This window comes from Blastomyces dermatitidis (genome assembly GCF_000003525.1).
Source record: "Blastomyces dermatitidis ER-3 genomic scaffold supercont1.4, whole genome shotgun sequence".
NCBI lineage: Eukaryota > Fungi > Ascomycota > Eurotiomycetes > Onygenales > Ajellomycetaceae > Blastomyces > Blastomyces dermatitidis.
Window position 1 is genome coordinate 6,187,282 of NW_025544777.1, and position 72,089 is coordinate 6,259,370.

Genomic DNA, 72,089 nt, shown 5'->3' on the forward strand with positions numbered 1-72,089 from the left:
TATTTTTTCAGTTACTATTAAAACTTAATAACTTCAGCAGATCTCTTAGCTTAATATATCTCATACTCAGATTCTCATTCTGTGCAGTAGTCTCTGATAATATATACACTTCTGAAGAGATTATAAATGATTATGATAAAATCTTTAAATTCAGTATAGTTATCTATCTGTATAAATATTTGATTTTTTACTACAGATCTAGAATCTGATTTTCTCTATTCTTATTAATGATGATAATTGTGTTGATAAAGCTCTTCATAGTGAATGCTTAATCTGCAGTAAATGTCAATTATTGTTTAACTTCTGTCTCAGTCTGTCACTGTGTACACAAGGCCTCAATCTTGTTTAGAATTCTTATATATGTGTGATTCAAAGGTTGCTTAAGCCAGCGTACGATTACAGGTGTACACCGGCTTCTTATATATTGTAATATTATATGCTAAATTAATTAGTGGCTGCTATGGCCCCTCTTTACACTCATATACTAGTAGTTCAGAAGCGGCCGTGTTATTATCTGACAGTTGTACATTCTTTCAAACTACATTCTTTCTCATCAGATTCAGTCACGCTCACATGATCATGTTGTACACTCTAGCTTCATGCAGATTAGCTTGTCACTAGTGTTTCACAATTATTGTAATCTATTCCTGATTTAGCTAGTATTCTGCATACACTCTTACAAAGAAGCTTTCACTATATTATATTACTCATTCACTAACTTTTCTCATTCTTCAATTATCTTCTTCATCATCATTGAATGTCATCATTATTCAAGATTTCTACTTCTCATTCTATTCAACTCTTTCTATCTATTTATCTATCATATTGTACATGTTTCTGACAATAACTCTCTGTTCTTATAACAAGTGTCATTGTAGTGCTCATACTGAGCAGTTTGTTAGTAGTAAGTATAATATATTATGAAATGTGATCAGAACTTGTTGATCTTCTAATAATTATCAGAATATATTATCATGAATGATACATCTTCTTCATCTTCTTATATATCTCTGACTGTTTTCTTCTCAGCAGGTTTCTGATTGTGTTTTCTGACATGATTTTATGTGAATGCAGATGCTGATATGTTTGTTTTTATTCATATAGAATCTTCATACATTGACAGATTTATATCTGCTGATGATAGTGAACTCAATATTGAATCATTGATTGAGAACTTGAAGAATGTGATAATGAAGTAATTATCTGTGTTATGTGTGACTGAGTCTTCTGTGTCTCTCTCTATTCTCTCTGTTTCTTTCTCTGCTACTTCTTCTCAATCTTCTACTTCTGCCTCTGTGTCTGGTTCTCCCGCTTCTGCTACTCCTGTTCTCATGATTCTCACTTCTGCTACTCCTGCTCCCACCGCTGTCTTCATTACTAGCTCTCCCTGTTTCAAGAAGATGTTGCATAGGCTCAGTGAATCACATTTCTCAGTGCATACACTCTCACCTTTCTTGTCAATCTCTAGAACAATTTATTGTATAAAGATGATATATAACATAACTATCTGAAGCTCAGTTATGAATGCTGATTATTACATTTATTTTAAATATTTATGATAAGACAATTATTTATTCATTTCAGAGAATCACTCTCTCTCTCAACAGTATTAAGATTGTAAGTCTTTTTCTTTTCTTTCTGATACTGATTTTTCTATTCTTAGAAGAAATTGTTATGAGTTTTGCTGTGTATAAAGTTATAATGTTCACAGATATCAAGAAGCTTTTTACAACTGTAAAGTTTAACATTGCAGAGACATCTGCTCTGATGAATTTCTTCAGAATAATAGATCTGTATTGATCTATTCTCTAGCATCTGTCATCTGACTTTGTGATACAGGTAAAAGATATCTGTGTTTTCAGAAATAGAAATGTGAATATTGTACTCTTTTACATCTGCAGGCATGAGACTTATACATCTTGTCTGAGATGTCATTATAAGAATAAGCTGTTCACATACTGTGTTCTGCTTTCTGTATTTCTTCATATCTCTCTCTCTCTTTCTGAGAAGCCTCATGTATGTTGTAATTGCATATACAATTCTAAGATCAGTGAGTGTTCATTCAGTAATTATTACTCCTGCTTTTACAGTTTTGTATGCTAATAATAGTTCTTAGTTACTTCAGTGTCAGAGATCATTTTAATTGAAGATGATAATATTACTGAGACTACTCTCTTTCATTCTCAAGCTTCTTCTGTTACTTTCTCTTTCTTCTCTGCAGAGAAGATTGTATGCATACTGAGTTATAAGTGTTCAGCTCTGAGTAACTCTCACTGTTATTTGTTCAGTTCTGTATCTTCTTCTTCTTCTGTTTCTTCTGTCTCTGTCTTATCTGTCCTGGCTTCTGATTCTGCAGATTTCATACTCTTCTTCAATTTCTCTATGTATATGTATGCACATTTCTATATTAGCATTTCGGTCAATATTGTGATAAATGACATTAATGTTGTACACAGAGTGATAGAGGAATCAGAGATATGTATAATATTATTATAAGAGTGACTTGCAGCTCTTGAATCTCTTACAGATCTCAAGTTTTGAGATTTTCTTTATTTTTAATGTTTTTCAGATGATGTGGCATTGGAAATAGATTAAATATGTGATGTATAAAAATGAATGAGATGTGTATGATAACATTTATCTTTTGTGACTGACTCTTACAGTTGATAATTAATTCATTATCTCTTTTCTTTTCTTACACTTTTTCTTTATCTGCTAGTCACTACTCTTATATAATCTCTATATAATACAGTGTGTGGCGGGCTGCGCCCGATCAATCATATAGACTATTCCGTTACACTCCACAGATTCCACGTACGCTCCGATCCTCGGCCATTCTCGATTGCCGATCCTCGGCCGCCACCCCGATCAATCATATAGACTATTCCGTTACACTCCACAGATTCCACGTACGCTCCGATCCTCGGCCATTCTCGATTGCCGACCCTCGGCCATTCTCGATCGCCACTACGATTCTCGGCCATTCTCGATCACCGATCCTCGGCTGCTACGAACGCGCATATATTCTTCCGCCCCGAAGCTCCACCGCGTACGCCACCACATACACATATAAATATCCACCTCGATCGCCGATTCTTACACTTTCTCTTTCTTTCCTTCTCTAGCGTTTTTATCTTTGTTATATAAGACCTATCAATATTATACCGATCTATTCGGCGTAGGCTTCTTACACAGTGTTCAGTGACTAGATTCAGCAGCTTTCATCTTTTATAATGCTATCTTACACATTATACTGTCTCTCTTCACTCACTCAGATCACTACAGTGAACAGCTCATCAAAACTAATCTCATTCAATCTCTGAGTGTTCTCAGAAGTTGAGATGACTTAGTCTCATGTGTTTATGAATATTTCAGATAGTTTATCCTCTGTGATCTTCACAATTGAACTAGTGTAAACAGTTAAATTCAACTCTGAATTTCTTTTTCTTCTGTGATCTGACTCATGTGTAAGTCTGCTGCTCTGAGACTGCTCTTTGTGGTTCGGAAGAACGTACGACCGTCGGATAATAACGCGCCCGCTTTCGAACTACTAGCGTACGAATGTAAAGGGGGCCCTAGCAGCCACTAATTAATTTAGTGTATGAGATTCAATATATAAGAAGCCGGTGTACACCTGTAATTGTACACTGGCTTAAGCAACCTTTGAATCACATCTGATAGCATGTCTAAAAACTGGTGAGAAGTGCAGGCTTCTCCAGAGCATGATAATTTCATCTACAAAGTGATTTGTAGTTATCATGTCAGTGTGATTCTAGAACACCTCAAAAAGATAGTGTATGAAGAGTAGTGAGTGAAAGAGTATCTGATTGATGCTGCTTTGCTTGTTGAGGGAAAACTCCATACCCAGGTGAATGCCATGTATGTGAATGAATGAGGTGTGAGAAAGGAAATGAAAGTGATGAATCAGATTCAAAGAAGTTCACTCCCTACTTAAAAGAAGAATAAAAAGAGAGGGTGATCATCATCAGAGTTATATGATGATAATAAAAATCATATAATAATATAGTGATACAGCAATATAGTGATATAATAATACAGTGATATAATGATAGACATTGTACAATTAACAAGAAAATCACTGAAATGAATATCTTCTCTAGTTAATATGAATAACACTCTTCTCTGCTACCTGAATCAGAAGATATGCAGAATCTCTCAGAGAGATTACTTAAAGTAGTAAGAAAAGCAGCTGAGACAGCTGAACTGAAATTGAAGCTCTGTACACATACAAGAATTCTAAATGAAATTGAGGCCTTGCATATGCAGTGGCAGGCTGAGGTGAAAGTCAAACAACAATTGACATTCACTGCAGATCAAGCATTCACTATAAAGAGCTTCACTGACACAATCATCTTCACTGACACAATCATCATCATCAATAAGAATAGAGAAAACCAGATCTTAGATCTGCAGCAGAAGATTGAATGTTTACACAGATAGATGACTATACTGAACCTGAAGATCTCACTATAATTGTTCATGATCTCTTCAGAAGTGTATACATTATTGAAGACTGCTGTGCAGAATGAGAATTTGAGCATGAAATACATCAAGCTAGAAGATCTGCTGAAGTCACTAAGCTTCAATAATGACTGAAAAAATGATGCTGTAATCAGCTGGCTAAGTCAGATGTGATCATATTATTGAATTGAATGTGAACTCACAGACAGACAGTCAACAGAATTTCAACAAGTTTTAAGATCTGTTATATTTCTACATGAAAAAGTGAAGTCATTATAAATGACTGATGAAAAGATAAATCTTGCAGATCTGAAGTGATATTTATTCTTATGAATATGAAATGAGTTTTTCAAATGAATCTTGTATAACTTTGAGAAAGTGAATATATGAGATAAGTGTTATAAATACTTCACTGAGTGTAGATAAGTAAGTGATCTTACATCATACTTCACACACTTCAGCTTATACTATCTTGTATTGAATGAAGAGCTTTCAACATCTTTCTATTTATAGATCTTTATTCATGATCTTACATCTGAGTTGAGAGTGAAATGAAAATGCTTAATCTCACAGTTAGACACAGTAAAGAAAGCATACAACATTCTCATTGTACAGAAATAAGTAAGTTAATTATGATAGAAAATACTGCAATTGAGTATATCTCAGTGAAGAATAAGTAATCAGACTTCTATAACACAAGTTATACACTCAGACATGATAAATCTAGATCTGAATGCTATTACTAAAGCACTGAATTCTCTGAAAAAGAGATTCTCTGAGTGAAAATCTTGATATTGTGAATATTGAGCTTGCTTTAACTGCAGATATTAAAATTATGATGTAAAAGATTACACTCAGTGTGCACAGTTAAGAGAAGCAAGAGAGTTAAAAAACTAACAGAATCAGTGAGCTCAGAGGCACTCACTGATATTCTATGAAAAGTCTTCAAAGTGAAAGAGATGCCTGTGTTAGATGACTCTCTGAATTCTGTGAATGCAAAGAGAAAGCAGGCTTCTGACTGAGATATGAGTGAGAAAGTGAATACTCATCTCAATGCCTTGAGACCTGAAATGTTAATGTATAAGAGACACTTGAGTAAGAATCAAGAGATGGCTGCAAAAGTGTTAGCAGATACAGAAGCTTCTATATAATATATTGATGATTATATGATCTGAAGATTGAAAGGAGTCTGCTGAGTGAAGAATTCCTGATATATAAGATTATCTGATAATTAATATTTGATATCATCTGCAAAAGTAAGAGTTCTCTTGCACTTTGAAGAATGATCTTGCTATATTTGAGTGTAAGAGCTGCAGAATGTGAAATATAATCTTATTCTCAGACTCAATTGATTTCAAAGATTCAATCTGCAGATTCAATGATGTACATGTCATATACAGTTGACTGATAGAAAGAAAACAGTTCATACAATTCTATCAACTGATATGAGAAGGACATTTCATGTCTCTGATATAGAAGAGTTAAATCTGCTTATATAGTAATAAGCAAAGAGAACAATTTGCAAGACCTCATCTGAAAGCATTCTGTATGTCATACAGAACCTGGAAGTGGAGAGAACTAAGATAAAGAATATGCAGAAGGATAAGCATATGAAGAAGCTTCTGAAGAAGTATAGAAAGATCTTCTGAACAGATCTTTCATCAGAATTGCTTCTGGAACAAGGATTTATACATGAGATTGACACAGAGAATGCAAAACCAGTCAACCAGAATGTGTACTCTCTGTCACAAATGCATCTTAAAGAACAGAAGTGTCAGATCACAGACCTTCTAGAATGTAATCTCATATAATTCTCATCAAGTGCATGAGGCTTTCCAGTCCTATTTGTGAAAAAGACAGATGAAGAGTGACAGATATGTATTGATTATCAAGCACTTAACAAGCTTATGATCAAGAATGAATATTCACTGCTATGAATTCAACAACAGTTGAATACAGTTAAAAATACCTAATATCTATTGAAGATTGATCTTCTCTCAGAATACTGACAGATCTGTGTAGATGAACTGTCAGTTCTGTGAACTGCATTTAATATATAATGAAGAAAGTTTGAATTTCTAGCAATGCTATTCAGTCTGATAAATGCATCTGTCATCTTTCAAATAATGATGAATACAATTCTTTATAAACAGAATGAAACCTCATATCTCATATATCTTGATAATATTCTAGTCTTTTCAAACTCATATAATGAACATCTGAAGCATCTTGATAAAGTGCTTATAACTCTGACAGAGTATAAGCTCTATATTAAATCAATTAAGTGTGTGTTTGAAACAGAAGAGTTGAAGTTCATGAGATATATAGTGAGTGATAACTGTATACATCTCATCTCAGAGAAATTGAATGTCATAGTGAATTGACTGTGGCTGAGAAATGTACACTATGTATGACAGTTTCTTGAGTTAGTCTCATATTACTGCAGATTTATCAAGGATTTCACATGAATATCTACATCACTCTCAGATCTCTTAAGAGAAATAAATGCAAATCTGTGAAAGAAGAAGTTTTGTTCAATTATCTGAAATACTGTATGTGAAGAGACTTTTCTCAGACTGAGAAAATGTGTAATAACATTCTTAGTACTTATTCAACCAGATCATGATAAACCTTTCTACATTGAGACAGATGCATCTGAATGAGCTATCAGAGATGTCCTTCTACAGATGAGTAAGAATGACAAGCTGCATCTGATAATATATAATGATAGAAAACTATCAGACGCTGAGCTCAATTATTCAGTGTATGAAAAGAAATTGCTAGTGATCAAGCATGTGCTGATATTATGAGATAGATATATTAACAACAGATATATAACAATGATGATCACAGATTATGAAAGTCTTATCTATCTACAATTGATAATAAAACCTTTCAAATGCTTAGCATGTTGAATCTCAGAGTTTCAAGTGTACAATCTTCATATTAAATACTGAAAGAGATCAGACACTGTGATATCTGATACAATCAGTTACAGACCTGATTTCATGAGTGAGGATTCTGCAAATCAGGTACAAGAGATGTTCACATTAAACACACTGAGAGAATGCAAGGAATCAGAATAAGTGGACATCATGATCTCTCACTTGAAGAATGACAAAGTGTTAGATAATAAGTGCCTTATGAAAGTAGTAGAAGAGATGCATTCAAACTTCAAGCTAGAGAAATTGAAAAATGACATTGTGCTTTACTGTGATCTAGAATACACAGAAGCTTTCTATCTAAAATCTTCATTTCAACATGACTTAGTGACTCACATACACAAGGAATTCAGTCACTTAGAAAGCTCTGAACTCATGAGTGTACTCAAATCAAGAGTATACTGGCCAAGCATGACTGAGAACATTCAGATGTATGCTCACAAGTGCCTGAATTGTCAGGTCATGAAAGAATCTAAGAAAGGATTAGAATGTGAGGAAGTGCAACATCAGATGAAGTATATGATAAAACTGTTTAAATAATGAGAGATGAATCTCATAGACATATTACTATAAATGCTAAATGAAAATTGATGAATAATCACTGCTATTGATTACACTACTGACTGGTCAGTCATGAAAGCAGTTTCAGAGATGACAGAGAAGATGATGATGAAGTTTCTACATGATGAGATCTATGTTAACTATGAAATACTGTGCGAGATTCTAACTGATAACAGTGTGAATCTCATAGAAGAAGTAGTGAGGCATTTTATGAGCCAGTTACAGACAAGACATTGTAGAACAATGTTATATCATCTGTGAATGCATGAGAAGATGAAACACTTGAATGAAATCTTAGATAACATGTTGATGAAATATCTAGTGAACAAGTCTATGAGACTATGAGATGAATATCTCAGGCAGGTGCTATTGATCACATGAATTTGACAGCATGCAGTCTCTAAGCATTCATCATTCTATCTGTTGTATGAATTGCATCCGCGCATTTCAGAGAATGCTTCAGAAAAGATGAGAGAGGAAACAACAGTTGCAGACATGGAATCAAGATTGAAAGAGATCAGCCATACATGTGTAAAAGCTAATGAGTTACTCCTGAACTGAGCAATTCAATTGAAAAGAATATAAGACTCACTTGTTAAGAAATTGAGTCTCAAGATAAGAATTTGAGTTCTCATATGTAATGAGAGTTCTGAGAAGTTTCAATCTAGATAGTTTGAGCTATATAAACTACTCAAATCACATTCTCTGAGAATGTATGCATTGAAAGAATCAGAGAGATGAATCTTATACAACTTAATCAATGATTCATGACTTATAAAAGCAAAGATGCAAGACCTGAGTGAATTATAATTATTCACAGCACTATCATCAGTATTGAAAAAGAAGAAACTTACAATTGAAAAGCCTCATGAAGTAAGAGAAATCATAGATACTTACAAATCAGATAATCTTACTTATTTCAATCTTTTCACAATTATAAGAAAAGAATGAAAAGTAATGAAGAAATCAGGTGAACATCACACTTTAATAAGTGATGAGACTGTAGTCAGTCATATAATAATGTGCTGCAGATAGCAGGTGCAATGTGATAAAGAGCAGTCTTAGAGTGACAGACTTACATGTGAGTCAGATTGCAGAAGAAAAAGAAATTCAGAGTTAAATTCAACTGTTTATATCAGTTCAATTGTGAAGATCACAGAGAACAAACTATCTGAAATATTCACAGACATATGAGATTAAGTCATCTCAATCTCTGAGAATACTCAGAGATTGAGTGAGATTAGTTTTAATAAGCTGTTCACTGTAGTGATCTGAGTGAGTGAAGAGAGACAGTATAATATGTGAGATAGAATCACAAAAGATGAAAGCTGCTGAATCTAGTCACTGAACACTGTACTATATAGAGGTTGTATAAGAGTTGTGACTAGTAGATAAAGAAAAAGTGTAAGAAAAGAGATAATGAATTGATCATTAACTGTAAGAGTTAACTGTAAAAGACAAATATTATCATACATATCTCATTCATTTTCATATGTCATATATTTAATCTATTTTCAATGTCACACCATCTGAAAAACATCAAAAATAAAGGAAATCTCAAAACTCAAGATCTGTAAGAGATTCAAGAGCTGTAAGCTGCTCTTGTAATAACACTGCACATATCTCTGATTTCTCTATCACTCTGTGTATGATATTAATGTCATTTATTGCAAGATTGACTGAAATGCCAATATAGAAATGTGTACATGTACATGTAGAGAAATTGAAGAAGAGTGCAAAACCTGCAGAATCAGAAGTCAGAGCAGAGAGAATAGAGCTGAAAAAAACAGAAGAAGAAGAAGATACAGAACTGAATGAATAATAATGAAAGTCACTCAGAGTTAAATACTTATAATCTGATATATGCACAACCTTCTCTGCAGAAGAGAAAGAGAAAGTGACAGAAGAAGCTTTAGAGTGAAAGAGAGTAGTCTCAGTGATGTTATTATCTTTGATTAAAATGATCTCTGACACTGAAGCAACTAAGAACTATTGTTAGTGTATAAAACTGTAAAAGCAGAGATAACAATTACTGAATGAATATCTGCTGATCTTAGAATTATACATACAATTACAACACACACAAGACTTCTCAGAAAGAGAGAGAGAGATATGAGAGAATACAGAAAGCAGAATACAGTGTGTGAATGACTTATTCTCATGACAATATCTCAGATAAGGTGTATGAGCCTCACACTTATAAGTATAAAAGAGTATGATATCTGTATTTCTGTTTCTGAAAACATGAATATCTTTTGTCTGCATCATGAAGTTAAATGATAGATATCAGAGAATAGACTGATATAAATCTATCATTCTGAAGAAATTCATCAGAGTGAATATCTCTGTAATATTGAACTTTACAGTTATGAAAAGCTTCTTAATATCTGTGAATATCATGACTTCATACACAGTAAAACTGATAATGATTTTCTCTAAGAACAGAAAAATCAGTATTAGAAAGAGAAGATGAAAAAGAAAAAGACTTACAATCTTAATACTGTTAAAAGAGAGAGTGATTCTCTGATATGAATAAATAATTATCTTATTATGAATATTTAAAATGAATATAATAATCAGTGTCTGCAACTGAGCTTCAGATAGTCATGTTATATACAGTCTTTGTATAATAAATTATTCTGAGAGTTGATAAGAAGGGTGAAAGTGTATATACTGAGAAATGTGATTCACTGAGCCTACACAACATCTCCTTGAAACAGAGAGAGCTAGTAATGAAGGCAGAGACAGTAAAACCAGGAGTAGCAGGAGTAGGAGTCACGGGAACAGAGGTAGTGAGAGCGGGAGAATCAGACACAGGGGTAAGAGTAGAAGATTGAGAGGGAGCAGCAGAGAAAGAAGTGACAGAAGAGGCAGAGAGAGACACAGTAGACTCAGTCACACATGACACAGACAATTTCTTCATTATCACATTCTTTAAGTTCTCAATCAATGATTCAACACTGAGTTCACTATTATCAGTGAATGTGAATCTGTCAATGTATGATAATTCTATATGAATAACAAACAACATATCAGCATCTGTGTTCATGCAAAATCATGCCAGAAAACATGATCAGAAACCCGCTGAGAAGGAAATGATTGAGAGTGTATAAGAAGGTGAAGAAGATATATCATTCATGATAGTATGTTCTGATGATTGTTAGAAGATAAACAAGTCCTAGCCATGTTTCACAATGTGTTACACTTACTGCTAACAAACTGCCCAGTATAGACACTATGAGAACACTTGTTATGAGAATGAAGAGCCATCACCAGAAACATGTACAATGTGATAGATAAACAGATGGAAAGAGTTGAACAGAAGAAGAGATAGAAATCTTGAATGAGATGATAATGTTCAATGATGATGATAATGAAGATGATGATTGAAGAATGAGAAAAGTTAGTGAATAAGTAGTGTAATATAGTGAAAGTTTCTTTGTAAGAGTGTACACAGAATGCTAGCTGAATTAGAGATAGGTCATATAATTATGAGATGCTAGTAATGAGCTAATCTGCATGAAGCTAGGGTGTACAACATGATCATGTGAGTGTGACTGAATCTGATGAGAGAGGATGTGGTTTGGAAGAATGTATGACTGTCAGATAATAATGCGGCCGCTTTCAAACTACTAGTGTATGAATGTAAAGGGGGCCCTAGCGGCCACTAATTAATTTAGCGTATGAGATTCAATATATAAGAAGCCGGTGTACGCCTGTAATTATACGCTGACTTAAGCAACCTTTGAATCACATCTTTACTGCATTATGCTCACTGTCTGTGATATGTTATTGTACAACTAGCTACAGTCTCATCACTTATTAAAGTGTGATATTTATCTGATTTCTTCATTTCTTCTCATTCTTTTCTTGTAATTGTGAAAAGATTGAAATAAGTGTGATCATCTAATTTGTAAATATCTATGATTTGTCTTACATCATAAGACTTTTCAATTGTAAGCTTCTTCTTTTTTAATACTGATAATAGTGCTGCAGATAATTATAATCTGCTTAAGTCTTGCATCTTTACTTTCATAAGTTGTGAATCATTTATTAAGTTATATAAGGTCTATCTCTCTGATTCTTTCAATGCATATGTTCTCAGAGAATGTGATTTAAGTATTTTATATGACTCAAATCATCTAGATTGAAACTTCTCAGAACTTTGATTATGTATGAGAACTTATATTCTTATCTTGAGACTTAATTTCTTAACTAGTGAGTCTTATATTCTTTTTGATTGAATTGCTCAGTTCAGGAGTAACTTGTTAGCTTTTACACATGTGTGACTGATCTCTTTCAATCTTGATTTTATATCTGTAACTGTTGTTTCCTCTCTCATCTTTTCTGAAGCATTCTCTGGGATGCGCAGATGCAATTCATACAACAGGTAGAATGATGAATGCTTGAAGACTGCATGCTGCTGAATTTGTGTAGCTAATAGTGCCTGACTGAGATATTCATCTCATAATCTTGTAGGCTTGCTCACTAGATATTTCATCAGCATGTTACTCAAGATTTCATTCAAGTGTTTCATCTTTCTGTTCATCTGCAGATGATATAATATTGTTCTACAATATCTTGTCTATAACTGGCTTATGAAATGCCTCATTACTTCTTCTATGATATTTGTATTATTATCAGTTAGAATCTCACACAGCATACTATAGTTAACATAGATCTTATCATGTAGAAACTTCATCATCATCTTCTCTATCATCTCTGAAACTGCTTTTATGACTGACTAGTCAGTAGTGTAATCAATAGCAGTGATTATTCATCAGTTTTCATTTGACATTCACAGTAATATGTCTATGAGGTTCATTCTTCATTGTTTGAATAATTGTATTGTATACTTCATCTGATGTTATACTTTCTTATGTTCTAACTCTTTCTTAGATTCTGTTATAACCTGGCAATTCAGGCACTTGTGAGTGTATATCTGAATGTTCTCAGTCATGCTTGGCCAGTATACTCTTGATTTGAGTATATTTATGAGTTCAGAGCTTTCTAAGTGATTGAATTTCTTGTACATATGAGTCATCAAGTTGTGTCTAAATAAAGATTCTAGATAGAGAGCTTCTGTGTATTCTAGATTGTGATAAAGCATAACATCATTTTTCAATTTTCTCAGCTTGAAGTTCAGAAGTATCTCTTCTACTACTCTTATAAGATGCTTGTTATTCAACATCTTGTCATTCTTCAAGTGAGAGATTATGATATTCACTCATTCTGATTCCTTGCATCTTCTTAGCATGTTTAACATGAATATCTCTTATACCTGATTCACAGAATTCTCACTCATGAAATCAGGTCTGCAACTGATTATATCAGACATCACAGTGTTCAATCTCTTTTAATATTTAATATAAAGATTGTATGCTTGAAACTCTGAGATTCAATATACTAAGTGTTTGAAAGGTTTTATTATTGATTGTAGATAGATAAGGCTTTTATAATCTGTGATCACTGTTATTGTATATCTGTTATTGATATATCTATTTCACAATGCCAGTGTGTGTTTAATCACTAGCAATTTCTTTTCATGCACTGAATAATTGAGCTTAACATCTGATAGTTTTCTACTATTATATGCCACTGAGTGCAGCTTGCTGTTCTTACTCATCTGTAGAAGAGTGTCTCTAATAGCTCATTCAGATATATGTGTCTTGATATAGAAAGGTTTATCATAATCTGATTGAATAAGCACTGAGAATGTTATTATATATTTTCTCAGTGTGAGAAAAGCCTCTTTGCACACAGCATTTCAGATAATTGAATGAAACTTCTTCTTTTACAGATTTGTGTCTGTTTCTCTTAAGAGATCTGAGAGTGATACAGATATTTGTATGAAATCCTTGATAAATCTGCAGTAATATGAGATTAACTCAAGAAACTGTTATACATGATGTATATTTCTCAGCCATAGTCAATTTGCTATGATATTCAATTTCTTTAGAATGAAATGTATACAGTCATCACTCACTACATGTTCTATGAACTTCAACTCTTTCACTTCAAATACACACTTGATTGATTTGATGTAGAGCTTATACTCTGTCAGAGTTATAAGCACTTTATTGAGATGCTTCAGATATTCATTATATGAGTTTGAAAAGACTAGAATGTCATTGAGATATATGAGATATAAGGTTTCATTCTGTTTATAAAGAATTGTATTCATCATTATTTGAAAGATGATGAATGCATTTATCAGACTAAATAATATTATCAGGAATTCAAACTTTTCTCATTATATATTAAATATGATTTGTGAAACTGACAGTTCATTTACACAGATCTGTCAGTATTCTGAGAGAAGATCAATCTTCAATAGATATCAGATGTTTTCAACTGTATTCAACTGTTATTGAATCTGTGACAGTGAATATTCATTCTTGATTATAAGCTTATTAAGTGCTTGATAATTGATACACATCTGTCACTCTTCATCTGTCTTTTTCATGAATAGAACTGAAAAGTCTCACATGCTTGATAAGAGTTGTATAAGATCATGTTCTAGAAGGTCTGTGATCTGATACTTCTGTTATTCAAGATATGTTTGTGACAGAGAGTATGCATTCTGATTGACTGAGATTGTGTTCTCTGTGTCAATCTCATGTATGAATTCTTGTTTCAGTGACAATTCTGATGAAAGATCTGTTTGAAAGATCTTCTCATACTTCTTCAGAAGCTTCTTCATACACTTGTTCTTCTGTATATCTTTTATCTTGATTTTCTCTGCTTTCAGATTCTGTATAACATACAAAATGCTTTCAGATAAGGTCTTGTGAAATGTTCTCTTTACTTGTTAATGTATAAGCAGATTTAATCCTTCTATATCAGAGATGTGAAATGTCCTTCTCATATCAGTTGATAGAATTGTATGAACTGTTTTCTTTCTATTGATCAACTGTATATAACATGTATATCATTGAATCTGTGAATTGAACCTTTGAAATCAATTGAGTTTAAGAATAAGATTGTATTCCACATTCTGCAGCTCTTGCACTCAAATATAGCAAGATTATTCTCTGAAGTACAAGAGAACTCTTACTCTTGCAGGTGATATCAAATATTAATTATTAGATAATCTTATGCATCAGAGATTCTTCACTCAGTAAATCTCTTTCAATCTTCAGATTATATGATTATTAATATATTATATAGAAGCTTCTATGTCTGCTAACACTTTTGCAGTCATCTCTCAATTCTTACTCAAGTGCTTCTTATACATTAATATTTCAGGTCTCAAGACATTGAGATGAGTGTTCACTTTCTCACTCATATCTCAGTCAGAAGCCTACTTTCTCTTTGTGTTTACAGAATTCAGAGAGTCATCTAACACAGACATCTCTTTCACTTTGAAGGCTTTTCATAGAATATCAGCAAGTGTCTCTGAGCTCACTGATTCTGCTAGTTTTTTAACTTTCTTACTTCTCTTGACTGTGCATACTGAGTGCAATCTTTTGCATCATGATTTTGATGTCTGCAGTTAAAGCAAGCTCAATACTCATAATATCAAGATTTTCACTTAGAGAATCTCTTTTTTAAGAAATTCAGTGCTTTAGTAATAGCATTCAGATCTAGATTCATTGTATCTGAGTATATGACTTATATTGTAAGAGTCTGATTATCTGTTCTCTGCTGAGATATACTTGATTGCAGTATTTTCTGTTATAATTAACTCACCTGTTTCTGTGCAATGAGAATATTATATGCTTTCTTCACTTTGTCTGACTATGAGATTAAGCATTTTCATTTCACTCTTAACTCAGATGTAAGATTATGAATGAAGATCTGTAAACAGAAAGATGTTAAAAGCTTTTCATTTAATGTAAGATAGTGTAAGCTGAAGTGTGTGAAGTATAATGTAAGATTACTCACTTATCTATACTCAGTGAAGTGTTTGTAATACTTGTCTTATATATTCACTTTCTCAAAGTTGTGTAAGATTCATTTGAAAAACTCATTTCATATTCATAAGAATGAATATTGCTCTGAGTCTGTGAGATTTATCTTTTTATCAGTTATTTATAATGACTTTGCTTTTCTATGTAGAAACATGACAGATCTTAAGACTTGTTGAAATTCTGTTAGTTATCTGTCTGTAAGTTCATATTCAATTTAATAATATAATTGCATCTGACTTAGTCAGCTGATTACAGTATCATTTTTTCAGTTACTATTAAAGCTTAATAACTCTGACAGATCTTCTGACTTGATATATTTCATACTCAGATTCTCATTCTGTGCAGTAATCTCTGATGATGTATACACTTCTGAAGAGATTGTGAATAATTATGATAGAATCTTCAGATTCAGTATAGTTATCTGTCTGTGTAAATATTCAATCTTCTACTACAGGCTTAAGATCTGATTTTCTCTATTCTTATTAATAATAGTGATTGTGTCAATGAAGCTCTTCATAGTGAATGCTTAATTCACAGTGAATGTCAATTGTTATTTAACTTCTGTCTTGACCTGTCACTATGTATGCAAGGCCTTGATCTTGTTTAGAATTCTTGTATACATACAGAGCTTCAATTCTGATTCAGTGATTTCAGCTGCTTTTCTTACTGCTTTGAGTAAATTCTCTGAGAGGTTCTGTATATCTTTCAGTTCAGATAGCAGAGAAGAATGTTGTTTATATTAGCTAGAAAAGATATTTATTTCAGTGATTTTTTATTAATTGTATAATATCTATTGTTATATCACTGTATTGTTATATAATTTCTGTTATCATTGTATGACTTCAGTGATAGCCACTCTCTCTTTTATCTCTTTAAGTGAAGAGCAGTCTTCTTTGAATCTAGTTCACTGCTTTTATCTCTTTTCTCACATCTCATCTATTCATATATGTGATATTTATCTGAATGTGAAGTTTTTTCTCAACAAGTGAAGCAGTATCAATCAGATGCTCTTCTACTCACTGCTCTTTATATACTATCTTTTAAGATGTTCTAGAACCTCACTGGTATGATAACTATGAATTGTCTTATAGACAGAATTATCACATTCTGAAGAAGTCTGTGCTTCTCACTAGTTTTTAGACATGCTATCAGATGTGATTCAAAGATTGCTTAAGTCAGTGTACAATTCCAGGTGTATGCCAGCTTCTTATATATTGTAATATCATATGCTAAATTAATTAGTGGCTGCTATGGCCCCTCTTTACACTCGTACACTAGTAGTTCGGAAGCGGCCGCGTTATTATCTGACGGTCGTACGTTCTTCCGAACCACATATGTACAGAGCTTTGATTTCAGTTCAGCAGTTTCAGCTGCTTTTCTTACTACTTTAAGTAAATTCTCTGCTAGATTCTGCATATCTTTCTATTCAGATAGCAAAGAAGAGTGTTGTTTGTATTAACTAGAAAAGATATTCATTTCAGTGATTTCTTGTTAATTGTACAATGTCTATCATTATATCACTATATCATTATATGATTTCTGTTATCATTATACAACTCCGGTGGTGGCCACCTCTCTCTTTTTATCCTTCTTTTAGATAGGGAGCAGACTTCTTTGAATCTGGTTCATCACTTCTATTCCTTTTCTCACACCTCATTCATTCGCATATGTGATATTCCCTCAATAAGCAAAGCAGTATCAATCGGATGCTCTTTCACTCACTGCTCTTTGTACACTATCTTTTGAGACATTCTAGAACCACACTGACATGATAACTATGAATTACTTCATAGATAGAATTATCATGCTCTGAAGAAGCCTGCACTTCTCACCAGTTTTTAGACATGCTATCAGATGTGATTCAAAGGTTGCCTGAGTCAGTGTACAATTACAGATGTACACTGACTTCTTATATATTGTATGCTAAATTAATTAGTGGCTGCTATGGCCCTCTTACATTCGTAAGCAAGTTCAGAAGCGGCCGCGTTATTATCCGACAGTCGTACGTTCTTCCGAACCACAACAGCTCTGATGATAATGTTGATAATACTATTAAAAATGAAGATAAGTGTAGCAGCTGTAGCCTGACTCTGTGTATATAGCATGTATATAATCTTTTTCAATGAGATAATGTTGATACTTCTCTTTTTCAGACTGAATGTCTATTTTAACAATATTTAGTTAATGTCTATATAAATGTTGATAAACAGCAGCTGAACTGAATCTATTCTTATTAACTGAAAATTCATGCAGATTAATATAATGATCTACATAATACTATGCCTCAGTGACTGAATGGTTAATGCGGCCACTCAGTAGCACCTTGGCGTGGGAAACCAAGGCGCGTGGGTTTGAAACCCGCAGGGGATACATTAAATCCGGAACTCAAGCACCTCAGGTTTTTAATAAATACAGAGGTGTACAAATTGCTTCAATGAATTACTCTATGTTTCTGAGCTGAGAAGTTATTATCGCATGTATCTAATTGTCACTTCTTTGTATTTTTCTATGTTCTTGTTATCTTGACATGATCTCAACACCTGTATTTCCTCCTGTATAATTAACACTTAACCTGTATTTAACATCACATAAGGACTCATTATAAGCTTCACTTGTATATGAGTATAATGAAAGAATAATAATAATAATAATAATAATAATACATAATACTATACAGACAGGTGATACAGATTATAAGTAGCTTAATCACTGTGTAATATTTTCTACTTCTTATATAGACAGTGAATGTTTTACGTATAAACTGTTTCAGAATTCTATGACAATTGTCTTTAACTACAGATATTCAACTCTTTTCATTACATTCACAGCTAACTCTGAGTGAGAGAAGATTATCTGTGAGTTACTCTCTGATCAGACTGTAGTGAACTGTTCAGATTTAATTATATATGTTTTTACAATGAAGATTTTTCATTTTCTTGATATTTTCAAATTCAGACAGCTGTTCAGACTGATGTTAATCAGTGTATGAATAATTAAGTATTAAAAAAATGAACTGTCTTATATATATTTGTTAATCTGATTAGAGAACTCTGAGTGATTTTTATAGTCTGATACAATTAATGATATTATATCTACAGAGCTGTCAAGCCTTGCTGAGAGTATAAATGAATTGAATGAATTAATCTGTAAATTCATGATTCATGATTCATGTAATACTGACAGAGTGAGTCTCTGTCATGAGAATGATAGATGTATAAAATATTTTCTTAACACTTTTCAGAGTGCTATAGCTATTGAAGAGAATGACTATTCTCTGTGTAAATGAAAGCATAATTCATCTATCTTCTTTAAATATACTGTCAATAACAGTGAGATTGTAATTGACAATCAATGAGTTATTTCATACAACTTCTATCTTATCTGTATATATAAAGTATATATAAATGTAGAGATCTGTGTCTCTGTTAAAGCTATTAAATACATTAATAAATACATCTACAAGAGTCTGAACTGTACTATTCTTCATATTATTGACTTCAATGATGAGATTGATATTTAGCTGTATAGACATTATATTAGCTCAACTGACTGTAAAATATATATTTACATTCTGTATACATCAGAAATTTTCATCTGTTGAGATATTATCTATTCATTTATCAGACTGTCACATGATTTACTTCCCTGAATCTGAATATTAAGATTATGAAAATATTACTGAATGTTTGATAAATAATATATCTAAGTTCATGATATTCTTTATCTATAACAATTCATATTCAGATATTCAGTATCTCTATTAAGAATTTCTCTGTCATTTTATTTAAGATAAATGTAACTGAAGATAAAAGAATTATATAAAGAGAAGATCAGTTGACTATCTGTCTTATCTCAGTTCATATAATGATAAGATATTCTTTTTACAGCTACTTCTTATTAATATACATGATTCACTGAGCTTTGAGACTCTGTGAATAGTGAATGATGTTTATTACTCTATATTCTGTATAGTATATCAGACACTTGACCTTCTGTATAATAATAATGAGTGAATTATTACATTTGAATCTACTGTTGTATTTATAACTGCTTATCACATGCAGTCAGTATTTATCACTGTATTAATTTATGAAAATGTTGCAGATTCATCTGCTCTCTGAGTATATTTTCATCATACTCTCTATGATAATCTTTTATATCAACTGTATCAGATAAATCTGAACTGTATTATTAATACTTCTGTAGAATATTCATATTATAACTATAATCTATTTCTTATTCAGCAGCTTCTGTATGAGTTTGATAAGATTCTTACAGACTTTAACCTGTCTGCATGCAGCTCTGTATAAGATAATTCTATTAAAAATCAGCTACTTTTTGAGAAGTAGAACTATAATCTTATCAAGGAAATTGTCACTGCAGATGCTCTGCAGATGCACTTGAATGATGATTAACATTATATATATAATTCAATTCTGACTGCAATAGAATTACAGTCATCTCACTATTTTATACACGATTCTGATAACACTGATAAAATATTTCTTTACAGAGCTCTCTATAGCTGTCTATATACAGGTGAAAAAACAGTTCTTTATATGACTTTCTCTGACATTGCAGCTGTTCTTTTATCACATGACAGAACTATTCAGTTACATTTTATCTTCTCAATTGAATTGAATGCAGATTCTGTGTCAAAGATAATCATTTACAGTAAACTGAGTTATCTGCTACAGACTGTAGATTTGATTATTTAAGTTAAGACTCTTATATAGCACTGCTATTATATGAAGATTATTAACTAGCTTCTTCAAGATTTACATTCATTAAATGAGCTTTTTGATAATATATCTATTATATTTGATGATGATTTTGTACAGACTCTGTCTGTTATACTGTATAATAGCAGTGCTGCAGTTATTACAGCTTATCTGCAGTGTTTATATATATAACAGTGATTAACTATACTGTACTTAAGAAGAAATATGAGACTGACTGTGAATGATAATAATATAATGTTTATAAATTAATTTAATTAAATGTTATATAATCTGAACTGTATTAACTGTGTTAATCTTTCACTCTATATTCATCAGACTACTGACATTAGTGTACTGTGTAAGAGAGTGTTTTCTACAGCTGAACTTAGAACTACAGCAGTCTACTCTGATTACTTTGAAAATTATATCATTCTCAATGTATTAAATCAGAATATATTCTGTATTAATGAATGAGTTATAACAGTCATATTAGATAATATTTATATGTTTTATACTGTAGATATAACTTATATAAATAATCTGACTCTAAGCTGTGAGAAGTTCTTCTGTGAATATCTGACTATTATTAACTATTCAGTTGTATCACTGTCTATATTAAGATTAAAAGTAAGCACTTCTGTTATACTTTTGTATAATCTTCAATTATCTAAAGAGCTCTGTAATAATATAAGAGTAATTATTCAGTGAATAACAATCTGTTTACTTAAGATGAAGATTATATTCAGTATATATAAGAGTTTATATAAGAGGCCTACGCTGAATAGATCAGTATTATATTGATAGGTCTTATATAACAAAGATAAAAATGTTAGAGAAGGAAAAGAAAGAGAAAGTGTGAGAATCAGTGATTGAAGTGAATATTTATACATGTATGTGATGGTGTACACAGTGGAACTTCGGGGCGGAAGAATCTATATACATTTGTGGTGACCAAGGATCGGTGATCGAGAATGGCCGAGAATCGGAGTGTACGTGTTTGTGGCGGCTGAGGATCAGCAATCAAGAATGGCTGTGAATCAGAGTGTATATATTCAAGAATGAAGCAGTAGAAATCTGTGAAGTGTAACAGAATAGTTCATATGATTGATCAGGCACAGTCTATCATATTAACTTCTCTCTTTCAGAAGCAGTTCTTATCAGTCAAGAATCACTGTTTCAGATAATATAAAACTTAGAGTTCAGATCAGTTGATTGTAGCTGACTTATTTCATAAGATATTATCAGCTGCAGTTGCAGAGTCTCTTATCAAGAATATTCTTAATCTCTTACTGAAGCTCATTATCTTCTTCTATGATGTCTGACAGCTGTCAGTTGAAAGTCAGTTAAGAAGAGAACAGATTGATAATAGTGTAGTAAAGCAAGCTTGTGTGAAAGATATCATGAATTTCTGATAATATGTTAAGACAGTAGTTATAACTATCTAGAACTTCTATCACTTTATACTTGATATAATGATAATTCAGTGTATAAGATGAACATGTGATCTGTATATTTTTAAGATTCAATTATATCAAGTCTTCTATCTTATATTGTTCAGTGAGATCTCAGTGAATATTGATTTAATTCTCTTGATCTTGTTTTATAGTTGTCATGAAGACCTCTGCTTAGTTATAGATATCTCAGAGCTTTATTACTATATTATCAGTGATCTGAATCAGACTGTGAAGATTCAGTGTGAACTGTGTAATCTCTAGAAGATTCAATACTTTCATATGATAACTGTGTGTAAGAAAGAACAGGTTTATATCTATTGAAACAGTATCTCATTCATTGATAGTGATCTCTGTGTGTAGAAGCAGGTTATGTCAATCATCTTATAAGTGATTATAGAACTTGTGAAGAAAATTCTTTACAGTCTGAATTATTCATTCTGATATATTATCAGTCTTAGAGTGATAGACAGTTGATAGATAGCATGTAATCTTGAGAACTTGACAGATTCTTATTCAGAGAATGCTTATGAATTAACAGCTCTTATCTGATACTATGAATCTCAGTAATTTATATATCTGATAGAACATGCTTTGTAGAAAAGCTTCAGTAACTTGTTTAGTATTTATCTTATTATAAGATTTAATATTATATCTTTACTCAATTAATTCACAATGATCAGAATGTTTCTACAACTCTTACTCTTAGATAGATTAATAGTGAAGTTAATTACTACATCTTATCAGATTCAATTAGAGATATTAAGTGATTTTAATAGATCTTTTCTCCAGTTCTTTCATAAGATAATAAAAGAATAGTAATTACAGTTTTAGATGAAGTATCTGATACTGTTTAATATCTCAGATCAGTAGAACTCTCAGAAGACTATTCTATACAGTTATTTATAGTCTGAATAGTCAGTTATATATAAATTATACATCTCTTACATTATCTGAGTGTGTAAGAGTTCAGAGTGAGAAACTTAGTGTCATTTATGAAATTATAGAGTGTTATTATTATTAATTGAATATTCTGAAATATCAGTTCTTATACATAGTTCTCAGGGAAATCAGAGTGCTTCTTGATATACTGCTTCAGTGAGAGTCTGAAGAAGTTCATTAGTCTGAGCTGCTGTATATCACAGTTTATTCAGTGTAGAGAAAGTAAAGATATTAATATCAGTATTAGTTCAGAGAGAAAGTGTTCTAATCAGAGAAGTATGTATAGTGTTATGAGTTGTTCTATCTTAGTTAATTAATATCTTCAGATCTAAGAGCTGATGTTCTCAGTTCATTCAGTGTGTATCTGTCATATCAGATGATATATCTTATTCTTATTATAAGAGAGTGTCTGTCATCAAGTTCTGACTGCTGAGATGATAGTGTATTATAAAATGAAAGTAGTTTAGAAATTCAGATCATTGTATCTGTTATTCAGTGAGTTTATAGATGATTATGAAGTACTTGAGATTCTTATAATCTGTGATTATCTCAAATTCAGAGATACTTCAGAGTTCAGAGTCTCATTCTTCTAGATAGTATACAATTGTGAGAAGTTTCTTATCATAGATCTTATAATTGTATTCAGCAGAACTCAGTTTCTTAGACATGAAGACATATAATTGTAGAATATCTTTATCATCATATTACAATATTACTTCTTCTGTTACATATTCAGAGAAATCAGCTTCAATAACTATTTTATGATCAGAGTCAAATGTTATTAGCAGAGAGATATTGATGAATATCTTCTTTATCTGTATGAATACAGCTTCAGCATCTGCTGATCACTGAAATACTGAGTTCTTCTTAATAAGTTCTTTAAGTGATCTTGTGATATCTGAGAAGTTTTATATAAATTATTGATAGAAGTTAGCAAATCTGATGAAGCTTTATACATTCTTCACAGTACACAGAGCTTCTCATTCAAGAATAGTGAAGACTTTCTCAGAATTCATTTGAATTCACTTACCAGCTTCTATAATAAAACTCAGATACTTGATACTCTTGACTTCAAAATCACACTTGTTAATATCTATCAGTAGTTCTGCTTCTTATAGCTGTTGTAATATCTTTCACACATGTTCTTGATATTCTTTCCTGAATTCATCAGTGAAGATGAGAATATCATCAAGATATATAGATGTGAATTTATTAAGAAAATCTCAGAGTGCTCAGTTGATATACTTCTGAAATATACTGAGAGTGTTAATCAGTTCAAAGAGTGTGACTACTCATTTAAAGAGACTATATTATATTTAAAATACTGTAAGTCACTTATCTTCTTCAGTGATGCAGATCTTATGAAATGTAGTGATAATATCTAACTTTGTAAATTATTGAGCTTATTCAATATGAGCTAGAGTTTCATTGATAAGAGATAAAGAATAATAGTTTTTCTTCATTAATCTGTTCAATTCTTGATAATTTATACAGAATCAGAGTTCTGCATCCGATTTCTTTGCAAAGAGAATAGAAACTGCAGCAGAAGAGTTGCTAATATATATGAATTCTTTATTCAACAGATTATTGAGTGTCTTTCAAAGAAGAAGAAGTTCATCTCAGAACATGTTATAAAGAGAGTCTCATGATGATTCAGAGTTCTTACTATTCTTGTAAGAAATCCCGCTTCTCGCGGATTCTTTACCTCTATTTCTATCTCTCGCGTAATCAATAGGGCTAGCGGCCCTTGGCTACACACAACTATATAGACTGGAGTTCGCGAATACTATTTACAACTCAGCTTGAATACTATTATACATTTGATCTCTACATTTTATCTTTCTACTGCAAACACTTCTAGTAGTTAACAGTATATATCATGTCAAGCTGTAAACACCTGAATAATCATCTGTGAGCACTTATTCTTACATTTCAAGCTCAGTCAGTCAGCAACTGCCTGTTATAACTGAAAGAACTAGAAACTTGTATACTCTCATCTCTGTAAACTCTACTGCAGACACTCAGAAGTAGTCACCTGAATCATGAATAATCTCTGTGAAAGAAGTCTCAGAGAACTTATCAATCACTCACAGAACATCATTCTCTGCATCTGTGACAGAGGAACTCTTTGAACTCATGAATGAATCAATCTTAGTGAAGAACATTCTTGAGCATCTTTTACAGAATCAAGCTATTTTTCTACAAGAAATGCTTACTGTCTGTAAACACTCTTAAACTGAGTCTCTAGACATGATCTTCAGAGATATCTGTGAACTGAAAAGAAACTTTCTCAAGCTGCAATCACTTAAGGCCATCTATTGAATCACAATCTATAAAAGCTTTTGTGAGTTTGTATTTGAAATTGACTCACAAGTCTGACTATGTGATATGAAAGATGAAGAAGCTATCATCTATATAATGACAGATCTTTATTACACTGAAGTCAAGAACTGGCTGAATTATCTAGAAAATGATCATAAGAGATTCTGATAATCTGTTCTCAAGATCTATTTAGAGAATAAGTTAAGAGACTTCACAAGCTGAACAGAGAACACCTGGGCTGTGATCATCAATATTAGAAAAAGAGGTGAGAAATCTGATGAAGACTACTCACAGTGCTTCATGAAATTGTGATATAAATTGAGATCTGTGAAAACAGGGCTCTGAAACAAGACCTGAATGATGATATTTATAAAGAGACTGAATAAAGATATGCAGAACAAGCTCATTGAGCAAGGCTCTAAGCTCTTGACTCTGAAGAAACTGATGACTCTTATTCATTGCTTATGAATCACTGTGAGAGTCATAGACTCATGAAGAGTGAATCATTGACCAGTTCTGTGAGAGTCAGAATAACAGAGAACAGGTTTGCTAAGAAAAGATAACAAGATATAGAGAGATTTGTATCTGACTGTTAAGCAGAGAGAGAGAGTTTTACAAGCTTCTATAAACAGAGTATACAATAGAAAGATCAAGAAAAAGAGACTCTGCTTTATCTGTTCTAAATCAGAACATCTCTGTGTAAACTGCTCAGATAAATTAAAATAGAAATTTGAGAAGTTATGAACAGAGTCAGTAACAGTCTTCTTAAGAGTCTTAAAGCTGACATCTGAATCTGTTACTCTCTCAATGAAAATGCTTACTTACAGAGAGAGACTGTGTCATGATACTGCTGTTCTGTAAGTATGAGAAGCATTGATGAACTCAGAATTTCAAATCACTGTAATGTCTCTAAAGCTTACAGAGTGAATAAGCTGAAAGATGAAGACTGAGAATCTGCTCTTATAATAAGCAGAGTGTGAGAACTCAGATCTGAGAGCTGAGAGACTTATGAGAGTTATCTTTGAATTACAAGATCTCTCTGAAATCTGAAGAAGATTTGCAGAAACTGTGATTATCACAGACATCACAGATGACATGTATTTAAGACTTACATGACTTCAAAGATACAATCTGCACATAGCTGTCTGCAAGTCAGGTTTATACTTCTAATCAGTGTTGACAGACTCACTCACAGAGATAGAAGTAGTTGATGCTGTAAAGTTGATTAGAGAAGACAAGCTCATCTATGTGATGACTTTGCAAGTGTCTGAGAATCTCATGATCATGAAAACTGAGCTTCAGATATCAGAGAAATATCAAGATCTCACAGAGATGTTCAGCCCAGTTAAGACAGCTGAGCTTTCTTCTCACTGTAAGAAGAATCTGATAATAGATTTGATAGAAGAGTAGAAACTCTTCTGAAAATCAATCTATAAGCTCTCTTATTATAAGACAGAGGTCTTGCAAATCTATATAAAGAAGAATCTGAAGAATGACTTCATCTGATCTTCACAGATCTCTGTGAAAGCCTCTGTGATGTTTGTGAAGAAGAAGAATGAAGATCTCAGATTATGTATAGACTATCATAACCTGAACTCTAAGATAATAAAGAGCTGCTATTTCCTGTCTCTGATTGAGAATGTGATCAATCATCTTATGAGAGCTGTTATATTCACACAACTAAATATGATTAATATATATACACAGCTGTGAATACAGTCTGAGAATGAATGAAAGACTGTCTTTAGAACTGTACTGAAATTATTTAAATATCTAGTGATGTCTTTTGATCTGACTAATATCTCTGTGATATTTCAGTCTTTCATCAATAAAACACTTCATGCATATCTGAATGTCTTCATGATAATATATCTGAATAATGTGATGATGTACTTTATAAAGAAGAAAGAACACACTGAGCATGTGTGAAGTGTGTTGAAGATCTTAGATGAGACAGAACTGTATATTAAGCTCATAAAGTGTAACTTCAGTACTCATCAGATTAATTTTCTAGAATATGTAATCATCACAGATAATATTCAGATGAAATCTTCATAAGTTGAGACTATTCTATCATGACTGAAGTCAACTAGTATTCATAAGATTCAGATCTTTCTGAGCTTTGTGAATTTCTATAGATGATTTATCTTTGCATTTATAAGAATCTTCTTGACTCTTACAGACATGCTGAAGAATGAAAATAAGAAGAAGTCATTCTATGAATGAAGAATGAAAAGATTATTGAGAAGAGAGAACTGCAAGAACTTTCTTATTTCAGAAGCTTATGAGATCTTTGTAAGATTGAAATAAATATTTATGAATACAGTGATACTATTTCACTTTGATTTCTTACTCTTAATCAGATTAAAGACAGATGTCTTCTTCTTTACAATTTCAGAAATAGTCTTATAACTACAGTTAAATAAGAACTGAGTTTCAGTGATCTTTTTCTCACAGAAGATGTAACTTATGAAGATTAACTATAATATTTATAATTAGAAGCTTCTTATAATAGTGAAATTCTTTCATCAGTGATATCACTACTTTGAGAATCTTGTAACAGTGATTACTGTTAGAACTGATCATGACAGCTTGTGACAGTTTACTTCAATCAAGAAACTCTCATGACAGCAGGTTCACTGAGCTCAGAGACTGAGTGAGTTCTGATTCAAGATAGAATATATCAAGGGAACTAAGAACTCAGTGAACAGACTCTCTCACAGATCAGACTATATTAAGAAGACCAGAGCAACAGACACAGAGAGACTAGAGAAGACAGAAAAGCTTCACAGAATGCTCAGACTGAGTATTGTGAAGAGATTGACTGAAGAGTCTCTCAATTCTTTATAAGAGAAGAGAGAAAAGAGAGGAAAGAAGCCTGTATAACTACTCTCTGTGACACTGAGAGTTAACACTCTGAAGATCTTTATAAGAATTCTTGAAGAGAGTATCTATAATCTGAAGAGTTTACAGGCTTTGAGAAGTACTGTAGAAGACCTGATGCAAGAAGAAACAGAGTACAAGTCTTCATAAGATCTTCTATTCAGATTGCTTAAACTGCAACTGAAGAATAAATATGCTCAGTATATTCAGAAACTGCTCACAGCAGAAATCAATTCTGCAGAAATAAAGAATTGAAGAGACTTAAATAGTCTCTTGTAAAGAGAGAATCAGATTTATGTACCTGTGAATAAGTTTCTACATATAGAACTTATTAAAAGATATCATGACTCTTCTCTAGTAAGTCATTTTACAGATACTAGAACTCATGAGTTGCTTGTAAGAAAATACTTCTGACTGAAGATGTAAGAACTTATGAAGAAGATAGTGAATTCTTATACTATTTATCAGGATTTGCAGATAGTGTAGTTCAGGTTATATAAAGAACTTACTTCTCTACTCATTCTGCAGAAACCTTGAGAACAGCTAGAAATGAATATTCTTATAAGTCTCTCTGAAAGTAAGAATATATATAATGCCTGCTTTGACAGTGTGCTGATGATAGTGAATCACTTCACTAAGATAATATACTTTATACTCACTTATAAGAACTTGAAGTTAAAGAATTTAACTCACATCTTCATCTGTGATATAATTCAGTTGTATGAATTGTCTGTGAACATTGTCTCAGACAGAGAATCAATCTTTACAGAAGAGTTCTGATCTGATCTGATAACTATACTGAAGATCTCATGAGATCTAAGCATAGCTTTTCATTAACACACAGATAATCAGACAGAATATCTGATGAGTATATTGAAACAGTATCTGCAGTGCTTTGTCAATTATAATCAGAATGACTGAGTGCATTGATTATCACTTACAGAGTTCATATACAATAACTCAAAGCATGTCAGTACAGATAAAACTCTCTTTGAGATACTCACTGAGACTCATCTGTGAATAATCTTGATGAATTCACAAGAGTACACTATAGAGTGTGATGATGTCTGTGAACAGACTGAGAGAATTCAGAAGATCTGAGAGAAAGTCTGTGAATTCTTGAGAAAGACCTAAGAGTATCAGAAGAGATACTATGACTTCAAGCACATTGTGAAGAGTTTTAAGAAAGATGATAGAGTCTGACTGAGTCTAGAAAACATTATTATATGAAGATCTAGTAAGAAGCTGAATCTCTTGCAGACAGAGTCTTATAAGATTATGAAGAAAGTTAGCTCACAGTTCTATAGATTGAAACTGTCATCTGAGTTGTAGATATATAATGTTTTTCATGTCTCTTTACTCTATAAATATAAGAAATTCTTAGAAGAGAATTCTGTGACTCATCACTCTGTCTGTAAAGCACTAGAGAGTGAAAGAGAATATCAGATCAAAGAGATTGTTAACTCAGAGAAATGAGATTGTGAGCTCTGATTCAAGATTCAGTGATAAGAATATTCTGATAAGATGAATAAGTTCACTTGAGAATCATTCAGACAGATAAAATATCTGCAGAAGCTGAGACATGACTTTTATACTGTAAATTCTGATAAGTCAGAATGATGTAATCTTCACTAAGAATCTGATTATGATAAAGATATTAACACTATTATTTACAAACTCTAGTCTATAAGATAATGAGTTTCTACTGAAATAAACAGTCTGCAGTGTATATAAGAAAAGAAGAAATTATATTCTTATTAAGCTAAAAAATAAGAAAATAAACAGGGCCATGAACATAATTTAGAGATTAATAAAGAAAAAATAAAGAAAACTTAAACTCATACTCTCAATATCTGTAACACTTAATTTCTTCATAACTATCAATTTCTCTCTTCAAAGAAGCAGAGAGTATCATGTCTGTGATACAGATAATTATTGTATTTGATATGAAGATTATCAGAAATGCACAGACTTCAGAGAAGCTGAATACCAGAGTATATACAGTTGCAGCAGAGTCTTGAAGACTGATCATCTGCATATGTGACCAGATATTTCTTACAAAGCTGTGTCTGCTCTCTCAGTTATGCTGGAATATTCAGCTCAGAAACAATTAAGATATAAAGAGAGAGCTTATCTATTCAGATCAACTCTTATCATGAATTCATAGTATTCACATTGTCTTGATTACTCAGATTTTGCAGGTACCTGAGAACTCATCTTTCATTGATAATGAGATTGCAGAAATGTGCTGCAGCGCAAGAATCATTGATAGAAAACCTAGACATATTTGCATATATCTGATCAGTGATTATGCAGGCAGAGAGAGAGTGATCATAGGCCTGTGAGACTGCAGAAGACACTGGCAATACCAGAAGCTTCACAAGAACTGTCAGCTAGAGTCTGTAAGAAATTACTTATGAGAAGACTTACAGTAAAGAAAGGAACTGCACTGCTTGAAGTCAGAGACTGGTCTGAAGAAGGCAGAGGGTTGGCCACTGACCTGAAGATCGAGTGTGATAATGAAGCTGAGAGAGATGAAGACACAGTTATGAGTAACAGCATCTCTGCTTCATCAGCTGATAAAAAGTGATCAGAGAAGTCATGAGAATGCTCATGAGAAGCTTGGTGACAGTCAGACATTGTTGTAAAGATATTGAAATTGAAAAATTTTTATTCTTGAGAAGTTCTTGAATCAATATGTGAACATTGTCAGAAACACTCTCTCTCTGTCATCTGAGTGAAAACACTTCACAGATGAATAGAGATACTCACAGTTTATGAGAATAGAAGCTGTTACAGAAGAAGAGAAAAGAAAATGAGATTTCACAGACAGATCTGAGATATTTATACTACTTTAGAGAGATTTGCTTGCACTGTGAGTGATTCTGTGAAACAGTCAGATCACTCTAGTAAACAAGAGTGATTATGAATTATAGATCTGAATCTTTCTATGTAACTATAAAGAGTAATTACATATCATGAATATCTTGATTCTACAATTCTACAGAGTTGATGAAAGAATGAAAAATTCCTCACAATTCTACAGTGTCAAAGAACAATGATTCATGAGAATAAGTGAAAGATCAACTCACAAATATTTCTCTTTAATGAGAGTAATCTCACAGAGAGTGATTCATCTGTGAGATGAATCTGTGTAATAATTACATAAGAATCTCATGAAAATGATTGAGAGTCAATCAGAACTCTTCTGTATGAAAGATGTGAGATGAATCTGTATAATAGTCAGAGAAGAATCTGTAAATTACAAAGAATCTCATAGAATAAGAAACTGAGTGACAGACTCTTTTCTCTTCATAGTAACAAGGAATTTTTCCTCACTAAGATTTTTTATAAATATGAAGAGTTTTTAGTGAGTATCACTGCAGTGCTGAGCTGACTATGAAGTCACTCAGTGAAAGGCTTCACAGACAAAGTCTTAGAGAGAGAGAAGTATGTAAGAAATCCTGCTTCTTGTGAATTCTTTATCTCTATTCCTATCTCTCATGTAATCAATAGAGCTAGCAGCCCTTGGCTACACACAACTATATAGACTGGAGTTCGCGAATACTATTCACAACTCAGCTTGAATGCTATTATACATTTAACTTCTACATTTTATCTTTCTACTGTGAACACTTCTAGTAGTTAACAGTACATATCACGCCAAGCTGCAAACACCCGAATAATCGCCTGCGAGCACTTATTCTTACAATTCTTCTTTTTTAACTTGATACTGTGATTCACTTCTGAACCTTGAAAGAGAGATAGATTTGTAGCATTATTATCTTATCAGAAGACATTTAGATATTCATGATATTATTGAGAAAGTTTTATACAATAATCTGTTATTGTAATATAGAATAACTTTTCTAGAGTCTTTTTAATATCAGTCAGATAAATAGAATAGATTGATATACAGTTCTGCTATCAGTGATTCTTTCAGTGACTTCTTTTTCTGAGCATTTTATAGATGTTAACAGAGATCTGTGTTAGATTCATAGTCTTATAAATATCATTCTCATGAACTCTATTATTGTTAGAGAATATTAAACTTCTGTTTTAAGCATATAACAAGATATCTTGTTCAGATAGCTAGACAAGTTCTAACATAAGATTATAATCAAGATTATCAACTTCATATATGTAGATATCTTCACACTGATGTTCTCTGATATCTATGTTTAGTTTCATCATGTAACAGATGCAAACATCTTTTGAATTATTGAATTCTGCAAGAAGTCAGGATTTTAATAAGAGAATACACTGAAGATTATAATATCTCACAACTGAAGATTTAATCATTGTATAGTAATATAGACTGCTGTCTATCATGATCTTCATATTATACATGTTATTAATCACAGTAGATACAAGAATTGCATTCATTGTCATTTTCTCTTTAAATTATTGTTATTTGATCTCTTCAAGCTTCTGTTTATAAATTTGAACAGAAGATAATCTTTTTCCTGTTTCATCAGAACATTCTTGTAGTTATCTTCTGAATCTTTCTTTACTACAATGTGATTGACATGAACAGATACTGATTCATTCTTCAAATAAGAAAACACTGATCTTTCTCTTAATTGAGAAGGTATATAGACTAATCAACAGTTGAAAGTGATGTGTTCTGATCAGTTACAGTTGATGTATACTTCACATTGACATTAATCAGTGACTTCTTCAAGAGTGATCTCAGGAACTTAAAAGCCTGTTTAAATAGCAGAAACTCTTGCTTATGCATAGAGATTTGAATCTATTCAGTTCATAGCATCTGTATCATTGCTGTTACTTCTCTTCAGTATAAGTGTATAAGTAACTGAGATATAACATCTTCTATCACTGTTCTGTATAATCTTGAGCTTGATAAGACAGTCATTCAATGTTCAACGCTGTGTGTAGAAGTCTTTATAAGTTGAGTCTTTGTTTACACTTATAAGAGCCTGTAAGAGTTCGAAAGTTAATATCTTCTTAAGCATGCTAATCTTTATTCAATTCTCTCAAGATTGACTACCTGCTTCTAAGATCTTGATATCAAAGTTAAGAATGAATATTATAAGAGAAATATTTCTCTGTTAGATACTCTGTAATTAATCTAATACTTTCTATTATATGACAGTGTCTTGAAATAGAATATTAAGATGTTTCATGATATTATCAGATGTTCATAATACTGATTTATATACTTTCAGTCATGAATGAAACTTCTGTTTCATGCAATTCTTCAATTATTCATTAATATATCAATCTTGATTAATTAATGAACTGATGACATCTTCATCTATACTCAGTTTTATAAGTATTTCCATTCTTCATAATGAGTAGAGAGTGAGATTGTAAGCATTAAAATATATAGAAGCATCTAAGTGTTTCTTCAGTACTTTTGTATTTAATTCTATAGATATTGAAATTGTATGAGTTAATTATTAAATCTCTTCATATTGAAGTTGTTGAGTTGCATGTATATTAGCTATTTATTATTATTGTAATTTCAACATTGCTCAGAGTCACTGTGATATTACATCTATACTTATGTTTAAGAGTTTCATATTATTATTAGATATGATTATATTATTTGTCAGATATATAATATCTGTGAAATCTGAAGAAGTGTAATTGTATAAATATCTTATATATCTAAGTGTCAGAACTCTCAGATCTTTTACTGACATTCTCTTTATAAGATCTTATTACAGAATCAGAGTAACTGATGAGTAAGCTTCTATCTGAGAACTTAGTATTCACTTAACTGTGTTTCTCTTTCTTATGTGTTGTTACATATTCAGATATTTCTTGATAAATAATTATTTCTAATGAGAATATAATACATGAATAATCATTTCTAATAAGAAGATAATGAATATTTTTATAGTATAAGAGGCCTACACTGAATAGATCAGTATTATATTGATAGGTCTTATATAACAAAGATAAAAACATTAGAGAAGAAAAAGAAAGAGAAAGTACAAGAATCAGTGATTGAAGTGAATATTTATACATGTATATGATGATGTACACAGTGGAACTTCAGAGCGGAAGAATCTATATACATTCATAATAGCTGAGAATCAGTGATCAAGAATGGCTAAGAATCAGAGCATACATGTTCATAGCAGCTGAGAATCAGTGATCAAGAATGGCCGCGAATCAGAGCATATGTGTTCAAGAATGAAGTGATTGAAATCTGTGAAGTGTAACAGAATAGTTCATATGATTGATCAGGCACAGCTTATCACAGTTCAGTTCATATACTGTTACAGATTAATTTACATACTCAATCTGTTAAGATTTTATTTAATATAACTTACTGTCAGTTTTCAGTCTGTTCATGCTTTGCAATGATAATTAACAAGTTTCAGAGACAGTCTCTTTTCACAGTTAATAGTGATCTCAGAAACTCTGTATTCTCATATAATCAGCTATATATTATACTCTTTTAAACTACAGATATCAATCAGTTAACTGTCTTACTAGATGAAAATGATGAGAGATGTATATTAAATAAGATATATTCAGAGATTCTACAGTTTCTTAACTAATTCTTCTACTACTGCCGTTTTTTCTTCATTATCTATACAATAATATTATCAGATATTAAAGTAGAGATCTTTGAATATGTAAAAAACTGTCATTTCAATTTGATACTAACTATTAAAGAAAAGAAAAAAGTAATAATATCTCACTGAGCTTATTCTCATATCTTACATAGTTTATACAGCCTGCTCACATCATTTTCTATTTTTTGAATTTTTTAATCAGAGTTGTAATACTTATGAAGATACTCTATTAACTGAGCTGAGTTATTTATAACAGACTTATAATCTTATCTCACTCTCTATATAAATATTTCATCTCTTTCTTCATTTTATAGAGCTGATATATCTTTATCTGCAGTTATAACAACTTTAACTTTATAGTCTTACTATTACTTACTTCATTATTCTTCTCTTCATTCTTCAGAGTTATAAATATTATCTATTTCTTTTTAACTGAACTGAACAGCTAAGCTGTCTAATTCAGCTTTATACTGACAGTCTACTTCTTTCTCTTCTTCTTCTTCTTCTCATTCTTCTCTGTATTAGCAGAGATGAAGAACTGCTGATTCTCTGTTATTTTTATATCAGTATATACATTTTATATATACATTTTACTAATGAATTTACATACTATAGAGATGATTCATTACTTATCAGACTGCAAGCTGCAGTGTTTACTCAGTGAATTATAGTAATAATTTACACAGATCTTCTTTAACATGTTAGAGATTATAATATACTTAATAAATAAACTATAACTCTTCTCATATAAGTTGTATAACAGAGTGACTTTGATATCATGACTATGAGTAAGTACTGATTCTACATTTATTACTCTTTTTAGCTAGAGCTTGAATTTCTTCTTATATAGCACTATATCTCTCTTAAGCTTCATCTCATGCATCTGTGTAATAATCTCACTGTCTTTCTTAGCTATTTATTTTATTAGCAGCTGTAGTCTATATTCAGATATTCATATATTGATAAGCTGCTGATATAACTACTGAGAGATATAGACTGATCATGTGACTGTGTCTGAGATCAGAACTAGATTTTTTAATAGTTTCATTATCAATTCAACTGATTTTATTACACAGTTTTAGACTGGCTGCTGAGATCATGAATTTCACATTTAGTTTCATTTAATCTGGTCTCATACATTTCTTGGCATGAATTCTGCTGAGACTAGTCATTAAAAAAATGTCAGGTCACGTGATCTGGCTTACTAATCCTTTCACCATATAGCTTTTCACAAGCTAGCAATCTTTCAATCACACAAGCTTTACATCTTTCACAGGTTATGAGACCTGTTTTGTGTAAAATCACTGCCAATTCGGGATTGCTTGTCAATATACTCATTATTTGAACTACTGCTTCATTTGATAGACTCATCAGGAGTTAAAATTGTCTTATTCTATCAGTATTGATGTGTTTGAGATCTTGATGATCAATAATACTACTACTCACTTAAAAAAGAGGCTTGCACAAAATGCATCACATTTGCAAAAAAAAAAGCAAGAAAAGAGAATGATATTGACAAGAATTCAATAAATAAATATCAAGATGGTGAATTCAATACAATCTCACTCACACACACATTTACAATCTCATATTCTTTTCACTGAGTCAGTTGCAGTTGATGATGATGATTCTTCACACTCATGCTCTGTCAGTGAACATTCTTCTGAAGTCTTTGAAAGCTTCATTGTCAAAACACTCTCTCAATTCAAAGCTGGTTTGAATACAGCTTCTGATATGATCAGGCTCGCTCTCTGATCTACTCAACAGCTTAATGAAGCTGATTCTCTTGATGAGAATAATGAACACTCAGATGTCTACTGTTCAGATGAGACAATATCAAATCAACAGATAAAGCATCTCAAGATGACATTTGAGATAGAGAAGAAGAGATGTAGAGTTCTAGAACTCAGACTACAACTGAAAAAACTTCATGAACAGAGATTCTCTACAGATTGATCACAGAATGTTAACAATCATTCTGTTATCATCTTAACAGCTACAATAGCTACAACACACAATCTGAAGATTCTACTCAATACAGCTTACAAAGCAGCTGCAGCAATTTCTTCAGTGACATCAGGTCTACTGACTGCAGTCTGTAAAGAGACTAGACTGACCGCCGGGATCATGAATTTCATGTTTGATCTCATTTGGTCTGGTCCCATACATTTCTTGGCGTGAATCCCACTGGGACTAATCATTAAATAAACATGCAAAGTAACTATATATCAGATCTCAAAATGAAATCATGACTTGAAAAAAATAAGAAAGTGATCTCATTTGATTTCATTTAGTTTCATTCTTGGCATAATATTACTATTTTTAGACATTTTAAGGTTTTTTTTAGACTATTTTTAATTTTTTAAAAAGTAACACTTTTTGATAATACTCAAATGAGATTTAAAGTCATTTAAAGCAATAAAAATAATTTAAATTGAGAAGTGAAAATCATGGTCCCATTTGGAAAATGTGACAAGAGTAGACAGTAAGTCTCACTGGGACAGTATGAGACTACTATCTAATGTTAGAACTGTGTAATGGGATCTGTCGAATTGGCAATGAGACTATCAAAAATTCTGGTCCTGGTCCCAGACACGGTCACACGGTCAGTCTAAAAGAGACTGCAGTGATTTCTGATTCATCAATTGATAATCTATTCATTGATGAGAAAATTCAACCTGAGTGTTCATTATTTCTCATACTCACTAATAATTGATGAATTGACTATGATATCTTCATGAGAATACCTACTCTTTTAGTGCAGAATACACTGAACTTTCTGGAATTCACAGTTGAATCTGATGACTCTTCAACATCTATAAGAGATATCACTATAGTGGGGGAATCAACAGTGGGGAAATCTTCAGTGAGAGACAGTCTTGAAGACCTACTCACTGATCCCGAGATTGCTGTACTTTCAATTCTGAAAAACCTCATGCATGTCAAAGCTTTCATGGAATAAAAGTATTATTACAAGGCCTGTGTTAAAGAGATTAATCATTTGAAATATACACATTGAAAAGAGAATATAAAGAAGATAGAGAGATAGAGGGATAAAAAATGATGTATATCATGACTGGTTTTTCATTACTACACATTTTCCAGGCATTTTTTATACCTGTACTTGATTTGAAGGCGAATTTTGTATATAGCATCGTGTATAGTTACTCTGATGAGTGAGGGTGTCAGGTCACATGATCTGGCTTACTAATCCTTTCATCATATAACTTTTCACAAGCTAGCAACCTTTCAATCACACAAGCTTTACACCTTTCACAGAAAACATGTAAAGTGACTATATATCAGATCTTAAAATGAAATCATGACTTGAAAAAAATAAGAAAGTAGTCTCATTTAATCTCATTTAATCTCATTCTTAACATAAAGTTACTATTTTTAGATATTTTAAGGTTTTTTTTAGACTATTTTTAATTTTTAAAAAAGTAACACTTTTTAATAATACTTAAATGAGATTTAAAGTCATTTAAAGTAATAAAAATAATTTAAATTGAGAAGTGAAAATCATGATCTTATTTGAATAATGTGATAAGAGTAGACAGTAAGTCTCACTGAGACAGTATAAGACTACTATCTAATGTTAAAATCATGTAATGAAATCAGTTGAATTGATAATAAAACTATCAAAAAATCTGGTTCTGATCTCAGACACAGTTACACAGTCAGTCTACACAGTTTTAACAATTGATAGTAGTTTCATACTGTGTCAGTGAGACTTACTGTCTACTCTTATTACATTTTACAAATGAGATTATGATTTTCACTTCTCAATTTAAATTATTTTTATTGCTTTAAATGACTTTGAATCTCATTTATATATTATCAAAAAGCATTACTTTTTAAAAAATTAAAAATAGTCTAAAGAAAATCTCAAAGTGTCTAAAAATAGTAACTTTATACTAAGAATGAAACTAAATGAGATCAAATGAAATCACTTTCTTATTTTTTTCAAGTCATGGTTTCATTTTAAGATCTTATATATAGTCACTTTTAGACTGGCCGCCGGGACCATGAATTTCATGTTTAATCTCATTTGATCTGATCTCATACATTTCTTGATGTGAATCTCACTGAGACTAGCTATCAAAAAAACATGTAAAGTGACTATATATCAGATCTTAAAATAAAACCATGACTTGAAAAAATTGAGAAAGTAATCTCATTTAATTTCATTTAGTTTCATTCTTAGCATAAAGTTACTATTTTTAGACATTTTAAGGTTTTTTTTAGACTATTTTTAATTTTTTAAAAAGTAATACTTTTTGATAACACTCAAATGAGATTTAAAGTCATTTAAAGCTATAAAAATAATTTAAATTGAGAAGTAGAAATCATGATCTCATTTGAAAAATGTGATAAGGGTAGACAGTAAGTCTCACTGAGACAGTATGAGACTACTATCTAATGTTAAAACTGTGTAATGGGATCAGTTGAATTGATAATGAGACTATCAAAAAATCTGGTCCTGGTCTCAGACACGGTCACACGGTCAGTCTAGTCAATTTGCATGTTTTCTTAATGACTAGTTCCAGTGAGATTCATGTCAAGAAATGTATAAGACCAGACTAAATGAAATCAAATGTGAAATTCATGATCCCGGCGGCCAGTTCAGAGAGATAAGTGCAGACAGATTGATAAGCTGCTGAGTCTTCAGAGCTTTCTGAGCTTGCTGAGCTTGCTCTACACTATTATTAGCTGTAATTTCACAATTTCTGAGCTGTTTCTCTTTCAGTTCTCTACTTATATTTAGTCATTTTGACTACTTCAATTGTATTTCAGATGATTTGATGATTAATTGAAGTAAATTATAACATGTTTCAATTACTGACTATATATATTATAGTTCTAAGATCTTTACATAAGCTGTCTGATATTTAATTACATCTTACTTAAAGCTTCTATATTAACTCTACAACACTGCTACAGTGTTATTCATCTTTATTCTATGTAGTTGTTCTCTATTAACAGTTATGAATTACATGGAATTCATCTATACAAGTCATGTGCAGCTGTTCATATTCATGAATATCTCATTACATTCAACCTGAGGGATTAAACAGCATGTTTTTCAAGCTGAATAAGCGAGCGCAAGCGAGTGATTGAGGCTTGTCTATATCATATTTGTTAGAATGTTGAAAATGCAAAAAATAGAATCGCGTCCCACACAAACGGTTAATGGTGGGAAAACTAGTACGAGTACCTAATCCGTGAGCCTAGGCGGGTTCGTGAATGTGAATGGTCTGCAAGACGGGATTGTTGGCGTCGTATCGATGAGCGGCCTTGAGTTTGGATGAAGGAGTCCTGGGGAACATGGCAGCGACGTCGCAAAAGGGTCATATTTTATTGACTGTAGGGCAAGAAAGCGTACTAACGTAGAGATATTTATTTAGCGGAAGTAACGAAACAAATAAAAAGTGAAATTTAATCTGCTAGGTATCTAATTGAGTGATAATATGTATCATAAATCGTCGGCTGGGAGAAGCCCTATTATCAAGCAATTAGTGAGCATGATGTTTCAGAACTAGGCCCAGAACACGAATGGATGTGGGGTGCGTCCTTCGGTAAGTATTCGATTCAACACCGGAGATAAAACTATCAGGCCGGTCCCCAAGGGCTTTTTCGGCAGAAAGGCGCAAAGGGCGTGCACATAAGCGGATGACATGACTGCATCTGGGTCGGTAAAAGTATAGGGCCTTTTGTATCCGCTCTGCCAATGCGTCAGTCCGTTTCTAAAATTGGAGTTTGGCGGTAACCTCGTTTCGCGTTCTTAAACACAGGGATCATGCTTTGGTTCATCAAATAACTGGTCGCCTTCCTACGTCGTGCTGTTAGTAATACACAGATTGGCTTTGGTGAAGGAATATGCGGTATAACGAACAGCGATAGTAGCGTATAACCTTGTTATTCAAATCACATGCCAGTTTGCCCGGTCTCAAAGCGGTTGGTGTTGGAAGGACTCATGGCATCTTGCCCAGCTCTGGGGATATAACTGAAGTCAACACCCTTCGTTTTTAGCGATATTGTTCATACTGGACATCCAATAAAGGACCCAGCATGTCAAAAAAATCCTGTCCACCTGACCACCCAAGCTGATTAGGTCCTAGGCCAGCAAAACTCATCAGAGGATCGTGTTGGAAAGAAATTTGATCGAGAGTTCTAGTTGGAGGATGCATAGGCAAATAGCCGCTCGGTTCGCTAGTTGCCACAGAGACATTTGACGAGCCGCGCGAACTGTAATCTTGTTTTGGCGACATCAAGGGCTCCGTGTTCGCCGAGTCGACAGGAGGGTCGTAAGCGTGATTATTAGCGGTTATGGGAATGTCGGATGTTGCTCTATCTTCAAATTGATTACGTTGTGACGGCGTATTGCCGGCTGTCATATTCCCGCTCTGAGGATGCTCATTTCCTAATGTTCCCATTACGCGACTCCGAAGGCTAGATGCTAATGCGGTGAGAAGTTCACCGAATCGGTTGCTCAAGTGGACGTCGTCCACTACGCATGTACAAAGCGCCTCTGCAGTGCGCTCAACTAACTCCAGTGAGACTATAGTCTCTTCATCCTTGACCCCAAGGGCAAATGCCTAAAGCACTAGACATTAGGATTTTTTAAAACAAAAAGGGCGGAAAATCCACGTCACAGTGAACGAAACACATACCTTCAGGCAGAACATAGCTCCCGCCAGAATCCTTGAATAAGTTCGTATGGGGACATGTCGTAGGCGATTGTTAGGTACGAGATCCTCCACGACGGTCTGCAAAATTGCCCTAGCAGCGAAAACTACTTCCATAAAGTATTCCTTATTTCCTTCGAAGGTATTCAGCACCGATGAAACTCGCATATCCGTACCATCATTGGTACCTCGGCCACGGTGTTCAATAACAGCCTGAAGAGCTACACTATTAATAGACACTCGAACATAGCCATACTCTATTGAAAGTATAGCCCTCATTGGCTTTGATACTGTGTATAGGCAACGTTAGATCGTAATCTGCACGTAGAAAGTGGTACAACTACGGCGAAGCAACTTACGTTTTGCTCGATCAAATTCCACCTGCCACTCTCTAAGCAAGGGATTAAGAACACGAAGAATTGCAAGATATTCGCCGCTTCGAACCATCTCCTTTGTCCGATCTCGAGATGTAAACAGCAGTTCGTTCCCTCGTTTCATGAGAGACGCAACACCTATCCAACATCGAATTGTATCTCCGTGCTTCAGACCAGCCTCATGGTGAGTCACGGAAACGGACGTCAGATTTTTCCACCCTACGTTAGTGAGCAGTCTGTCCACTTTCAATGGTTCGGGCGATATATGGCTTTCTTACCTAGCCTTCCTGATGTCTGGGTGAGATATACCCAAAGTAAATGCTGTACGCGATACGCCCGTTGGCTCGAGGACGGATCATTCCATATGTCTCGGCGAGACTCTCGAGCTCCTATGGTTGTGTTGTCATATTCGTCAAAGATACCAAGCTCAACCGCAAGAGCCAGCGCATTCCCCAGCATGGACCAGCACATACGATCCGATCTCCAAACAGGCTCTAGCCAATCAATCCGAATGCGGCCACCAATCCCCGCGGTACTAGCCCGAGGCCGTCGGACATCATCTTTGACTATTATGCTATCTCCGTCATCGCCTGCTGGGACATTAAGGGAGCGGGGATGCCACTCAGAAAGAAGAAGCAAAGCCTCGCACGTTCCCAGTGTGCGAAGACTTCCAAAGTTCGACCCAGCAAGAGCGGATTCAGAAGCCTGGCCGGAACAATCAGTTGAGGAACCGTTATCATGCGTGGCCCCAGCGAACTGTTCCTGCCCGAAGATCATGCGAGAAATCATTCCTTGTAGATGTTGCCACAGGCGTTCATGGACCATATAAGACCTAGAAATTGATCCGGCACCTGAGAATTTCATATACCGTGAGGCAAGCATCAAGATTGTGACGGCAAGGATGGGTTCTTCTTCCAGCAAAGTTGGATGCGTTGATGGGTCCTGGAAAGAGGAGGAAGAAATAGGCGTAAACGGCGCGAGGTAGGCATGGAAATAATTAACAAGTTCTATGGCTTCTTCTGCAGTAAAAAGGCCCGTTCGAACAAAACGCAAGTTTGACCAGGGCTGGCGAGAATCATCGGTCACGGAGCCGTGCTTACTTGACGATGCTACCGACGGCCTTATGGGACCGCTGGTGGCTGTGGAAGGCCCGGCAGATGCTGTAGTGCCAGGAGGATTTCCCCGGTCCCGTTCGCTATGCCTCCCTGCTTCCCAGAGAAGCTTTAGGGCATCGTGGGAAGTGTAGGCAGCGTCACGAAGGAGGGCTGCCACTGTTTTCTCGCCGCCTGACGAGCTAGCTTGCGGTCCATAGTCACTGGAGGTCATCCGCATTAGGATATCCTGAGGGATTTTGATTTGGCTACCATTACCAATCCCAATCCGTGTTGCAAGTGAGTGGGCAGCTGAATTAAACTCATTAAGGTTGTTGCCATGGGGGCTAGTAACGGGACTTCCAAATGCACTAGGTCTGTCGGACTGAGGCAGATATCCCTCTTCTGGCTGTTGAGTAGTCTGTCGAGAGGTTCCCGCTGCAGTCCCTGCCTTCTTTTTCCCCCTTGTAGCGGAGAAATGGCAAAATTTACGTTCTCGCCGACATCTTCCACAAGGACCATCGTGAGGAGAGTCAACGGATCCCAGGTCGCAGCGAACTCTACGTTCGCGACAGGGAATACAAGCCTATAATGAATGAGTCTACCGAATCCAAAACAGCCGAAGTGTAGTGAGGGTAAAGGAATAATAAGAGAGCAAAAATGATAGCCATATATGCAATCCGGTTTCGGAGGGTCTTACCTGATAAGCCCGCTTGTGGACGCGAGCCGGAGCGGTGGACATGGCCGGTTGGATAGCCGACACTCACTCACTCACTCACACGGAACGCTAAACGATGGAGACTGTTGTGGGAGATGGCAAAGGCGAGGGTTATTCAAGCAGCAAACGCACCAGGCCGAACAACAAACAACAACAGAGGACACGACACCGATAACCAACTGAACCCTCGCTGGCCTTCCGCTTGCTTGCTTACTTGCTGGAATGGCCAAAAAACCTCCTGCATCCGCCGCGTTGGCCGGCGTCCACACGCTCGCAAGTCACGGGACTCCCGTCAACTAGGTTAGTTAACTAATTAGGTAGCTAACGTTTAATGGGAATTCCGTGGCAACTTCTCCGCACGCGGGGGCTTGGCATCAATCGCCCGGCCGAGAGAGCTTTTTTGGGTGAAACCAGACTGCAACATCGGCTCGGGTTGGGAGAATCCGAGAATGAATTATTATGGGATGAACAGCGTGGTCAGCTCAGCGGGTGCTGGGGACAGTGACTGCTAGGTGCTAGGTGCTAGGTGCTAGGGAGGGGGATGGGGCGGGGGGTGGGCAAGAATGTAATAAAATAAAATATATACATACATACATACATACATACACGCATACATACACATACATCGAGCTTGTTTAAGACGACTCAATCTGAATGCCAATTCCTTTCCCTCTCGCGACGTTCAGCAATTCCCTGCCGATAGCAATGTCCATAATCCCCATCCCAACACACTTAAATATCGTGTTTCCCTCCAAAAGCGGCGCCTCTCTCCCCTCGGCTCCTTCGAACGGGAATGGCAATTCGCCCACCTCCACCAGCTCGTCCTGTACATTCGCCTTGATCAACTCCCCAGCCTCTTCCAGGCATGCCTCTTTCGAGGCCACCAGGATCTTGCTCCCCGATAACAGCGTTGCAGAGTCGATCTCCTCCATGTGTGGCTTGTATGATCCAACCAGGGAAATAAATCGGGTCTTATGCTCACTTTGGTCACCATGATGTAGATATGAATCGGGGAATAGCGGCTGAGAAGACGGAGTGCAGCAAAAGATAGCATCGGCTGCTTCAAGGATATTCCGTAATTTGGGGTCGAAATCCGGTTCCTCGTTGGAAATGGAGCTAAATGTAATCTGAGGAAACTGACTTCGGAGCTCTGCTAGGAGTGTTGTGTCAAACTTCACCAAAGTCTCCACGCGCCGGTTCACAATAGTAACGGTCGTGATCTTTGCTGCTCCTAATAGTAGTGACAATCGGATATGCCACTCGGCCTGCTTACCAGCACCGAAAACTACAATATTCGCTTGTTCCGGGAGTCTGTGGTGCAAGAGGACGATCATAGACGCCAACGCTGTCCGGAAGGCGGTAATCTGCAGTGCATTGAGTATTGTGGCGGACATATTGCTTGTGAAAACAGAATTTTCCCAGCCCCCCCTGAAAATTAGTAGCAAAACACCACCAAAAAATCAAAATATTCACATTTCTCTAGAATCATTCAATATCATTCAATACATGTCTTTTTCAATAAATATCATTCAAATACATGTCTTTCTTACCTTTATCATTAATATGTTATCTCAACTCTGTGATTTCATTATCAATAAGATTATACATCTTCTTAAGAATGATTATATATCTGCTGAGATTATACAAAGTATTGATTATTATCTAACTACTGTATATTAAATTCAATGAAATTTTAACTGCTTTGAAACTGTTAGAGAACTCTGTTCAATATATAATATGTAAGAGGTCTACGCTGAATAGATCAGTATAATATTTATAGATCTTATATAACAAAGTGAAAAACATTAGAGAAGAAAAAGAAAGAGAAAGTGTGAAAATCAGTGATTAAAGTGAATATTTATACATGTACACAGTGAAGCTTCAGAGCAGAAGAATAGAAATTCTGTGAGTTTATTAGTCAAGAATTAATAACTGAGAATGAGAGTTATCAGTGAGAATGAAATCTATAAAGTATAATAAAATAGTCTATATAAATAATCAGATACAGTCTGTTATATTAATTCTCTCTTTTCAGAAGTAATATAGAGTTGTGAGTGTGTAGTTCTTATTAGTTAAAAGCTACTGTCTTAGATAACACAGACCTCAGAGTTCAGATTAGATAATTATAACTGACTTATTTTACAAGATATTATTAACTACAGCTGTAGAATCTCTTATCAAGAATATCTTCAATCTCTTATTCAAGTATATTATCTTCTTCTATAATCTCTGACAGCTGTCAGTCAGAAGTTAGTTAAGAAGAGAATAAATCAGTAACAGTATAGTAAAGTAAGCTTATATAAAAGATATTATAAATCTCTGATAATATATTAAAATAGTAATTATAACTATCTAGAACTTCTATTACTTTATACTTAGTATAGTAATAATTCAGTATATAAGATGAGTATATAATTTATATATTCTTAAGATTTAATTATATCAGATTTTCTATCTTATATTACTAAGTAAGATCTTAGTGAATATTAATTTAAGCTTCTTAATTGTGGCGGGCTGCGCCTGATCAATTATATAGACTATTTCATTACACTTCACAGATTTCAATCACTTCATTCTCAATCACTAATCCTCAGCCGCTTCAAATATATACACTTCAATTCTCAGTCATTCTCAATCACTGCTCTGATTCTCAGCCATTCTCAATCACTGATTCTCAGCTGCTATGAACATGTGTATATTCTTTCACTCTGAAGCTTCACTGCGTACATCACTACATATATGTATAAATATTCATCTTGATCACTGATTCTCACACTTTCTCTTTCTTTTCTTCTCTAACATTTTTATCTTTATTATATAAGATCTATTAATATTATACTGATCTATTCAGTGTAGGCCTCTTATATGATAAAAACATTCATTATCTTCTTATTAGAAAATAATTATTCATGCATTATCTTCTCATCAGAAATAATTATTCATTGAGAGATATTCAAATATGTAACAACATATGAGAAACAGTTAAACAGTTAAGTGAACACTGAGTCTTTAAATAGTTCTCAGATAGAAGCTTACTTATCAGTCACTCTGACTCTATAATAAGATCTTATGAAGAGAGTAAGATTTTATAAGAGAATATCAGTGAAAGATCTGAGAGTTCTGACACTCAGATATATAAGATATTCATATAATTACACATCTGATAATTGATATAATCATGTTTAACAAGAATATGAAACTCTTAAACATGAGTATAAATACAATATCACAGTGGCTCTGAGTAATGTTGAAATTACAACAATAATAAATAGCTGATATGCATGCAACTCAATAACTTCAATACAAAGAGATTTAATAATTAACTCATACAATTTCAATATCTACAGAATCAAATACAAAAGTGCTGAAAGAATGCTTAAATACTCTTATATATTTCAATACTTTTAATCTCACTCTCTACTCATCATGAAGAATGGAAATGCTTGCAAAACTGAGTGTAGATGAAGATTTCATCAGTTTATTAATTAATCAAGATTAATATATTAATGAACAATTGAAGAATCATGTGAAATAGAAGTTTTATTCATGAATAAAAGCATGTGAATCAGTGTTATGAACATCTGATAATATTATTCAATATCTTAATATTCTGTTTCAAGACACTGTCATACAATAGAAAGTATTAGATTAATTACAGAGTATCTGACAGAGAAATATTTCTCTTACAACATTTATCTCTGACTTTGATATTAAGATCTTAGAAGCAGATAATCAATCTTGAGAGAATTGAATGAAGATTAATATACTTAAGAAGATATTAACTTTTGAACTCTTACAGACTCTTATAAGGATAAACAAAGACTCAACTTATAAAGACTTCTACACATAGCTTCAGATATTGAATAACTGTTTTATGAAGCTTAAGAGTATATAGAACAGTGATAGAAGATATTACATTTACACATCTGTGCTGATAAATAACTCAGTTACTTATACACCTGCACTGAAGAATAACAATGATGCAGATGTTATGAATTAAGTAGACTTGAATATCTATATATAAGCAAGAGTCTTCACTATTCAAACAGACTTCTGAGTTTCTGAAATCACTTCTGAAGAAGTCACTGATCAATATTAATATGAAGTATACATTAATTATAACTGATTGAGACATATCACTTTCAACTGTTAATCAATCTATATGTCTTCACACTCAAGAGAAAGACTGATACCTTCTTAATTAAGAGAAAGATTAGTATCTTCTTATTTGAAGAATAAATCAGCATCTGTTCACACTAATCACATTGCAGTGAAGAAAGATTCAAAAGATAACTACAAGAATACTCTGATGAAATAGGGAAAAGATTAGCTTCTATTCAAATTTATAAACAGAAGCTTGAAGAGATCAGATAATAATAATTTAAAGAGAAGATAATAAGAAATACAATTCTTATATCTACTGTGATTGATAACATGTATAATATGAAAGTCATGATAGACAGCAGTCTATGTCACTATGCAATGATAAAATCTTCAGTTGTAAGATATTATAATCTGCAGTGTATCTCTCTATCAAAACCCTGACTTCTTGCAGAATTTGATGATTCAAAAGACATTTGTACCTGTTATATAGTGAAGCTGATCATAGATATGAGAGAATATCAACATAAAGATATCTACACATATGAAATTGATAATCTTGATTACAATCTTATATTAAAACTTGCCTGACTATCTGAACAAGATATCTTATTGAACACTTGAAACAGAAGCTTGATATTCTCTAACAATGATAGAATTCATGAAGATAATATTCATAAGACTATGAATCTTACACAGATCTCTGTCAACACTTATAAAATACTCTGAAAAAGAAGTTATTATCAAAATCACTGACAGAGTTATTAACAAGTTTGCTAACAGCAGAATCATGTGTCAATCTATTTCATCAGTCTGGCTGATATCAAAAAGATCTTAGAAAAGTTATTCCATGTTACAATAACAGATTATAAGAACCTTAAATACTTCACTACTACTTATAAACTTACTGAACAACAGATGCAATGATCTGAGTTTCTAAGCTACTTTCATTTTACAATACACTACTGTCTCAGTAGTCAAAACATGATGACAGATACTCTCTTGCAATGAGAACAAGATATGTCATCTAATGTAACAGATACACACTGAATGAACTGAGAACACTGACTCTTAGATTCAAAGATATTGATTGATCAAGATAGAACAACTCATGACACTATATATACTTCTTTAATTAGAACACTCTCTCTCTGCTGTATTATCACTGATTGATTCTCTTCTTAACTGACTTTCAACTGACAACTGCCAGGAATTATAGAAGAAGATAATGAACTTGAGTAAGAGATTGAAGATATTCTCAATGAGAGATCACACAGCTGTGATTAACAATATCTTGTGAAATGAGTTGACTACAATCAACTGACCTGAACTTCAAGTTGTGTGTTATCTCATGCAACAGCTCTTGACTGATGACAACTGCTTCTGGAAAGAGAGGGCTAATGTGGCGGGCTGCGCCTGATCAATTATATAGAATATTCTGTTACACTTCACAGATTCCAATCACTTCATTCTCAATTGCTGATTCTCGGCCGTCATAAATGTGTACACTCTGATTCTCAGCCATTCTCAATCACTACTTCAATTCTCAGCCATTCTCAATCACTGATTCTCAGCTGCTATGAACGCGCGTATATTCTTTCACTCTGAAGCTCCACCACGTACGCCACTACATACGTGTATAAATATTCATCTCAATCACTGATTCTCACACTTTCTCTTTCTTTTCTTCTCTAATGTTTTTATCTTTGTTATATAAGACCTATTAATATTATACTGATCTATTCATTGTAGGCCTCTTACATTAATCTTGTTTAGTATTTATTATAAAGACTTTCACTCAGTCACAGATATATCAGAGCTTTATTACTATATTATCAGTGATCTGAATCAGACTGCAGAGATTCAGTGTAAACTGTGTAATTTCTAGAAAATTTAACATCTTTATATAATAATTATATGTAAGAAAGAATAGACTTATATCTGTTAAAATAACATCTTAATTATTAATAGTAATCTCTGTTTATAGAAGAAGATTATACTAATTATTCTATAAATAATTATAAAATTTATAAAGATAGTTCTTTATAGTCTGAATTATTTATTCTAATATATTATTAATCTCAGAGTGATAAATAGTTAATAAATAGTATATAATCTTAAGAACTTTACAGATTCTTATTCAGAGAGTACTTATAAATTAATAGTCTTAATTCAATATTATAGATCTCAGTAATTTATATATCTAATAGAATAGACTCTGTAGAAAAACTTCAGTGACTTATTCAGTATTTATTTTATTATAAGATTTCAATATTATAGCTTTGCTTAAATAGTTCATAATAATTAGAATATTTCTATAACTCTTACTTTCAGAAAGATTAATAATAAAGTTAATTATTATATCTTATTATATGACGGGCTGGGCCCGATCATTTATATAGACTATTTCATTACACTTCACAGATTTCTATCACTCTGATTCTCGGTCATTCTCGATCACTGATTCTCAGCCACTACAAACGCGTATAAATACATACACTCTGATTCTCAGTCATTCTTGATCACTGATTCTCAGCTGCTATGAATGCATATAAATGTTTACTTTAATCACTGATTCTTGTACTTTCTCTTTCTTTTCCTTGTTTAACATTTTTCACTTTGATATATAAGATCTATATATATATCAATCTATTCAGTGTAGATCTCTTACACTTGAAAAACATTCATTATCTTCTTATTAGAAATAATTATTCACATATTATCTTCTCATTAGAAATAATTATTTATTGAGAAGATATCTTAACATATAATGATGTGTAAGAAAGAGAAATATAGTTAAGTGAACACTGAGTTCTCAGATAGAAGATTACTCATCAGTCATTATTATTATTATTATTATTCTTCAATTATAGATGTATGTAGTCAGAGACTATAACATCTATCTGAGAACTAAAAGTTCTCAGAGTTTTTCCTATATCTATAAAGTTAACTATTATACATTCATCAATTTGTGATTCGGAAGAACGTATGACCGTCGGATAATAACGCGGCCACTTCCGAACTACTAGTGTACAAATGTAAAGGGGGGCCTAGCGGCTACTAATTAATTTAGTGTATGAGATTCAATATATAAGAAGCCGGCGTACGCCTGTAATTGTACACTGACTTAAGCAACCTTTGAATCACATCTGATAGCATGTCTAAAAATCAGTGAGAAGCACAGGCTTCTTCAGAACATGAAAATTCCATCTATGAAGTGATTTATAGTTATCATGCCAGTGTGGTACTAGAACATCTCAAAAGATAGTATATAAAGAGTGATGAGTGAAAGAGCATCTAATTGATGCTGCTTCACTTGTTGAGGGAAAACTCCACACTCAGGTGAATGTCATGTATGTGAATAGATGAGATGTGAGAAAGAGAATGAAAGTAATGAATCAGATTTAAAGAAGTTCACTTCTCACTCAAAAGAAGAATAAAAAGAGAAGAAGTGATTATCACTGAAGTTATATGATGATAACAGAAATCATATAATAATGTAGTAATATAATAATATAGCAATAGAATGATATACTGATATAATGATACAGTGATATAATAATAGACATTATATAATCAATGAGAAATTACTGAAATGAATATCTTCTCTAGTTAATATGAATAACACTCTTCTCTGCTACCTGAACTGAAAGATATGCAGAATTTCTCAGAGAATTTACTTGAAACAGTAAGAAAAGTAGCTGAAACTGCTGAACTGAAATCAAAGCTTCATACATGTATGAGGATTCTAAATGAGATCAAGGCCTTGTGTACACAGTAACAGACTGAGACAGAAGTCAAATAACAATTGACATTCACTGCAGATCAAGTATTCACTATGAAGAGCTTCACTGACATAATCATCATCATCAATAAGAATAGAGAAAACCAGATCTTAGACCTGCAGTAAGAGATTGAATATTTATACAGATAGATAACTACACTGAATCTGAAGATCTTATCATGATTGTTCATGATCTCTTCAGAAGTGTACACATCATCAGAGACTGCTGCGCGGAATGAGAATCTGAGCATGAAATACATCAAGTTAAGAGATCTGTCAGAGTTATTAAGCTTCAATGATGACTGAAAAAATGATGCTGCAATCAGCTGACTAAGTCAGATGTGATTATATTATCAGATTGAATGTGAACTCACAGACAGACAGTCAATGAAATTTCAACAAGTCTTAAGATCTGCTGTGTTTCTACATAGAAAAGCAAAGTTATTATAAATAGCTGATGAAAAGATAAATCTTACAGATCTGAAGTAATATTCATTCTTATAAATATGAAATGAGTTTTTCAAATGAATCTTGTATAACTTTGAGAAAGTGAATATATGAGATAAGTATTACAAACACTTCACTGAGTGTAGACAAGTGAGTAATCTTACATTATACTTCACACACTTCAGCTTATACTATCTCATATTAAATGAAGAGCTTTTAACATCTTTCTATTTACAGATCTTCATTCATAATCTTACATCTGAGTTGAGAGTGAAATGAAAATGCTTAATCTCACTGTCAGACACAGTGAAGAAAGCATATAATATTCTCATTATACAGAAACAAGTGAGTCAATTGTGACAGAAAATACTGCAATTGAGTATATCTCAGCAGAGAATGAGTAATCAGACTTCTATGACACAAGCTATACATCTGAATGCAATGAATCTAGATCTGAATATCATTATTAAAGCACTGAATTCCCTGAAAAAGAGATTCTCTCAGTGAAAATCTTGATATCACAAGCATTGAGCTTGCTTTAACTGTAAATATTAAAATCATGATGTAAAAGATTGCACTCAGCATATACAGTCAAGAGAAGCAAGAGAGTCAAAAAACTAGCAGAATTAGTGAGCTCAGAGACACTTACTGATATTCTATGAAAAGTCTTCAAAGTGAAAGAGATGCTCATATTAGATGATTCTCTGAATTCTGTGAATGTATAGAAGAAGCAGACTTCTGAATAAGATATGAGTGAGAATAATAAAGTGAACACTCATCTCAATGTCTTGAGACCTGAAATGTTAATGTATAAGAGACACTTGAATAAGAATTGAGAGATAGCTGTAAAAGTGTTAGCAGATACAGAAGCTTCTACACAATATATTAATGATTATATGATTTGAAGATTGAAAGAGATCTGCTGAGTGAAGAATCTCTGATGCATAAGATTATCTGATAACTGATATTTAATATCATCTGCAAGAGTAAGAGTTCTCTTGTACTTCAGAGAATAATCTTGCTATATTTGAGTGTGAGAGCTGCAGAACATGAAATATGATCTTATTCTCAGACTTAATTGATTTCAAAGATTCAATCTGCAGATTCAATGATGTACATATTATATACAGTTGATTGATAGAAAGAAAACAGTTTATATGATTCTATCAACTGATATAAGAAGGACATTTCATATCTCTGATATAGAAGAGTTAAATCTGCTTATATATTAACAAGCAAAGAGAATGATTTGCAAGACCTCATTTAAAAGTATTCTGTATATCATATGAGACCTGGAAGTGGAGAAAACCAAGATAAAAGATATACAGAAGAATAAGTGTATGAAGAAGCTTCTGAAGAAGTATGAGAAGGTCTTCTGAACAGATCTTTCACTGAAATTACTGCTGAAATGAGAATTTGTACATGAGATTGACATGAGAGATGCAAAACCAGTCAATCAGAATGCATACTCTCTGTCACAAATACATCTTGAAGAACAGAAGTGTCAGATCACAGATCTTCTAGAATATGATTTTATATAACATGGCGGAACCGAAGTGATGGCTAGTTGGCGGTGACATGTAGAGGTAGTTGTTTGAGAAGCTGTATGAGTGGGCTTGACTATCTTGCTTGAATAGCGAGCTCATAGGCTACAGGGTTATTGTGAGAATATCACAGATATGGTACTTAGTATACTAAGAAGATTGTATGAGGCACGCAGTAACTCTTGTGTATATTTCAGTAGCAGCAAAATGAATCACTGACTTCTTTTATAAGAAGTCAGTATCTAGCTATTCTATATAGACAATGAGCGGATACTCTTCTCCCATTTCATAAGCAAGAATAGCCAGAGCAATACCTCAGCAGCACCTCATTATCAAGGAAGAGTAATCTGCTGATCTTGTATAGAAGCAGGGTTCTCATATTCATCAATCAGATCTTTCTATAATATATCTGAATGATGTCATAGAGTGATTGAAAACCAGTTTAAACAGAATGAAATCATCTGTATGAAAGTAATGAGCTGTGTGAAACTGTAACAGGGTCTTAGCATGGCCGGGAGTGTGACAATGTTCTCTCTCTTAAGGGTATAGTCTCTATATTCTCAAGATTATCAGATTAGAAATTATCTTTGTTGTATAGCAACAGTTGTCAATCAATTGACAGCATATGTGCTGCATGTGATACAAAGAAATAGATGAGTTATTCTGCTGACTGCATAGATCTTTCTTTTCTCATCTTTGTTCAAATCAAATGTGTGATAAGTGAGTTTCTTATATATCAATTTGAAATAAAGAAAATGTAGTTAATAAGTGACTTGCAGATCTTTCATCATATTCTGTCCTATATATGAAATTCTCTGCAAAAGTGGTATGTTTTAGAGACAAAGCTGACAGTAGTGACAGGATTTTTTAAAAAGATCTCTCTCTCTGTGAAATATTTTTCTTTCTCTCTCTCAATTGCAACAGTGAGTATATAGAAGTATTGTTCTTAAAGAATAATCAAGGACTTATTCTGATATTTTCTAGTGAGTAAACATCTTTGTAATGTGACAGCAGTCTCTGTAGTCACCAAGAAAGTCAGGTTGGAGACAGTGGTGTCAATGAGCTGCAGAAGCATTGCTCTTATTATCACACCTTCTTCTGCTTCTCTTGCAGTCATGATGGTTCTGCTGGTCAGTGCATCTGCATCTGATCTGTCCTCTGCCCTCTCTGCCGCTGTTGTGACGCTGCCCCCCCCTTCAGCCAATACAGTGATGTATGACCCTGTGTGATCATTCAGAGAGGAACCTGGGGAGAGCTTGGTTCCAGGGACAGTGACTCTGAGAAGCTCAATCTGTAGTTTCTCTCTCACAGCACACTCAAGCCCTGCTCAGAATGCTGCTGGGTTGAGTCCGCAGAGTCCTGCAGTTCCTTCATCTTCTCTCTGTGAGAAGGCTCTGGTGCAGCCTCTGGCTGACATCACTACTTGTCTGCACTGTACTAAGCAGCTGAAGAAGAAGGGGATTTTATACATCTATCTCTTCTCTCACTTTCATTATTTTCATTGCATCTGTAACAATGACTTCTATCTCTCTGTAAGTATTATCTCACAGGAAGACATCATGTCAGTTCTGACAAGAAGTCTAGATGCTCAAGCAGTACAGAGTGAGAATCTCAGAGCTTTAAGTGTTGATAGATTCTATTAAGACTGAAGAGATTCTCCTTGCTTATCTGTAAAAGAAGATGAAAGCATGAGTCTTCAAGGTGAAAAAACATCTCAGAATGACTGATCTCAAGAAGAGGTTAGTCAGTATCATCATTGAAAGCACTGCAGAGATCAATTACTGATTAAAGAGAATCTCACTTCAATTGAAGCAGATAACTGAGATGCTTTGTAAGTTGATAAGTTGATATTTCATATATTTCTCATGCTCTTCTGCAGCATGCTCCTCTGCAGTATCACAGTGCTAACTTCTCAGCAGACAAAGATATCAGTGTCAGAGACTTCAACAGTGAAGAATGAGTTTGATGAGAATGTGATTATTGATGAGTAGATCCTGGTCTCTCTTTTTACTTTTTCAGTGAGCTGTGATCTCATTAGAATAGCAGTGATCTGCAGATTAATAATATTAATCTTTTTATTAATTTCAAATATTCCTTTTCTTTTAATCACTTCAGGAATGTTACACTTGTGTAGTTTCATTAAACTTCTAAAAATTCTTTGAGAGAAAATAGAAGAAGAGTGCTACAGAGTCTATAAGACATCAGCTCACCACTGTGAGATTATCTCTAAAAAAACTCTTTGAGAAAAATGAGAAGTCTCAAGCAGCATTTCTTACTCAATGTCTCTGATATGTAATGAGATAATCTCTACTAGCTGTCTCATAGATTGTAATCTCTTTCTTAGCATTTTTCAAATGCTCAAGCAGTTCTCATGAATTCTCTGATGATGAATAATCTTCTCATTTAATGAGATATTAAAGCTTACTGTAATGTGTTCACTTGTTCAATATTTTCTTCATAAGATATTTGATATTGTTCTTAATCTTGATATCATTCAGCCAAGACAGCTTCACCTCAGAGTGTTACTTATAGAGCTTCAAATAGAAAATATGAAAAACAGAATGAATTGATTTCAATCCTGTGAGTAATTTCAACTCATATGCCTGCTTACTCATCACTCTTATTATCAGGAAAGATTCTAGTCACTACTCACTGAGCTTCTTACACAGTCTCATTGTCTTGATATTCTTTGCTGAAAGTAGTACTTGATCCTCTATTAAGAACTTCATTGAAAGATGTTTTCAATTATAGTATTTCATCTGCTGCTTCTGAGCATGATGAATGCTTTTCACTGTCTTCTTATGAATTTTATTCAAAAGTTTCAATCTCACTTTTACTTCTGACACTGAGGAATACTTCATTCTCTGTATCTGTCTGACATTTTAACTGTCTATTCCTCTCTTTGAAACATTGTCTGTGATGTCACTGAATAATGAAGAATTATATTCATAACAAGTATAGAAAGAAGATATCTTTAAGATTGCATTCTTTGCATTGTTATATATGAATTCAGTGATCAGAAGATGTTTGAGTCAATCATTCTGATAATATAAACAGAATGCTTGAAGATGCTGTTCTAGTATCTGATTCTGATATTCAGTCTGATCATCAGTCTGTGAATGAAATACAGTACTGAGAAGACATCTTATTGTAAGATAATAGCAAAAAGCTGATTAGTATTTGCTGATGAAGAGAGATTCTCAATCTGTTATCAACAATTTCAGAGCACTGTGATCACAAATAATGATATCTAAAAACAGGTCAGTCAATTCAGAGACTTTAATCTTTTTGTGAGTAGAGATATATCTGACCATCTTCATGAAGCAGTCAATAATGATCAAAATCAAGTCATATTCTTTGACTCTTGTTGACTTCAGCAGATCAACTATGAAATTCATTGATAGATTCTGTCATAAGCTCTTTGAAACAGACAGTAATGTCAACTCATTATATTACTTATATCATGAGATCTTTATTCTTTGACAGATATTGCAAGTTTCAATATACTCTTTGACATCTGCTCAGAGCTTGTCTCAAGTGTATTTATATTTTAGAAGCTTCTCAGTCTTCTCTAACCTGAAGTGCCCTGCATAGAAATCATCATGATGAATCCTCAATAACTCCTGACACATTACTCTACTATGAGAGACAAAGACTGAATCATTCAGCAGTAGAAGTCCACATTCTCCTAGTTATCAGTGACTTGATTCCTTAGTGACATCACCCTGCTCAGAGCCTGTCTCTTCCAAGTTCAAACTGAATTCTTTCTTCTTCAACTTCTGAATTCAAGCTGCAGTAGAGACATCCCTCTTCTGTAACTTATCAATAAATTTCAAAAGTAGTTGAATTGAAAGATTGTAGATTATTTCATTCTTTGTCAATTCAATGATTGTAAGATATGATATGAGAAGCTCATGATCTTCAGTATCAGTTCTCTGCAGAGACCTGGGTTCTCTTTCATCTTCTATACTGAGTCACACAGCTGCCTCTCCAGTGCTGTTTCTGAGCTTTAGAGAATCTCAATCCCCTGCAGCCAGCTTCTTCTGCAGTGATGACAGAGATTCTTTTGTAGAATTCTTCTCTACATCAACAATATTATAATCAGGCTGTCTAGACAGTGCATCAGCAGGGTTAAGCTGATCTGAATAATATTGAATATAGAAATCATACTCTGAAAGCAGCTTCACCCACCTGACTTAACATTCTGTCAAGCTCTTTGTTGTCAAGAAGTAACACAGATTTACATGATCAGTGAGAACTTACACTGAGTACTTACTACTCTGAAGATAATGTTGTCAGATCTTAAAGAATTCAACAATTGCTAACATCTCCTGATTATGAATATCATATCTTCTCTGTGTGAGTGATAACTTCTTGAAGAAGAAGATCACTGATCTTCATTCACAGCATCTTGTAGACTCTGTAAAAAAGTCTTCTCTCACAGACAATTCATTGTCTGTTTTCTCAGAGATAATTATCTTCTGATTCTTTCAATGTTGAAAGACCTCTGATGTCAACTGTGAAAAGATTTCACAGATTTCATTCTCAGATATATCAGTCTCACACTGACTGAGTAAGTCAGGGTTAAAGTGATTCAGCATTATGACATCTGTGAAAGCTTGTTTCAATTCTACAAATATCTGCACAGTGTCTTGAGTGAGGATAAACAGTTCTGTTTTTCTGTCTTTCACACTTCTCTTCAACAGATCTGTAAGAAGAGCAGTAATCTGTGAATATGCATAGATGAATCATCTATAGAAATTCACAAATTCTAGGAATACCTGCACCTCGCAGTACATTCGCGGCACTGGTCAGTTCTCAATGATGAAGACTCAGCTCCTGTCCATTGAAATGTCATTCATTTCAATAATATAATCTAAGAAATCAATCTCCTGCATATAGAATAAGCATTTTTCAGTGTTTGCATAGAGTTGATACTGTCTCAAGTGACTCAATACTTCTTGAACATGAGTATCATATTCTTTCTTCATTTTTGAGAAGATTAAAATGTTGTCCAGGTATACTATGCAGGAGACATTGACAAGGCCCTGCAGTGCCTCATTTATATAGATCTGAAAGATGGCTGAAGCATTACAAAGATCAAAAGACAAAACAAGATATTCAAAATTATCATACTTGATACAAAAAGCTGTTTTCCAAACATCATCTTTATTAACTCTGATCCTATGATAGACATTCTGTATATCAATCTTTGAGAACACCTTTGCTTCAGATAATTGATCAATCATCTCATTGATTAATAGTAATGAATAGCAATTCTTAACTATCACCTTATTGAGGCCTCTGTAGTCTACACATAGATGTAGTCTATCATTCTTCTTGAACACAAAGAGTATAGATGCCTCTGTCAGACTCTTTGATAAATGTATTCAGTTCTTTGATTGCACTTCTTCAAGATATTTGTGCAGAACATTCAACTCCTTTACAGACAAGTTGTAAAGAGGTCTGTACAGCACTGTTACACTGTCTTCAAGATGAATCTTATATTACATCTTGATATCAGGAAACTTCACTGCTTCTCTTTCTGAAAAGACATTCTTAAAATCTGTAAAGAGATGTTGTATACATTCATCTTCAATAACAGATACTGCTGCTAATCTTGCAGTGAGGGTGATGACTTCTTCATCTGTCTCTAAGTCCCAATCACCTGCTATGCAGTATATTGACTCAATCCTTTCTTCAAGATTCCTCTGATGAAACTCTTCAGATTCCTCTATCACTGCCTCTTCATCAGTGAGACAGTATCATCATGCCTGAGTGACTCAGTCAATGAGAGAATTGTTTTCTCTCAATCATGAGAGATCTAGAATGACATCCTCATCTATAATGTTAACTATGTGAAGAAGCAGACTACTCTTCTTGAAGATTTCTTCTGAGTCTGTGATCACACACTTCACCTGAATTATGTCAAAACAGTAGTATTTCATTTCATCAGTAAATTTCACATGACCTGATGAACCTATCTTCTTCCAACTCTTTATCAAAGAAAAGGAATAGAATATGAAGTTGACATTCACTCTGGAGTCAAGTAGGCATCTCACTGATATCTCTCTATTCAGGGTATGCATTGTAATTGTAACATGAACTCAGAGATATGAGAATTGTCAATTCTTTTCTTTCTCTTCTTTATCTTCTACAGATACATTTATCAGAAGAGGAGTTGACTTTGAGAAGATGTCTTCTCAGTTTCTTCTCTTCTTCAGCTTCTTGCAATCACTGACATAGTGATCATCAGCTCTGCAGTTGAAACAGAGATCTTTATCAAATCTTTTTTGACATTTCTTCACAGTGAGTGAAGAATCAGAATACTTGAAATTCTTCTTTACTTTCTCCACACTGAAGCTGTCATGACACTATTTAGATTCTGTTGTTGATTGCTTAGAAGAGGTCTTGTTGACCTTTTTCTCAGAGAATTGATTATTCAAATAGATTCAGGAAGCCAGGTTGACAAGCTCAGTGTGATTGATTAATGAACTCTGATATTGTGATATCATTGTTCACACCTTGTGAGTCAGCTTCACAAGATAAAGCTGTGTTTTTAATTGATTCAAATCATCAGTCAATTCCTCTCAATATTCTTCAAATCTTGCATTGAAATTGAAAGGATTCTCATCATCTCATTGATATAATGAGTTGAATCACTGCACTGCTGTGAAGCTGCAGTTACAGTAATCTTCAATTTGATTCAGTAGAAAGTTCTTGAATTCTTCCCAAGTCATGACAGCATTGATATACTCAAGCTCTCTCTTCTTGATAACTCAAGTAGTTGCAGAGATGCCTTCAAGAAGGTTGACAGCATATATTACTCATATCTCATAAGTATTATACTGGCTCGGGTTAAGGCAGAATTTCTGTTCAAGAATATGAGTAAAGCTGTGGAATTCAGACAAGGTGTTTCTCTTATATCTCAGTGAATCTCTGATCTTAATCTCTCTATCTTCATGATAGATGTAGGTGTGTAGGGGCTATGGTGATGGCAGGGCGGTTGAAGAGCTCATGCCAAAATGTGCAGCAGTTTCAGAAATCTCAGATTCCTGCTGAGATAGAGGTGTACACACTCTAGGAAATGATGTAGTATTTCTCTCAGAGGGTGAGATCAGGTCAGTCCCAGCACAGGTGTGTGAGATCATATCAGTCTGTTAGAGCTCAACTGATTCAAATGTGTAATCAGGTTAAGTGATTTGAATTGTAATGTGACAGAACTGAAGCAGTGACTAGTCAGCAGCAACATATAGAGATAGTTGTTTGAGAAGTCATATGAGTGAGCTTGACTATCTTGCTTGAATAGTGAGCTTGTAGGCTACAGAGTTATTACAAGGATATCACAGATATAATACTTAGTATACTAAGAAGATTGTATGAGGCACATAGTAACTCTTGTGTATATTCCAGTAGCAGTAAAATGAATCACTAGCTCCTTTTATAAGGAGCCAGCATCTAGCTATTCTATATAGACAATGAGTGGATACCCTCCTTCCATTTCACAAGTGAGAATAGCTGGAGTGATACCTCAGTGATGCCTCATTGCCAAGGAAGAGTAATCTGCTGACCTTGTATAGAAGTGAGGTTCTCATATCCATCAATCGGATCTTTCTATGATATATCCGAATGATGTCATAGGGTGGTTGAAAACCAGTTCAGACAGGATGGAATCATCCGCATGGAAGTGATGGGCCGTGTGGAACCGCAACGGGGCCTTGGCGCGGCCGGGAGCGTGACATTTTATATGATTCTCATCAAGTGTGTGAGGCTTTCCAGTTCTATTCATGAAAAAGGCAGATGAGAAGTGACAGATGTGTATCAATTACTGAGCACTTAACAAGCTTATGATCAAGAATGAATATTCACTGTTATGAATTCAACAACAGTTAAATATAGTTAAAAATACTCAATATCTATTGAAGATCAATCTTCTCTCAGAATACTGACAGATCTGTGTAGATAAACTGTCAGTTCTGCAAATCACATTTAATATATAATAAGAGAAGTTTGAATTCTTGATAATACTATTCAGTCTGACAAATGTGTCTGTTATCTTTTAAATGATGATGAATATAATTCTTTATAAACAGAATGAAACCTTATATCTTGTATATCTTGATAACATTCTAGTCTTTTCAAACTCATATAATGAACATCTGAAGTATCTTGATAAAGTGCTTATAACTCTGACAGAGCATAAGCTCTACATTAAATCAATCAAGTATGTGTTTGAAATGAAAGAGTTGAAGTTTGTAGAACATGTAGTGAGTGATAACTATATACATCTTATTTCAGAGAAATTGAATATCATAGCAAATTGATCACAGTCAAGAAATGTACATTATATATAATAGTTTCTTAAGTTAATCTCATACTACTGCAGATTTATCAAGGATTTTGTATGAATATCTGTATCACTCTCAGATCTCTTAAGAGAAATAAATATAAATCTGTGAAAGAAGAAGTTTTGTTCAATCATCTGAAATATCACATGTGAAGAGGCTTTTCTCACACTGAGAGAATATATAACAACATTCTCAGTGCTTATTTAATCAGATTGTGATAAATCTTTCTACATTAAGATAGATGCATCTGAATAAGCTATCAGAGATACTCTTCTACAGATGAACAAGAACAGCAAGCTGCACTCAGTAATATATAATAGTAGAAAACTATCAGATACTGAGCTCAATTACTCAGTGCATGAAAAGGAATTACTAGCAATCAAGCACATGCTGACATTGTGAAATAGATATATTGATAATGAGTATATAACAACAGTGATTATGAATCATGAAAGCCTTGTCTATCTATAATCAATGATAAAATCTTTCAAATGCTTAGCATGTTGAATCTCAGAGTTTCAAGTGTATAATCTTCATATTAAATACTGAAAGAGATTGAATGCTGTGATGTCTGATATAATCAGTTACAGACTCAATTTCATGAGTGAGGGTTCTGTGAATCAGGTATAAGAAATGTTTACATTAAATGTGCTGAGAGAATGCAAGGAATCAGAATGAGTGAATATCATAATCTCTCACTTGAAGAATGACAAGATATTGAATGATAAGTGTCTTACAAGAGTAGTAGAAGAGATGCTTCTGAACTTCAAGCTGAGAAAATTAAGAAATGAAAATGATGTTATGCTTTACTGTAATCTAGAATATACAGAAGCTCTCTATCTAGAATCTTCATTTAGACACAACTTAATGACTTATATGCACAAGGAATTCAGCCACTTAGAAAGCCCTGAACTCATGAGTGTACTTGAACTAAGAGTATACTGGTTAAGCATGGCTGAGAACATTCAGGTGTATGCTCATAAGTGTCTGAATTGTCAGGTTATGAAAGAATCTAAGAAAGGGTTAGAATACAAGAAAGTATAACATCAGATAAAGTGTATAATACAACTGTTTAAATGATAAGAAGTGAATCTCATAGACATATTACTGTGAATACTAAATAAAAATCAATGAATAATCACTGCTATTGATTATGCTACTGACTGGCCAGTTGTGAAAGCAGTTTCAGAGATGACAGAGAAGATAATGATAAAGTTTCTACATGATAAGATCTATATTAACTATGAAATGTCATATGAGATTCTAACTGATAACAGTGTGAACCTTGTAGAAGAAGTGATGAGGCATTTCATGAGTCAGTTACAGATAAGATATTATAGAATAATATCATATTATTCATGAATGAATAAGAAGATGAAATGCTTGAATGAAATCTTGAGTAATATGCTGATGAAATATCTAGTGAGCAAGTCTATAAGACTATGAGATGAATATCTTGAGCAGGTGCTATTGACTATGTGAATTCAACAGCATGCAGTCTTCAAGTGTTCATTATTCTATCTGTTGTATGAATTGCATCTGCACATTCTTGTGGTTTGGAAGAACGTATGACCGTCGGATAATACCGCGGCCGCTTCCGAACTACTAGCGTACGCGTACGAGTGTAAAGAGGCCATAGTGTATGCTAATTAATTTAGTGTATGAGATTACAATATAAGAAGCCGGCGTACACCTGTAATCATATGCTGGCTTAAGCAACCTTTGAATCACATCTGATAGCATGTCTAAAAACTGGTGAGAAGTGCAGGCTTCTCCAGAACATGATAATTCTGTCTACAAAGTGATTCATAGTTATCATGTCAGTGTGGTCCTAGAATGCCTCAAAAGATAGTGTACAAAGAGCAGTGAGTGAAAGAGCATCTGATTGATACTGCTTTGCTTATTGAGGGAAAACTTCATGCTCAGGTGAATGCCACATATGAGACATGAACAGATGAGATGTGAGAAAGGAAATGAGAGTGATGAACCAGATTCAAAGAAGTCTGCTCTCTACTCAAAAGAAGGATAAAAGAGAAAGTGATCATCACTGAAGTTGTACAATGATAACAGAGTGATATAGTGATATAACAATATAGTGATATAATGATACAGTGATATAGTGATATAACAATACAGTGATAACAATAGACATTATATGATCAATGAGAAATCACTGAAATGAATACCTTCTCTAGCTGATACAAACAACACTCTTCTCTGCTACCTGAACTGGAAGGTATGCAGAACCTCTCAGAGAATTTACTTGAAGCAGTAAGAAAAGTAGCTGAGATCACTGAATTGAAATCAAAGCTTTGTACATGTACAAGGATTCTAAACAAGATTGAGGCCTTGCATACACAGTGGCAGACTGAGGTGAAGACCAAACAACAATTGACATTCACTGCAGACTAAGCATTCACTATGAAGAGCTTCACCAATGCAATCACTATTATCAATAAGAATAGAGAAAACCAGATCTTAGGCCTGCAGCAGAAGATCAAATGTTTATGTAGACAGATGACTACACTGAACCTGAAGATCTCATCATGATCATTCATGATCTCTTCAGAAGCATACACATTATCAGAGATCACTGTACAGAATGAGAATCTGAGCATGGAATATATCAAGCCAGAAGATCTGCTGAAGCCATCAAGCTTCAATAGTAATCAAAAAAATGATGCTGCAATCAGCTGGCTAAGTCAGATGCAATCATATTATCAGATTGAATGTGAACTCACAGACAGACAGTTAATGGAATTTCAACAAGTCTTAAGATCTGTCACATTTCTATGTGGAAAAGTGAAGTCATTATAAATGACTGATGAAAAGATGAACCTTGCAGACTCAGAGCAATATTCATTCTCATGAACATGGAATGAGTTTTTCAAGTGAATCTTGCACAACTTTGAGAAAGTGAATGCATGAGATAAGTGTTATGAATACTTCACTGAGTGTAAACAAGTGAGTGATCTTACATTGTACTTCACACACTTCAGCTTATACTATCTCATGTTGAATGAAGAGCTTTCAACATCTTTCTGTTTACAGATCTTCATTCATGATCTTACATCTGAGTTGAGAGTGAAATGAAAATGCTTAACCTCACAGTCAGACACAGTGAAGAAAGCATACAACATTCTCATTATACAGGAACAAGTGAGTCAATTGTGACAGAAAATACTACAATTGAGTATATCTCAGTGAAGAATGAGTAATCAGACTTCTATGACACAAGTCACACACCTGAATGTGATGAATCTAGATCTGAATGCTATCACTAAAGCACTGAATTCTCTGAAAAAGAGATTCTCTGAGTGAAAACCTTGATGTTACAAGCATTGAGCTTGTTTCAACTGCAGACATCAAAATCATGGTGTAAAAGATTGCACTCAGTGTGTGCAGTCAAAAAACTAGCAGGATCAGTGAGCTCAGAGACACTCACTGATATTCTATGAAAAGTCTTCAAAGTGAAAGAGATGCCTGTGTTAGATGACTCTCTGAATTCTGTGAATGCAAAGAAGAAGCAGGCTCCTGACTGAGGTGTGGGTGAGGATGAAGTGAACACTCACCTTAATGTCTTGAGGCTTGAAATGTTAATGTATAAGAGACACTTGAGTAAGAATTGAGAGGTGGCTGCAAAAGTGTTAGTGAACACAGAAGCTTTAATGCAATATATTGATGATTATATAATCTGAAGATTGAAAGAGGTCCACTGAGTGAAGAATTTTCAATGCATAAGATTATCTGATAATCAATATTTGATATCATCTGCAAAAGTAAGAGTTCCCTTGCACTTCAAAGAATGATCTTGCTATATTTGAGCGCGAGAGCTGCAGAACATGAAATATGACCTTATTCTCAGACTCAATTGATTTCAAAGATTCAATCTGCAGATTCAATGATGTACATGTCATATGCAGTTGACTGATAGAAAGAAAATGGTTCATATGATTCTATCAACTGATATGAGAAGGACATTTCACACCCCTGGTATAGAAGGGTTAAATCTGCTTATGTATTAACAAGTAAAGAGAACAATTTGTAAGACCTCATCTGAAAGCATTCTGTATGTCATACAGGACTCAGAAGTGGAGGAAACTAAGATAAAAGATATACAGAAGGATAAGTGTATGAAGAAGCTTCTGAAGAAGTATGAGAAGGTCTTTCAAACAGATCTTTCATCAGAATTGCCGCTGGAACAAGGATTTGTACATGAGATTGACATGAGAGATGCAAAACCAGTCAACCAGAATGCATATCCTCTATCACAAATGCATCTTGAAGAACAGAAGTGTCAGATCACAGACCTTCTAGAATGTGGTCTCATATGACTCTCATCAAGTGTGTGAGGCTTTCCAGTCCTATTCATGAAAAAGATGAGTGAAGAGTGATGAATGTGTATCAATTATCAAGCACTTAACAAGCTAATGATCAAGAATGAATATTCACTGTCACAGATTCAACAACAGTTGAATATGATCAGAAACACCTGATATCTATTGAAGATCAATCTTCTCTCAGAATACTGACAGATCTGTGTAGACAAACTGTCAGTTCTGTAAACCATGTTTAATATATAATGAGAAAAGTTTGAATTTCTAGCAATGTCATTTGATCTGACAAATGTGCCTGTCATCTTTCAAATGATGATGAATATGATTCTTCATAAATAGAATGAAACCTCATGTCTTATATATCTCAATAATATTCTAGTCTTTTCAAACTTATATGACAAACATCTGAAGCATCTCAATGAAGTGCTTACAACTCTGGCAGAGTATAAGCTCTATGTCAAATCAATCAAGTGTGTGTTTGAAACAGAAGAGTTGAAGTTCATGAGACATGTAGTGAGTGATGACTGTATATATCTCATCTCAGAGAAATTGAATGTCATAGTGAATTAATCATGGCTGAGGAATATACACTATGTATAACAGTTTCTTGAGTTGATCTCATACTATCACAGATTCATCAAGAATTTCACATGAATATCTGTATCACTCTCAGATCTCTTAAGAGAAATGAATGCAAATCTGTGAAAGAAGAAGTTTCATTCAATCATCTGAAATGTCATGTATGAAGAGGCTTTTCTCACACTGAGAAAATGTGTAATAACATTCTCAGTACTTATTCAATCAGATTGTGATAAATCTTTCTACATTGAGATGAATGTATTTGAATGAGCTATCAGAGACACTCTTCTACAGATGAGTAAGAATGACAAGCTGCACTCAGTGATATACAATGGTAGAAAACTATCAGACACTGAGCTCAATTACTCAGTGCATGAAAAGAAATTGCTAGTGATCAAGCACACACTGATATTGTGAGATAGATATATTGACAATGAGTATATGACAACAGTGATCACAGATCATGAAAGCCTTGTCTATCTATAATCAATGATAAAATCTTTCAAACATTTAGCATATTGAATCTCAGAGTTTCAAGTGTATAATCTTCATATCAAATACTGAAAGAGATTGAACACAGTGATGCTGAACACAATCAGTCACAGATCTGATTTCATGAGTAAGAGTTCTATGAATCAGGCATAAGAGACATTCATGTTAAACACACTGAGAGAATGCAAGGAATTAGAATGAGTGAATGCTATAATCTCTTGCTTAGAGAATGACAAGATATTGAATAACAAGTATCTTGTGAAAATAGTAGAAGAGATGCTTTTGAACTTCAAGCTGAGAAAATTGAAAAATGACATTGTGCTTTACTGTGATCTAGGATACACAGAAGCTCTCTATCTAGAATCTTCATTTAGACATGACTTAGTGACTTATATGCACAAGGAATTCAGTCACTTAGAAAGCCCTGAACTCATGAGTATACTCAAATCAAGAGCATACTGGTCAAGCATGGCTGAGGACATTCAGATGTATGCTCACAAGTGCCTGAATTATCAGATTGTGAAAGAATCTAAGAAAGAGTTGAAATGTGAGAAAGTACAATATCAGGTGAAATGTATGATACAACTGTTTAAATGATAAGAGATGAACCTTATAGACATATTGCTGTGAATGCTAAATGAAAATTGATGAATAATCACTGCTATTGATTACACTACTGGCTGGCCAGTCACAAAAGCAGTTCCAGAGGTGACAGAGAAGATGATAGTGAAGTTTCTATATAATGAGATCTATATCAACTATGAAATACCGCGCGAGATTCTAACTGATAACAGTGTGAACCTTGTGAGAGAAGCAGTGAGGCATTTCATGAGCCAGTTACAGACAAGACATTGTAGAACAACATCATATCATCTGCAGATGAATGAGAAGATGAAACACTTGAATGAAATCTTAGGTAACATGCTGATGAAATATCTAGTGAGCAAGTCTATGAGACTATGAGATGAATATCTCAGGCAGGTGCTGTTGACCATGCGGATTTGACAGTATACAGTCTTCAAGTGTTCATCATTCTACCTGTTGTATGGATTGCATCTGCACATCTCAGAGAATGCTTTGAAAAAGATGAGAGAGAGAGCAGTTGTGAATGCAGCAGAAACAACAGTTGCAGACACAGCAGAAACAGCAGTTGCAGACACAACAGTCGCGGACACAGAATCAAGATTGAAAGAGATCAGTCACACACATGCAAAAGCTAATAAGTTACTTCTGAACTGAGCAATTCAATCAAAAAGAATACAAGACTCACTTGTTAAGAAATTGAGTCTCAAGATGAGAATGTGAGTTCTTGTATACAATGAGAATTCTGAGAAGTTTCAATCTAGATGATTTGAGCTATATAAGATACTCAAATCACATTCTCTGAAAATGTATGCATTAAAAGAATCAGAGGGACAGATCTTATACAACTTAATCAATGATTCATGACTTGTGAAAGCAAAGATGCAAGACCTGAGTGAATTATGATTATTTACAGCACTATCATCAGTGTTGAAAAAGAAGAGACTTATAATTGAAAAGTCTCACAAAGTAAGAGAAATCATAGATACTTATAAATCAGATAATCTCACTTATTCCAATCTTTTCATAATTATAAGAAAAGAATGGAAAGAAATGAAGAAATCAGATGAATATCACACTTCAATAAGTGATAAGACTGTAGCTGATTGTATGATAATATATCACAGACAGCAGGTGCAACACAGTAAAGAGCAGTCTCAAAGTGACAGACTTGTATGTGAGTCAGATTGCAGAAGAAAAAGGAATTCAGAGTTGAATTTAACTGTTTACATCAGTTCAATTGCAGAGACCACAGAGGATGAACTATCTGAAACATCTGCAGATGTGTGAGATCAAGTCATCTCAACCTCTGAGGATACTCAGAGATTGGGTGAGATTAGTTTCAATGAGTCATTCACTGTAGTGATCTGAGTAGGTGAAGAGAGACAGTATAATATATGAGACAGAATCACAAAAAGTTGGAAGCTGCTGAACCTAGTCACTGAATGCTGTATCATATAGAGATCATGTAAGAGTAGTAGCTAGCAGATAGAGAAAAAGTGTAAGAAAAGAGATAATGAATTAATCATCAACTGTAAGAATTAACTGTAAAAGATAAATGTTATTATACACATCTTATTCATTTTCATACATCACATATTTAATCTATTTTCAATACCACATCACTTGAAAAACATCAAAAACAAAGAAAATCTCAAAACTCAAGATCTGTAAGGAATTTAAGAGCTGCAAGCCACTCTTGTAATAATACTGTGCATGTCTTCAATTCCTCTACCACTCTGTGTACAACATTAATGTCATTTATCACAAGATTGACTGAAATGCTAATATAGGAATGTGTACGCGTACATGTAGAGAAATTGAAGAAGAGTGTGGAACCTGTAAGACCAGGAGCCAGAGCAGGGAGAATGAAGACAGAAGAAATGAAAGAAGGAGATGCAGGACCGGATGAACAACAGAAGTCACTCAGAGTCAAATGCTTATAACTCAGTGTGCACATAACCTTTCTTACAGAGAAGGGAGAAGAAGTGATGAGAGGAGCTTGAGAATAGAAGAGAGTAGTCTCAGCAGTGTTATCATCTTTGATTAAAATGGCCTCTGGCACCGGAGCAACTAAGAACTATTATTAGTGTATGAAACCATAAAAACAGGGATAACAATTACTGAATGAACACTCACTGACCTTAGAATTGTACGCGTAATTACAACACACATGAGGCTTCTCAGAAAGAGAGAGAAGGACACAGAGGAATGCAGGAAGCAGAACACAGCATGCAAACAGCTCATTTCCATAATGACATCTCAGACAAGGTGTACAAGCCTCACGCCCGCGGGTGTAAAAGAGTATGACATTCACATTCTCATTTCTGAAAACACAGATATCTTTTGTCTGCATCATGAAGTTGAACAACAGATGTCAGAGAATAGGTCAATACAGATCTATCATTCTGAAGGAATTTATCAGAGCAGATATTCTCATAATATTGAACTTTACAGTTGTAAAAAGTTTCTTAATATCTGTGAATATCATGACTTCATGCACAGCAAAACCTATAATAATTTCCTCTAAGAACAGAAAAATCAGCATCAGATTGAAAAGATGAAAAGAAAAAGACTTATGATCTTGATACTGTTGAGAAGAAGAGTGATTCTCTGATATGAATAAATAATTGTCTCATCATGAATATTTAAAATAAATATAATAATCAGCATCTGTGACTGAGCTTCAGATAGTCATGTTATATACAGTCTTTGTATAATAAATTGTTCTGAGAGTCAGTAAGAAGGGCAGGAGTGTATATACTGAGAGATGTGATTTATTAAGTCTATACAACATCTCCTTGAAATGGGGAGAGCTGATAACAAAAGCAGAGACAGTAAAATCAGAAGTAGCAGAAGTGAGGGTCGCGGGAACAGGGGTAGTGGGAGCGGGAGAACCAGACACAGGGACAGGTGTAGGAGATTGAGGGGGAGCGGTGAAGAAAGAAACAGAGAGGGCAGAGAGGGATGCAGAAGACTCAGTCACACATGACATGAACAATTCCTTCATTATTGTGTTCTTCAAGTTCTCAATCAATGATTCAACATTGAGTTCACTATTATTGACAGATGCAGATCTGTCAATGTGTGAAGATTCTATGTGAATAAAAACAAACATATCAGCATCTGTATCCATGCAAATTATATCAGAAAACACAATCAGAAACCCACTGAGAGAGAAACAGTTAAGGGTATATAAGAAGATGAAGAGAGTGTATAAGAAGATGAAGAAGATGTGTCATTCATGATAGTATGTTCTGACAATTGTTAGAAGATAAACAAGTTCTGATCATATTTCACAATGCATTACACTTACTGCTAATGAACTGCCTGATATGAGCACTACAATGATGCTTGTTGTGAGAATGAGAGATCATTGTCAGAAACATGTATAATGTGATAGATGAACAGATAGAAAGAGTTGAACAGGAGAAGAGATAGAAATCTTGAATGATGATAGCATTTGATGATGATGAAATGAAGAAGATGATTGAAGAATGAGAAAAGTTAGTGAATGAGTGATATAATATAGTGAAAGTTTCTTTGTGAGAGTGTATACAGAACACTAGCTGAATCAGGGATAGATCACACAATCATGAAATGCTAGTGGTGAGCTAATCTGCATGAAGCTAGAGTGTACAACATGATCACATGAGTGTGACTGAATCTGGTGAGAGAGGATGTGGTTCGGAAGAACATACAACTGTCGGATAATACCGCGGCCGCTTCCGAACTACTAGCATATGTGTATGAGTGTAAAGAGGCCATAGCATACACTAATTAATTTAGTGTACGAGATTACAATATAAGAAGCCGGTGTACGCCTGTAATCGTACGCTGGCTTAAGCAACCTTTGAATCACATTCTGAAGAATGCTTCAGAAAAGATGGGAGAGAGAACAGCAGTTGCAGATGCAACAGTCACAGATACAACAGTTGTGAATACAGTAGTAGCAGTTATGAATGCAGCAGTTGCAGATGTGAAATCAAGATTGAAAGAGATCAGTCACATACATATAAAAGCTAACAAGTTACTTCTGAACTGAGCAATTCAATTGAAAAGAATATGAGACTCACTAGTTAAGAAATTAAGTCTCAAGGTGAGAATATGAGTTCTTATACATAATAAGAGTTCTGAGAAGTTTTAATCTAGATGATTTGAGCTATATAAAATACTTAAATCACATTCTCTGAGAATGTATTCATTGAAAGAATCAGAGAAACAGATCTTAC

At 33.7% G+C, this 72,089-nt stretch overlaps 2 protein-coding genes across 2 annotated transcripts; both read right to left on the reverse strand.

The window, feature by feature from the left end:
- Nucleotides 1-40,800: 40,800 nt before the first annotated feature.
- BDCG_04664 (C6 transcription factor) lies at nucleotides 40,801-43,667 on the reverse strand (the record flags this gene model as incomplete). Its single annotated transcript, XM_045420312.1, has 5 exons — nucleotides 40,801-41,370; nucleotides 41,446-41,750; nucleotides 41,820-42,053; nucleotides 42,113-43,511; nucleotides 43,626-43,667. The coding sequence occupies 5 exons, from the start codon at nucleotides 43,665-43,667 to the stop codon at nucleotides 40,801-40,803; spliced, it is 2,550 nt and encodes an 849-aa protein (XP_045276444.1).
- Nucleotides 43,668-44,278: 611 nt separating this feature from the next.
- Nucleotides 44,279-45,037, reverse strand: BDCG_04665 (ornithine cyclodeaminase/mu-crystallin family protein; the record flags this gene model as incomplete). Its single annotated transcript, XM_045420313.1, has 1 exon — nucleotides 44,279-45,037. The coding sequence occupies one exon, from the start codon at nucleotides 45,035-45,037 to the stop codon at nucleotides 44,279-44,281; it is 759 nt and encodes a 252-aa protein (XP_045276445.1).
- Nucleotides 45,038-72,089: the final 27,052 nt, after the last annotated feature.